This window comes from Helobdella robusta (genome assembly GCF_000326865.2).
Source record: "Helobdella robusta unplaced genomic scaffold HELROscaffold_44, whole genome shotgun sequence".
Lineage (NCBI taxonomy): Eukaryota > Metazoa > Annelida > Clitellata > Rhynchobdellida > Glossiphoniidae > Helobdella > Helobdella robusta.
This window is the reverse complement of record NW_008705063.1, coordinates 1027843-1099931: the sequence shown is the minus strand read 5'-3', so window position 1 is coordinate 1099931 and position 72089 is coordinate 1027843. Positions and strand designations below refer to the sequence as shown.

Below are 72089 nucleotides of genomic sequence, written 5' to 3'. Positions count from 1 at the left end.
TTTTAGTTATAAGATGTTATTTATTGAACTACATGATACTAAAAAACCATTTAAGCACTGCGTTTATACAGCTGCTTGGCTAAACTTAAAACTAGAAGAAAACTAACTTTTAAATTTACTGCTGGTGTAAACAAAACCGAAAAAATTTTTTTAGTTTTTAGGTAACTTACGCAAACTTTACGATACAATAGCTGACAAACAATTTACCATAAAAAGCCAAAGGTAAGTTTTTAAATATCTCAAAATTTTCAGATTATTTCTCTGATTTGACAAATAAAAAAAGTTTTTAATGTTTCAAACTGTTGAGCATATTTTTTTAAACAAATATTTTTGAATAGGTTTTCACATTATGAAACATTTACCATTAATTTGTTTGGTGGTTGTTGGGATGATCTCCTTGCTGGAAGCATTTGATGAGACCTTAACCGCAAGGGCAAGTGGTCCTGTAGTGGTTGAAGCAGTGTGTAGGAAGATAGAATCGGCATGCGTCTTTCCTGATGACAAGATGATGTTGAGGAGGATTGCTTACGTTGAAACTAACGATGGACTTGATGGCGGTACGTACGCCCCTGGCAATTTTGGAGGAATCTGGAAGGTAAGTTCAGATAAAATAAATGCTACGGTTAATAAAATCAAATAATTTTTCATGATCAGTTTGTGTCATACTGTCTTTAATATCAGTTGGAAATTAATAAATTCTAGGTTGAACAATCGTCGTTCCAGTTAACAAAATCATTGAGTTCTGCTCTTTACTCTAGTATTTATGGAGCGTTTAAAATTGATTGGAAAACTGTTTCCTACAGTGAGTTATCGAAACCGTTTTATTCCGGATTAGCGGCTCGAATATTTCTTTCTTTGCTATCCAACAATCTTCCAAGATCAGTGATAGATCAGGCTATATTCTGGAGTCAGAACTATCGGACTAACGGACATTTATCAACTTATATGAATAAAGTTAATAATTTGAATACAGGTAATTTAAAATACTAAAAATCTGAAATGTATATAATAAAAATAATTTGAATAATAATCTAACCCAAGGATGCAAAAATGGAATAGCTGATATCGTGCTTGCAATCGACGGATCTGGGAGTATTGGTATCTTCGACTTCAACGTTATAAAGAGTTTCTTGAAAAATTTTACTAGTTCCCTGAATATAGGATCGGATCCTAGCTCCCATTCAAGAATATCTGTGGTTCAATTTTCAGATCACGTACAACTTGAGTTTGATTTGGATGAACACTCCACACTCCATGATTACGAAAGAGCTATTGATAACATTAACTATCTAGATATGAGTAAGAATTGTCATTAACTACTTTATGTTACATAATAATTGGATAATTGGACAAATTATTAATTATTTTCAGATACGCATACTCACCTCGCTTTAGAATATTTGACAACTAAGTCATTTGTACCAAGTGCCGGAGCGCGGTCAGCTGGTTAGTATTTAAAGTAACAGCTAAAATTATAAACCTAAATACTTCACTAATAACAATTACTACGTTAACAGGGGTTCCTAAAATCGCAATTGTAATAACTGATGGAGCTTCCAACTTTTACAACTTAACACTTGATAAGGCTGCAGAGTTGCACCAAGAAGACATAACTGTCATCGCAGTTGGAGTCGGCGCTAGCGTCAATAGAGAAGAGCTAACTGCCATTGCAACAGAGCCGAGTTGCAGGAATGTCTTCTATCTGGATGGCTATTTTGATTTGCAGGAGTTGAAAGATACAATCGAAAAGAAAACATGCGAAGGTTTAAAAATTTCCCAACATTTTTCAAATTTTAGACTCAATTAAATATATTAAATTTTGAATTTAAATTATATTTTTCAGCCCCAATTTACGTGTCAGACACTCCACTGAACTTTACTCTTTACGCGAACGAGACTAGGAACTGCAAATTAACCGTCACAAAAAGTGGTCTAACAGTAGAGGTAAAATTTTGATAAGATCTTAATTATTTTGAAATAACAAACAGTGATTTTTTATGATTAGATCGTTGGAGGTGATGGTACAGTGTACTTCTCAAATGACACTTACCCAACTTCGGCGTTCTACGAAATCAGTGTGCACATAACAACATTCACACCTGCTGTCGTGTATTTTCCTGGCTTTGTTTATTCTCATGAAAGATATGTCTTTTGCCGAATCGAAAGTCACACCAATAACAAAACCATTTATGAAATTGAAACTGTGAACAACAGTCAGTAATTTGAAGACTGTATTGATCACAATTACGAAAAATACTGGATATGTATAAGTACTGTTGATATGTTTAAAAAAAATTTTGCTTCACAGAAACTGACAGTTGTGATCCAAACCCTTGCCGAATAAACCAAAAGTGCGTTCCAAGAAAACATTTTTCATATGAATGCGTTGACGGTAAGTTCTAAATTTAAAAAAAAATACAAATACATCACAAATAATTTTTGACTCTATGAATAACTTTTTATTAGAGTATGGGAAAACTAAGCCGACAACAACGATTTACGAATTTAGCAGAACACCGAGGACAACTAGATCAACTACATTTCCGGAATTAACTAGGACGCGAAAAACCCCTCCAACAGTGAAGCCATCGACGCCGTTTTTGGGGTTTACTGAAATTCCAACAACAGCCCCACCTGTTCTTACAGCATTTATAAAATTCTCAAATACGTCAAGAACAGTTTCAAGAATAATGACGACTCCCTCTTTCGAGTTTACTAGACCTCCAAAATTGACTACAACCCAAACTTCAGCAGTTTCTACGTTGAGAAAATTAACGACAACTGATCATTCAGTGGAATCATCTAAATACAGCTGCGTTAAAAATAATCCTTGCACAGAGGAAAACGCTTCTAAAAGAAAATTTTACTTCCCTCATGATGACCCTTCCAAATTTGTGCAGTGCAGTCAGTGGGGCCAGTGCTTTGAGATGTCCTGTCCTGCAAGTCTTATTTGGCACGCTACGTACAACACGTGCATTCGATCCAGAGCCATGATATAAAACACTACATTCACTTTCTCATAGAAGCTTTTGGTTCGCAATACAAATTTGTACCTAAAAATTAAAAAAATTTTTTGGAAAAATTTGAAAAAAAAACTAAGCATTTTGAAATGAATGTTTATCTGTTGTAAATGAATAAACTTGAAATTTCACAATTTTTAATGTAATTTCCTGTTATAAGGATCAAAAACATACTATGTTTAAGATTATTTAATAAAGCAAAAATATATATGTTAAAACTGTCAGCGTCAAGCCGGTACAAATATTTTATTGTGGTATCATAATACTAAATTTAAAATTTTTCAAACAAATTTCTGTACAACTTCTATGCGTTTTTGCTTATTTAAAAGTTGAATCATTCTTAAAAGAAGAACTTTCCACAAATTTTATTAAAAACAAAAAATACATAAAAAAAACGCCTATACTTAGAAAATAACTAATAGAATAAAAAGACAAAGAAACATCTTAAAATAATTCTTATTCGTCATTGAAACTTTTACAATTGTCGGTAACAAATTTGAAAAGCATTTAAATCCATGTCTCTGAGAAAATGCCGATCAATCAATGTTATCGATGCCATATGACATTTTGGGTGAATGAATGAATAATAAGTGATAATTAATAATAAATGAATAAATAATTAACTAATTAAGTATTTATTTAATAAAATAGATATATATAGAATAATGATAATTAATAGATTAAACCATGTTAGTTTTTACGTTAAAAAAATAATTAATTAAATGATATATTACCAAATGGAATTCTATGATGTTGTTTGAGTAATTTAAATTTTAAGGCAAAAGTCCACGGTTAAAACCCGTTACTGTGTAATGTACCGGTCACTATGTAATTTTGATTTAGTTAATTCCAGTTTGAATATAAAAAGGATTTACGTTTTCAACGATAAGCTCAAACAATTAATTGTTTCTGAGAAATAATTGAAAATTAAGCCTCAGTTATTTAACATTCATTTGTATTGTTAAGACATAAAACTACATTTACACATACTCAGAGTTAGTTTAGTTTAGTTAGTTTGATGTTTCAATCATTGCAAGATTTAAGGCCCCGGAAAAAATTTAATTAAAATCAAATAACAGTTTCACCATTCTATGCACGGTTTTTCTTCAATATAAAAGTACATTTAATTCGAATTTTCTCTTCAGTTTACACGTGAACCTTGAAATATGAGTAAAATTTCAGGGGTACTATTGTTTTCAATTTCGACGTTCATCAGTGTGCATGTGCATTGCCTGTACGATGAAACGTTGGTAGAACGAGCCAGCGGACCAAGTGTGGTCGATGCAGTGTGTGACAAGATGGATTCATCGTGCATCTTCCCTGATGATAAGATGATGCTAAGGAGGATTGCCTACGTGGAAAGTAACGATGGACTCGATGGCAGCACTTATGCACATGGTTACTATGGAGGCATTTGGAAGGTAAACGAAAATGAATTTAAAAAAATTAGGATTCGGTATGTAAAACTTATCTATTTCAAATTTGTTTCCTGATAAACTTATAGGTTGATGAAACTATGTTTATGAAGACACAATCATTGAGCCAATCACTTCAGTTTGACATTCAATCTGAATTCAATATTGCATGGGACAACGTAACATGGAACGATTTATTGAAGCCATTTTATTCCGGATTGGCAGCGCGTATTTTCCTGTCGTTGGTATCTTCTGACATCCCAAGGTCCGTTGAGGATCAAGCAAATCTCTGGAGTTTAGAATACCGAAAAACCGATCAAGCATCAACTTACATGAACAAAGCGATTAATTTGAATACAGGCAATAATTTGTACATCTTTTTAAAATTAACGTTAAGCATTGTAGTATAAATCTAATTCACATCAATTTTTTGTGTTCTTTTTAATGAAAGGATGCAACAACTCAGTAGCTGATATAGTGTTTGTGGTCGATGGATCTGGAAGTATAGGCTACGATAATTTCGATAAAGTGAAAATTTTCTTGAAAAAATTCATTGCGGCGTTGAACATTGGGCCAGACCCGAATTTGAATTCTAGAATATCTGTGGTTCAATTCTCTGGCATCGTTCAAGTTGAATTTAAATTAAACGACTATTCAACGCTGGAAGAATATCAAGCCGCAATAGGAAACATCGTGTATCTAAGCCAGGGTGAGAACAACAAAATCGAGTATTTATTGTTAACCGAAAATTACTAAGGCATCAAATTTTAATTTGACAGGCACCCAAACTGACAAAGCATTAGATTATTTAGCAACACAATCGTTTTTGCCTAGTTCGGGAGCACGGCCAGCTGGTTAGGATAAAATATTTTGATCTACTAATTGTAAAAAATTTTCTTGAATGAAATATTTTTCAAAAATAATTTTTTTAAGTATTTATTCAAAACTTCCAACAACAACAACCTTAGGAGTTTCAAAAATCGGAATCGTCATGACAGATGGGGCGTCAAATAATTTTTTCAGTACTCTGGCCGCGGCTGACAGACTGCATAAAAAGGATATCACAGTCATTGCGGTCGGCATAGGTAGTTACATAAATAGTGTAGAACTCAGAGCTATAGCAACAGATCCTGACTGCAAGAATGTTTTCTATCTAAATGGTTTCCTTGATTTAGATGCATTGAAGGAAACAGTTGAAAAGAAAACTTGTGAAGGTTAAAAAATGTATCACATTAATATTCTCCAATTTTAAATATTTTCATAAGCTTTTCAAAGTTTAAATTTTATAATTTCCTCTGATAAATTCAAATCAATGATTACAACAGCTCCGATATACATCTCAGAAGATCCTATCCGTATTTATCTCTATGCGAATGAAACGAAAAATGTTAAAATTACTGTACCATTCTGTGGGCTGGCAGTTGAGGTTACAATCTCCAAAATTTTATTTCAATTCCACTTGTCAAAATATTTCGAAACATTAATTTAAATGTAAAAGATCAGCGGTGGAGACGGAATCGCGTACTTTTCCAACGATACCTACCCCACTTCTTCCTTCCACGAACTGAAGTTTGACATAACCGAGTTCATACCTGCTGTTGTTTACTTTCCTGGCAATCCCGCAGCTCAAGAGAGGTATGTCTTTTGTCGTATCGAAAGTCGCACTATCAACAGAACTTCCTATGAAATTGAAACTTCGAAAAATGGTTTGTAACTCGCAACATTAAACAATTTTATAATTTTACTTTATAATTAATTGAATGTTTTTTGGGTGATGTTAACTACAAAAAATTGTTTTTTTATTATCAATCTAATGTCATTTATTAGAATCCTTAGCTTGCAATACAAATCCATGCCCAACTAATAAGCTGTGCGTACCAAGAAAACATTTCTCGTTTGAATGCATTGAAGGTAAGGACAAAATGTATTTCATCACTTTAACTTTATTATTTAAAAACATAAAAACAAAATAATATTTATTCATTTTAGACCTTTCATGTAACTCAACAATGCAAAAAGCAGCTGATGGATTCAATTGCGACAACAAAAATCCTTGCAACACGAGTAATTCTGCTTCTGCTAAGTTATATTTCCCCAGCGAGGATGCATCCAAATTCGTTCAGTGCATCAAGCACGGTGAATGTCATGTCATATCATGCCCTGACGGACTGTTTTGGAGCGCGCAAACTGAAACATGTGCACGGGATCTGAACTCCAAACAGATCGTCACGACTGACCGGCCAAAAAAACCAGAAGAACCTTCTCACATGTCGTTTTACAACTGTGCTGAAAGCAATCCTTGCACAGCAGCAAATGCTGCTCTTGAGAAATTTTATTTTCCCCACAAAAATTCCACTCTATTCGTTCAATGCTCTGAGTGGCAGCAGTGTTATGTGATACCCTGCCCTGTTGGGCTGGTTTGGAATCAGCTGAAGTACACCTGCTATAATCAGCCGTAAACATTTTTGACAGGACGTTTTAAATTATTGAACAATGTTCAGTAATACTGCTTTACATTGAAAATACTTTGCTTTGAATAACGCTTTTTGTTTTCAATAACGCTTTCCATTTTATTAATAAAGTGATTAAAAACTTTGAACCTAGCTTGCTGATCACACAAATGTTGATTTCAATAATAATAATAATTCTTTCAGTAGTGATTTTTTTGTTAAACGTCAGCGTTCGGCTTTCTTTTATCAACTGAATAATTTGAAAAGTTAAGCATATAAATAAAAAAAATTATTGCAAACGATGTTATCAAATAAAATATCATGGTGTGATGGTCGAGATGCAATGCAGAGATTCTCGTTTATCACTTGCAATGTGCGCGGTGCACGAGCTCTGTGTTGATGGTATCTTTGAACGTTTGTTAAGAGCATTAATTATGATAGTAAAGAAATAAGAAGAAGAAATGTGATTGATGGCTTAGTAGTTTTAGATTTAATAATCTTTTCTGTACACAAATTAACACACTGCCAAATCTCAAACGTCTGCCGCTTTAGTAAGATGCTTTTATTATTTTCATTACATTTTTGTAACTTGCAAGCCGACTCTTGTACTCTTAATATTGAGATGGGACATTTGAAACGTAGAGTTTACTTGCGAAATTATATTTATTTAAAAACATGATCTATATACATTTAGACAACTCATGAAGCGCTGTACAAAATCTGCATTACGACACTATAATTAAAAATTTTAGACATGGAGTACAATATATCGAGTTTGTACATTGCAAATAGTTATTGGCCTAACTCTTTTTGCCCTCTCAAGTTGTCTTGTTTTGGTTCCAAGTTTCAATAACAACCTTATTTTAAGTCGTCTCACTTTCAATAGGTTATTTTGTTTGGTCTTGGTGATTGTCAGCTTTCCTCTTTTTCTATTTTATTTGTTAAACCTGCATTTTTTATCTTTTTTAACGAATTGTTAAGTCTGTCTTCAAACCAGTTTCACATTTAATGAGGTGTTTATAAACACATTTTAAGGTTGCGTTCAGGCTCCGTTTTGTGTTGCAATAAATTTAACTAGCATGGCAATAAGTTGTATGCATTTGCTCGTGATGTAGGTACGTGTGAATAATGTATTTGTTTGAGATGTATTTGAATGAAGTAAATTTGTTCATCTAAATAGTTTTATAATATGAAATAAATATAGTTTAGTTACAATCTTTCAAAACTATTTTGAAAATATACTAAACAGGAATAATTTAAACAAATATGAAACGTTTAATAAATAATAATTAATGTTCAAATTTTATCAAAAATAAACCAGAGCGATATTTTGAAGCAACAAATATGTGTGTGTGATATTATCATTGAAATTGCAATGATTGATAGGTACGCTTGCATTAATTTTGATAGCACTTTTTGAGAAACTCAAATAGCATTTTTCAATTCCGTGAAACCATTTTTCAAATTTTTTTTTGAAAATAAAATGTTTTTAAAATGCGAAGTTTATAATCTTGACAATGTTGGCAATGTCACGATCATTTTCATCAATGAAAGTTAGTAAGTATTTTCAACATCACAATTCATTATTTGTATGTCTGTCTGTCTATCTGTTTGTCCGTCTGTCTGCCTTCTGTGTGTTTCTCTGGTTGTTTGTTGTAATACATGTATCGTCGACCGTTCAAGTCTCACAACTTGTTCAAGTTTAATTTTCAAGATTTTACTTTTTTTTTCTAAAATGTTTAACACATGGTACTTAGAAGCCTGGCGGTTTGTTATCTACATGACCCAACTGCGACTCTGGTTTCATATTTTTTGAAACAAATTATAATATTTTAATTGCAATACAACAGTTAATACAAAACATTTAGATTGAAGAATAAATTATGGTTAATGAGCTCCGTGTCGTCAGACAGTAACGCAACAGACATAGGCACCAATTTAGCGCCATGCATAAAAAATACTCTCTCATTTTAAAATTTTATCAGACACGAGGAATATTTTTAATCACTTGTACCTTTGCCCTATGAAACTGAATTTTAATTTTACCAAGAAGCACTTCAGAGATTTTTTTATCTCAAACTTCAAATTTAACCGATGAGGAGTATGTTTTAACGTTCCTTACGTGATTTCATTCGTTCCTTCATTAAATTTTTAACAATGAAGAGTTTAAATACGTTCAGTGAATTATGTTATTAAGGATTTGATAACTTGGGTAAGTTTGAACGAACGAATGAATGAATGAATGAACGAACGAATAAATAAACGAAGAAATGAAGATCGATCGATAAATTATTATCATTGTTGTAAACAAAATCACCTTTTTAATTGCGCGTCTAATAATACATGTACATCAGCTTAAAACACGCAGTACCATTTCATTTTATTTGCTTATATACCCAGTCTATGAAGGGGAATTGATGCGAATAACTTTTCACGTCTGCTTGAAGATTTCAAAAGTTAGGCTGGCAGATGGATGATGCAAACGACAGCAAGTATTCCTGCACCGAATCACTGCATGAAATAAGGCAACTTGGAGGTTAATCATTAAGGGGAATATATTTACTTTGAAATAATTTTTCATGAATATTAATCAAAAATTAATTTACTCACCTATTAAATTATTTAATTATTTATGTATATATATAAAAATTTATGATTTATAATAATTTAGCTAGAAGTGCTGAGATTCAAATATGTATGTGAATGTTTGTTTAATGGTTTGTTAAAATCACACAACAGTTTACGATGTTTACAAGGGGACGTACGATCAAGTGGGAGTTTGCGATGGTGTCGAGAGAGTCATTGCGATTGGGTGTGGAACTGCTGTTTGTGAGCTGGAATTTCTGAAGAGGTTCTTTTTTTCAAATTTATTCAAGTATCTAATTTATTTTTAATAGTATTATAAAATTTTTCTGACGAAAAACGTCACTAGCCAGCAAAGTAAGTAAGAGATGATTCTGATAGTCGCACATATAATAAGTGAATAACATTCATTATAGAACCATATTGTAATATTTTAAAATCTATAAGTCTACAATGTTATTAAACACTCAAAATTCTACAAAAATCAGAATAACCCAAGTCATATTGACACACCATCCCAAATGAATCAAAAACTTTTTTAAAGGGTAGCTCCGAATATGAAGCATTTAATTTTAGTTGATAAGGACGCCGTATGCCTAGAACAGCTGAAAATGAACCTGAGCAATTCACTGCACAAAGATATCGTAGGGGAGTTGCATTCCTCTGAAGCTCAACAATGGCAGGGCCCAAACATTCGAGTTGATTTGATAACGATGTTCCATTGTCTGTATTATTTTAAACCAGAAGAAAGAAAGGTCAGAATGTGAGATTTACTTTTAGAACGTGAAACATGATATTTTAATTTTAATGGAAAAACTATTCTAAATCATTAACCTATTAATTATTGTCTTATTCAACGATGTGATTGCTAACTTGCCATAGGAATTTTACAGAAAGTGTTTTAACGATTGGTTGAATCCCGGCGGAAAGTTGTACATAAAATTGGCTAAAGACCTTCACGAAAGTCAGTCATCTTTAATCATTATGTTGAGATCATATTAGTGGAGGATTTTTTTGTAATTTTTATTAAGTTTGTCAAACATGTATGTTGTCTGAGTACTATTTAGGACATGAAAATCATCTTATTAGATATCAAAGTTGACAACAAGTTGTGCGATAAGCAAAAAGGTCGTCTTTTTTTTGGCAACTCAAACAAAATTTTCAGTTTTGACCTCTCGGTCAAAGTTGCTTCACCCATTAAATGTTTTGGATCCGCACTTGAATGTTACCAATGAAAAAAAAATTAAACATAATTTTATTTTCACCAGACAATGACGAAGACACGCTGAATAGCTTTTACAGAAAGACAGGACGACGGCCGCAGTTGGAAGCTTTCACAATAAAGGAGGAGGTTCGCAGTTTGGGCTACAAAATCGAAAGCGAACATCATTACGAGTTTTATTTGGATTTGAAGCTCTTCAACAATCGCATGCTGCATTTCGTTCAATACGATGCTACTCCTCCATACGAAAATTTGGATGTTATTAAGAAGGAAATGAACAAGATGATCGCAGACGGTAAGAAGGCTTATGGAGCTGGAATCTTATTTTGCGTTGTTAACAATGTGTCAGACAAAGCTTAATTGAATATTTATAAAATTTTCGAGCAAAAAATAATGAATTTTATTGTTAGAATGTTGAACATTATAGTGAAAATCAATTTTTATAAAAATGTTTTACACAGATGTAAAGTTATTTTCTAGTTTTCATTTAAAAGTTATTAAAACGAAATAATTGAAGTATATAGTGTTTGTTAAATTAGTTAACTTGTTGTTGTTACTTTTCGGTGAATTCAAAAAACTGATAACGAAAGACCTGTTTTGAATAAGAGAGTTTCATTCCATCACACGATGCACAGATTCGTTGTTCATCTCAAATTGATACAATTTGATTTAGCTTAAAAATAAATTTTCAAAAGTCAAAATAGATGTCAAAAGTATAAACTGATAGCATGTTATAGCCTGTGATTTTTTGTAAAGATTTTTTAAAAACATGAAAAATTTCAATAGCTGGTTAATATGTGCCAAACAGTGTCATCTACTGAAGAGATGAAAAAATATTCAAACATTAGTATGAATTTTCGAATAATGGCAAGTTTAGCTAGAGTTGCAAATTCAAGTCGACGAAGACGATGACGCTAATTGCAATATGAAAGTTAATGTCTAGCAGAGTGACGTCAGTGGTGCATGCTACAGTTGCTTCCATGGAAAAGTATGACATGATATTGATATTTCTAAATATCATTTAAATTACTTAATTTCGAAATTTGATGTTGAATGATAACTATTTAATCGTCTGCTCGTACGTGAATTTTTAATAAAATCAGCGAATTCAACATCTTTTGTATGTGTGTGTATGTGTGTGTATGTGTGTGTGTCTGTGTGTGTGTGTTTCTGTGTGTCTGTGGTGTGTGTCTTTGTGTGTATATACTGTGATTATAATGCACCGGCACCGAGCCAAAAACGTCTACAACTGATTACAATAGGATCCGCCTAATGTAACAACTGCTTTTCTTTTCATGCTAACGCTAATGTATGAAGCACAAAAGCAATACAATGCAAACCAAATTATAATTTCAATAGCTTTGCCGGGTTCTCATAAAAAGTTCTCATGTTTCTGTAATTCTGTAGTTTCTGTTCTTCAAAATCCAACTTATTTATTTCCGTTTCAGTGAAATAGATAATAGATAAAAATTCGATAGTTTTATTTATTTCAATTTTAATTAATTATATAATTATAAGAATATAAGTTGTTAAACAAAAAATGGCAGCAAACCATCTAGCAAATCAAGCTAAACGTTTGTCGTGTCGTGATTGTCTGTACGGTACGGAAACACATTACAATTTATACAAGATCCTGTGATAAAAATAGATGCATCTCACATGTGTGTCTAAATGTTAAATAAACTTAATCATGATTACTAAATTTTATTTATTTTTTATCAGAATTGATGGCAGTACTTGCTGCTCAAAAACTAGATTTAATGTTGAAAATAGGATATTAATTGACAACTTCACAGCTTAAAAACAAATTTTTCAAAGATTCCCTCATGAAACTAAACAAGTAGGCCTACTCATTTTAACCCGAAAAACGCCAAAAAATATTTGATCTAGGTTTCATAACATTGAATTTATTTTAAAATTCTCTGTAAATGCACGCAAATCACATTGGTGAGTGATTATTTTGAGTGATTATCTACCTATATAACTATGATATCATTTTAGATTTTCTTTTCTGCTAAACACATTTTCAGACGCGCGTCTGCTGCTAGATCTTTCAATTTTTAAGAGGTAAAGCCATAAATGAAATTACAATTACTTAGGATTTTGTCATAAATTATTTTATACACGTTTCTATATTACGAAAACGTAATGTAACGTATAATCTAATGGGATATGTCTTCTAAATTGATGAGTAGTAACTTTATGCAATAAATCAACTCAAACGATGTAGTATGGAACAAAAATTTATTAAAAAAAGTTTTTTTTAAATTCAATTTGCAGTAAGAAAAATAAAAAAATCATTTCGATAAAATTTTCAAATTCAAATAATAAATAACCACATGAAATCATCATAAAACTTCCAAGTCTTTAAACCTGCGACAACACATCTCGAGGTCAAACGGTTTTGCTTGAAATTTCAAACAAGTTAAAAGAAACAATAAAAAATATACTCAATCTCTTAGTTATCAAACTTTTCACCTATAAAATAACTTCTTATGATTAAACACAAAAAAGTAATTAAACAAAATAAAAAAATTAAATCACGTTAAAAGATAGATAAACTCTAGTCTAACATGAAACTGATATTTAATTATTATTCTTATCAAAAACGTTGAACGAAATGGGTTAGCAAAAACATTCCACGTTTCAACTTTTGTTTTTCTCCATAAATTTAAGGAGTTTAAATTAATTTGTCTATTACGAACAAGTTTACTTAAAGAATTGGTTGCACGGTTTTGTGTGTCAGTCAAACCATCATATATATATATATAGGCAAGCATATGCATTTATTTAAAATAATTCATTGATTCAGTCGAAACATTCATCATTGTACCTAAATCTATTTAAAATTAAAAAATGCTATTTAAACGACAATAATAGAACTATAACATACTTATAAAAAATAAAATTTGTTAAAGTTAATCAACAAAAAGATAGACAAAAAATATTTTTAAATATTTTTTGTTGAAAAAACGAACATTTAATATATATATATATATATATATATATATATATATATATATATATATATATATACCAGTTAAATACTTTAAAAACATTTTTGAAAATAATAGGGTAGTTTATCGCGTTAATTTGGAGATGAAATAAGAGAAAAAGTTCATGCAGCCTTCACGTAGATAACAGTTTTTTCATTGGACATGGATTTGTAATGTTTCATCAGTTTCGAGTACGAAGCAACTCTCAGTGAATACAAAACGTAGATGAGCAGGTTGCTGAGAAAGGCTCCGACAAAAATAATTAAAGACAAATTCTTAATGACATTTGACGGATCGGACCAATCTGTTAGATTCTTGTAGAGGACGATTCCATACTTTGTGTAATAAAGATATGAAAACAGACCGTAGAGAATGCCGTAAAAGATCGCCCATACAATGTGATACAATTTCACAGGAGATGCAGAGAGTAGCAGGTCAATCAAGACAATGAAAATGTTCATTATGTTTGCGTTGACATCATCCATTGTAAGAGGGCCCTCCCCGGTAAAGCCGTAACTTATTGTAACTATCGGAGCCGCAAAATAAGCAATGTGTTTAACCAACCATTCTATATAAATGGTAATTCTTTCAAAAATATTTATAGGACCTGTTGTGTCAATTTGGTCATTAATGCCTGAGGTTTCTTTTAATTTTCTCCCAAAGTTTTTCAGACGACTGAAAATTCCAGTCTTGTTAGTTTGGATATTAGTTATTGTTGTTTGTTTAGATCTCAACTGAATTGTTGTCCCGGGACCCGCAGCCCCAAAATTGCTTGTTTGGTTAATAATTCCTGTAACTTGTTTAGTAGTCACTACAACGTCACCTACGGCTTCAGGAGCACCAGCGTCCCCTTTTTGGTTACTACTGCCTGTAGTTTGTTTTGACGTCACCACTATTGTTGTCACGGGACTCCGAGTCACAGCGTTGTTAGGTTGGTTATTATTTCCTGTAGTTTGTCTGGATGTCGCCACGTTGTTTCCTACGGAGGCAAGCCCTCCAGTGTTATCAGTTTGGTTAACATTGTCTGTAGTTTGTCGAGATGTCAGTCCGTTGTTTCCAACGGAGGCAGAAGCCCCAGCCCCAGCGTTAATGGTTTGGTTTATTTTGCCTGAAGTTTGTATGTTTTTCACAGCTCCAGAGATATCAGCGTTTCCAGTTTGATTATTGAATCCCCGATTTTGTCCAGGTATCACTACGAGGTTTCCTCCAAAAATGTCTTGTGGAGTCACCAGGATGTCCGGTGGTGGTTTGCCTCTTATGCGCTGTGATATATCGTGAACTAAAACACGAATGGATGAGATTACGAAATAAATCATTATAACCGAGTAGGAAATTTCTGATATGTACACGAAATAGTTGAGCCCTTTTTTTGTCAAATTGATTATGACGACGATTGTTGTGTAGATGGCAACTGCCAGTTTGTACGACACAAAAATAGTTGAAGGCATTGGCCACTGTAAGCAAAAAAAGTAATAATAGCATCGCTAATATTGCATTCAGAAAACAAATTTGATTTACACAATTCAATAAACAAATTTTTCCAAGCTAAAAAATAAATAAATATTTAAAATTTGTGAGAAACGTGCAATTGAATAATGAATTGAGCAGTAAAAACCTGGGATTTGTTGAAAAGGTCTATATTGGTGATCGGGAAAAATAGGTTAGCTGTTCTGAACTCTGATCTGTAAAGGCCTAAAATTCCATTCTAAAAAAGATTAAATAAATTTTTATTAAAAAAAACTCAATGAGGTATGTTCGTTAAATAGAACACAAATTTATCTAAAAAAATTCATTTAACATGTTTGACAAAAATGGTTATGAAACCTTAAACAACGCTAGAATTTTATATAGTAATATAATAGCTTTTACTGCAATATTCAGGGTTATCGCCAAAATATCCGCGTTAATTAATTAGATACAAATCAATTTATATGATAGGTGGAAATCTGTTTGAATTCAAACCCGACCACTACAACACATGATTAGGTGCCTTTAACCATTAACTTTTTGTCATCCCACCCAATCTTCACTCGTATTCTACAGTTTTTCTCAACAAGTTTGCGACACAGTTAAAATTATTTCAATCAGAGTGATTATAATTATTTTTTTTAAAAAATAATTTTCAGGTAAATTTAAATTATTTTTGAAAAATTCTTACGTATTCTTTTTCGGTGAGTTGACCCTTTTCGTTTTTCTGGTTCCCCTGCCCCTGCCCCTGCTCCTCCGCCATATTTTTCAAAATTTCAAATCAATCAAAATAGTGGAAGATTTTTATGTCTATGTCGAACATAATAATTTATATTATTTGTAAAAAAAACTATACTGAAAGCGTTCGAAAGAAATTTAAATGTTCCAAAATCGAAATAAGAAAATTTTTACAAATTTAAAATACTGTCAAAATAATAAAATCCCCATTAAAAATGAGTTAACTGTTAAATGTTCATCAGAATCACTGCAACCAACGAAAACCTGATGCATCTATTGTTGTTGCGTTTGTATGATGGTATCTACAAGCCCAAATTTCAAACAAAGGCATTCATATGCTGTTGAATAGCGTTACAGTACAGAACAAAGCATTGTTACGAAAGCCTCACTACTACCTATAACAATTCAACAAAAATTTGAAAGTGTGTTCCATTATTTCGATTTTCTATAGCACTTACACAATGAGTCGCTTGTGTTGGGCAGATAACGAATACGTCTCTGTGTTCATTCGCATGCACAAACGTGCACAAATTTGTATGTACGAATGAGTGAATGAGTTTCAAATGAGAAATGTACGTACATATACGTCAATACATTTTATAAAAAAATTCTGAAAAGAGCAATAATGAATCAACATTTGGGTACAAATCAAATGATGAGGAGCTGCATTTATTTTTAGCAAACGATTTAATTAATCAATTGTTTATAAAACTCATAAAACTATTATAACATAATAATTAAAATATAAAAATTATTTCAAGTAAATATGTAATAAATATTCTGTAAAAAAATATATATTCAATTCAAAAAATGTTTCATTCAGCCAAAGCAGGAGACCCGAAGTTTATACACATACATACATACACACACACAAAACGAAACATTCACATGCATTTATATAAAGTTATTGAATTTGCATTTTTAGTGGCTGCGTATTTAACATTATCGTGTGTTTCTATTGTTGAGTGTGTTAGTGAAACTTTTGTAGCAGTTCTTCACTTTTATTTTGATCCAATCTGGTAATTTTCCGCGGCCTATAATAAATGAATGAAGTAATTTCCCGGAAAGATTACAGGTGGATCGACGCGTCTCGAAACATTATCATCATGCGATAAAGAATTCAACCATACTTCTCAATCTTTTTGAAACATCACCTTTTTGACGACATCGCAAGTTATATATATATGTCCATCACAGCCATCTTTAAGGTGTTCACTCTGATAACCAACGTTCATCATCACATTGCTATCATCATATCAAACCAATTTGCGAACGGTGACCTACGACACAAGAATTTTGTTTTCTTTTAGCTTTGGTCTCAGTCCTAATCATTACCTAATTATTATTAATTTGGATTGAATAAAATTTGATTTGATTTGATTTAAAATATCATACCATCTGTCTCATTAGATGGGTCTGCTCAAGTTTTATATCTTATTTGGTCATTCAAAATTTAATCACATTCAAATCATTGTTTAGTTTAACAAAAATTTTGATCATTTTTTTTATTGTTGATGTGATTGCTTTTGAACGGATAAAAAATTGAACTGACTTGAATCAGGGCTAACATTGTAATATTCCTCATCATCATCTTCTTCATTAATATTATTGCTACATCATCATCATAGTATTCATCGTTATAATCAATAATAAGATTTTTGTAATCGTTCAACAAATGTGTGGGTTTGTCTGTTTTTTTGTGTGTTTGTGTGTGTGTGTGTGCGTGTGTGTGTGTGTGATGTGTGTATGTATGTATGTATTATAATGCGCAAATGAAAAAGTTTGAACACTTTTGGACTTTGCATTTTTAAGTATGTTTACATCTAATTTATGTGAGACAACACCAAATACAGGAACATTTTTAAATGCCTGCGAATTCTTATATTTTAAAATGTCACCAAACAAACACTAAAGTTTAACGCGAATGCATCTTAATTATAAAATTCATCGCCAGAATCAGATGGAGAAAAAAGAGGACGACTATTCTTACGGAGAAGCTTTTAGAGATTTCAGAACGCAAGGGAGTTAGTTTTTTTTACACATTTTGATCTATTTTATTATTATTTAAACTTAAATCAATCAAATAATGCAAATAAATTTGCCGTTTGAACTGCTAGATGTCTACGAAGTGTATGACAAGTTGTACGACGAAATAGATGTCCATTATCTGAAAGACGTTGAAGACGTGATTGTAGTTGGAGGCGGACCTGCTCTAAGTGAATTGACATTCCTTAAAAAGTATTTAACTTTAAAGTCGTCTTTAAATGTAAAAAAAAAATTTCAAATCACCGAATATAAAGACTGGTGAAAAACGTTAAACGTCTGACGGTAATTGAGAAAGATCCGAAGTTTGTTGAGATGATGAAAAAGAATGTTGAAAGATTACTTCCGTACAACCTGGAGTTCAATTGCCATTTAACAATGGCGCAAAGTTGGCAAGGTCCCAGCGGAGATAAACCAAAAACAGACCTCATCCTCATATTTCATAGTTTGTATTACTTTGACGAAGCTGAGAGGAAGGTTAGTGACGATTCAAAATTACGAAAAATCTGCATGAAATTTTTTGATATCATGAAACAAAATTTATTTAACCAGCCCTTAACTGTTAATTTTGTCGTTAATTTTTTTACAGTTCAATCTAAACGTTATAACGTTAAATTTTCTTTAAAATTTCCTTTTACTATTACTAAAAGGCGTTGTACGATAAATGTTTTAATAACTGGCTGAATCACAACGGGAAGCTCTTCATAAAATTGCACAAGGATATGAATGAAAGTTAGTCTGAAAAATATACAAATAAATTTTTTCATATACTCAAAAAATATTCAATTAAAAAATGCATATAAAAGTACCTTAATAAAAAAAATGTAACCGCTTGTTTTTTTTAGCTAACATTCCTTATTACGTAAACAACGTCTTTCGAGAGACAAAGAGAAAATTATATATAGAAGCGTACACTGTTAAGAGAGAGCTAGCAGAGCTGGGCTACAGTATTGATAAAGTTTATCCTTATCAGTATTACCATGACTTAAAGACTTGCAAACAGTCAATGGCTCGCATCATCCGACAGCACGCAGTCCCAGCTTACGAAGACGATTCAATAATTTTGCAGACGTTGGAAAAATATTACGAGGCCGATGGGAAGATTTGCACAAGCGGTGAACTGTTTAGTGTCCTTGGAAAGGTTTGAAAATTCCAAAGGTGTTGAAAAATGAAACTGAGAAGCTTAAATTGTGGATTGTTTTAAGTTAATTAAAAATTTTTATTATGAAACGGATAAAATGCCAAAATAATGGGCATTGCTTTTGAATATACTTACTTTTATTTTCAACGATAGCCTATTGCACTATGAAAACCTCGTCATAATTAACCCAACGTTTTTTTAATTTTGAAAAACTCTCATCAGAGTTCAGCAGAATAGAAATTAGTGATTAGTTAATTAAATCAAATTTACACATACACCACGCCACACACTCACAAACACACACAAATTATCTTTTTTAATCCCCTTAATACTTGCACTTTAACAACAGTTCGTTATTGAACACTTGAATTTCAACCTTGCATCATATCCTCTCTGAAATGTAATAATCATTTCAAATACTTTCAAATAAAAATATATCTTCAGAAAAACTTATGGCATTGCACCTTAATCAGAATATATGTAGAAAATAATTAAAAAAAGAATTAATTATAACCAAAAAAGACGTTATGAATTGACATATTAAATTCTAACCAACAACCGCCAATCAGTAGGGAAAGACTAAAATAAAAAAAATTCAAATTGATCCCCGTCCTAAATTTGGCTGGCCCTAAAACACACACTTTAGGCAGGCACATACATCAAAGATTTACAGCTAAAAAAAGAAAATACAGATTTTTTATTCATGGTCGCATTTGACACGGAAGTTTTGTTTCAAAGTGAAATTTGTTTGTCATAAGTTCTATTTGTGTATAAATATTTATTCGAGTAAATGTTAGTAATAAATATTTATTCTTATATGTTAAAAACATATCTAAATAACGCCAATCATTAACTTATATAAAGTATCATCAAATATTTAATACATTATTAGATGCAATTTTCAAACGATAAGACGTTTTAATATTAGTCTTTAGTGAGTTAACTCTTCCTTGATATGTCATTGTGTATTGTTATGTACTACGGAAATCTTATCATTTAGCATTAATTTTGTTGTCTTTGTACATGACTAAAAATTTTAACTTTTAAATAAAATAAAAAACCATCGAGTTAAATTACAATGTATTAGAATCGGAAAAAACAAATATTGTAATTCAAATTATCGAATGCTTTTTTAAATTTAATAGAATTATTGATGTTTTATTTTGAAATTCAAACGTTGTCAACTCTCGACTTCGATTATTTGCCCAACTGAAAATGTCAAATAAGATATTGTGTCTAAAAGTTGATAATTATTACAAATAATCAATCAAGCTAATGTAAACATATTACAATCTTAAAATACTTCTTATCATTTTTTTAAATATAAGAATCTGACAGACGCAGAAACTGTTACAACATGCAAGACAACTTTATAAAATGAAAACAGAATTACAACGGCGAATAAATCATGGATAATGGAGTAAAAATGATTGGTTTAAATTAATTAATTTTAAATAAGTACCCGAATTTTCTTGCATACGGCATAGTCGACATCATCAATCATTGAATGCACGCAATATTTCGGACAGATCCATTGACCAGTGAACACGTCCAGGAAATAGACCCAGTTCTCACTCTGGAACTTGCCACTCTAGAATTTTTTATAGAAACAAAAAGTTTAATTTTAGACGTCCCTAAATTTTTTCTTGATATGTTGAAACAGTAATAAGAAAAAATATATCGAACAAAGCATTGAAAGTTACAAATAATTACAGACCAGCAATTTCTTTTATTCGAAATCAAATTTAACAACATCCTTTACCCAAACAATTTTTCCTCCAGCTTTTTCAGGGAGCTTGCCTTCAATGACCGACCAATTGTTTGTTTTGTAACTGCACTGTGAATCAAAGTAAGAATGATATTAAAAATTTTACAAAAAATTTAAAAATACTAAAATAATTTCATTGCTATGAAACGAATACAATTTTTGGAAAATATTATTTATTAACTTTAAACCTTGTCACCATCCCGAGCAGTGAAAGGAATGTCAACATCTGCTTTATTTCCTTGCTTATCAAGTTGCACAGTGTACTTGAATGATTTTGGGCATTCTGCAATATTAAAATATGTTTTTAGTATTAAAATTTTGAATCATAACTAAATTATAAAAAATGATTCATGATAGAGTAAAAAATTCTGTTGCTACAACCTGCTTCTTTAGATGCTCCAGAGTGAATCTGCAAAAGACAGACCAGCAGCACACACAAAAATGATTTCATTTTAATTAATTAATTAAAATTTGATTATTTCAACTAAAACGCCACAACCAACGATTAGACCAAGTTTGCTTATGCGTATATATAGATGTTCACAATGTTGAAAAATACTCATAAACATTGAAAGAACACGTTCTTAGATCGCGAATTTCGCAAAGTCAATAAATAATGCAAACAACGAAATAGATGGATTTCATTTTTTCGAATCGACTCAAATTGTTTGAACAACTGTAAGCGTGTTAAAACAAAGTTTAATTGTATTTGTTTTAATGGAAGATAGACAATTTTTAAACTTATTAAAATTATAATAGTTATCATCAACTTTGTTAAATTACACGGAATTTTTGACTTTATGTATCAAATTCCGTGGGTGTTTTTCTATGATTTTGTTAAAATTGTTTATTTTTTAGATAGATATGGAAGGAATAGGCTAAGTTATGTTGTCTCTTTATTTCATGTTTTTTTCTTGAAAAAGCTTGTGAAAAAATAAACAAAATGTAATAATGAAAATGGCTTTCATACAGTTAATCTGTTGGAAGTATTTGACAAATGACGAACATCATAGTTGAATCAACGCATAACTTGCTAGGTACTCTGGTTTGATCGTTAACTCAGTGGAATTTCCAATTTGTAAAAGCATTATTTTTGCAAGAGATGTATTTTTAAACCATTGTTCAATTTATGTAGCTATACCAATGATAAAGACAACTTCAGTGAAGAATAGAAAATTTAATGCAGAAAAGTATGTTGAATTAATTGTTGACTCTCCGCTTGTCAAGACCATGTAAAAAGTAATGAAACCGAAAAGAATTCGACCTTTCCAATAGTAAGCTTGAAGTAATTGTAGATCAGGTTGCTCAAGTTTCAGAGAAGACATATCAGCTCTGTTGTTTGGTGATGAGTGTGAAGCAATAAAACAGCGTTGTTCACGGTTGGAGAGAATGATAGATAGATTGGATCCTAAGTTGGATTGTAAAAATGAATGGCGGAGTGTTTTGAGGGCGGAAAATAAACTTTTGTCTGAAAAACGCATGAAGTACTGATATAAGTTGATGGATGATAATAATAGAAACTCAAAAATATTGTGGATAGTTAACAAGGTTGTCTGTAAAACTAAAAATTATGTTAAAGTCTCCAATGATTTAACATCTGATCAAATTTTAAGATATTTTAATCAAAAGAATGGTATAATTGATGCATCTATTAGTGTTTCAGACAAACACGTTCTTGGCACCAGAAAGATTGATGAAGTTAACTTGTTTTTATGTTTTCCTATGGTTGCAAAATCAGAGATCAAAAAGCTGATTCTGAATTCACCAACGAAAAATGAAAAACAAGGTTTTTACTGGTCGCAACTTGGCAGCAGCCGGCAAAAATCAATATCAGTTGCGTAATTGTCTGCGGTTTTGGACTCGAACTTACTGATGAAGGATCATTAAAGAACGCCCGTTTCAATCAATTGCACAAATTGTACCGTATTCGTAATTTCTTGGACGAGTCTCCACATACTTTGGTAAATTTATTCATTCATTCAAACATTTGTTCTATGGCCTCACAAATAAATCTGTATCAGTACTTAAGATTTTTGTTTGTGATTCTAAAATTTTCTCGCAACATTTACTGGCTAGTGATAATCTACAAGTTATTATTTTTCTCACATGAATAGTATTGATTGCTTTCAAATTATTATTATTGAATTATTTATGAATTTGTGCCATGCTTATGAGAATGAGCGGTCCAACCCAATTTAATAAAAAAATTTTATCAAAATTTTTAACCTTGGCCTAAATTTGATCTTTAAGTAAACTAACTTGGACATATTTTATATTGATGTTTGTCTTTCAATCAACATATTTGTATGCGATAAAGAACAATGCTCTAATTCTAATAATTTTTATTGATCAAATCATCTTTTAAATCAACAATCAAATAACGATAGATTAGAATCCTTTGCACGTTTTGCAACAGTTGTTCTTGGCAATGGGGCACCACTTCCTTTTATCTAGTGCAACTTCTTCGCATGTATACGAGTAGTCACTTTCATGGAACAAGTTCGGTGCGTCTCCATATATGCACGGGTCTAAATTATTTTTTGCATCTATTTTAAGCATTTTATTTTTCAAAAAATTAAACTTTATAAAATTTCAACTTTAACTTCATTGTAAATTTTATAAAAGTTGTCAAACGACCGAAATTTGTATAGAGGCATCAACCTGTAAATTTCAATCCCAGTAAATACAATCTTTAAAAAAAACCTGTAACAGCAGGAGCCCTGTCATCTTGAACACACTTTTTATCCATGCACCACATTTTGTCTCCACAGGAAGAGCCTGCGAAGGCAGGGCCGATGGGAGCACAACCCTTTGTCTGCGGATCGAAGCAGTAAACTTCGCGGCACATATCAGCATGACCAGAAACGCCAGGCTTTTGAATTTTAATTTTAATTATTTAAAAAAAAAGAATTTAAAATTTATCCGGTAAAAACTATCAAGTACAATTTTTGATGGAATTTTTAATGTTTAGATAGAATTATTCAATTTTTTTTAAAATAATGTGACTGATTCAAGTAATATTTGAATAATAATTTAGTTAAAATAACTGAATAGCTCAATTTAATGCTAAAATAGAAAAGTTATGACTAAAAACTAACAGTGCAAAATTTGTGCCCTTTCCCTAATCTCATCTCGCAATGAAAATCTGGACTGTACTTCAATCCCATTGCCTCTTTCAGATATCCCGACGTATCTTCAGCTTTCCTGCTCATGTTTGATTTTGACATGCAGTTTTGTCCTGTTCTTGAAATTATAAAAAAGATTTGAACAGTCAACGATATATTGGCAAATCATTTTTTTGTCAAATTAAACCCTCACTGGTCCAAATATTTGGTATGATTTTCAAAGTTGAATCTGGTGCATGGTGAGAATGTATGGTAGTTGTTATTTTTCGCATAAGCCTCGTATACAGCAGTCATTATGTAGTAATCCTTTGGTTTGCAGTCATTTTGAACGCCATCGTGATGAGAACCTAACCTGCAAAGAAAGGCTACAGATTTTTAGCTTTTGGCCAAACATGTATGAATCAATAAAAACCAAAATTTATTGACCAAATAATTTCATAAAATTTAATTTTCATAATTTTCATAAAAAGAATAATAATTTTCATAAAAAGAATAGGGCAGTCCTAAAGCCATCTCTTCAGCTACATCTTCCTAATTTTGAATTGTACCTCAAATTATGCTAATGTCATTTGGGTTTAAAATTGTTTCAAACTAATCATGATTAAAAATTTGAAAACAAAACTTCTCACATATGCCCCATCTCATGAGCGAAGATTACTAAGGTGTCTGCAAAACTGTTGCCCACCTTGACAACGGCCGCAGCACGAGTAGAACATACAGTACCCCTGTAGGCTATGCCATTAATGAAGTTGTTTGTCTCGTAACTGTAGTCAGCAAGGGGGGGAGGGAATTTGTTCGAGAATTGAAAAAAAATCAAATAATTGTAAAAACTCAACAACAATATTAACTGAAATTATAATAATATCAGTGATTTTGCTAAAAGCAACCTGGTAAATAAAACAGCCATGTCAAAAACTGGAATAATTTTATTTGGATTATCAGATGTCTTCACGTTATCCTTCACCCATATCAACAAGCTTTCTAAGGCTGCATTCATGTTTAAAGTTTCATCGTTGATTTTGTTATTCTCTATGAATGGCACTTTGTTGGGAGTCTGAAAAAGATTGACAACTTTAAATAAATATCATTGCTGGCAGGCGCGATGTCTTGATTCACGTGTGTTTGCATAGACTGTAATAATGTAGTTGTTACTTTTAGATACATTAATTAACAGAGAAGAGAGTTGAATAAATTTATAAAATAATTTTGTTTCCTCACATCGGCTATGTAGAAGCCAATAAGTTTGATCGAATACGTGTGCTGCCTGTCATCAATTGTTCTGTATTTCTGGTCAACCTTTGCAAATGTTCAATAACAAGATTTTCAAAACTAAAAAAAACTAGGCAAATGAACTGAATTCTTAGGAACTCACAAACATAAACCAAATAAAAACATCGTAGACAAAGTATTTTATCAGCTTAATTGAAACTTTCAAATGATGTAATAAGTAAAAATAAAATTGAAATAATTAAATTTAGATTAACATTTGGCAACATACCCCATCAGCCAAATGTGCAAAGTGGTAGCGAAGCATGTCGATAGTTTTGTCTTTGTTGTTGTCATAGTAACCCATCCATCTGTCGGTTGAAGAGTAATGGGTTTGTATAATAACAGGAATGTCTTTCTCGTCGTTGGATAAAATTATGATGTAATTAATGTAATATTAAACAGTTTGGTCAATAGAATGTTTTTAAAAATTTGTTATAAATGTTAATTTTTTAGGAAATATTCTTAGGGAAGCCTTATAAATATGATATTAAAATGTTGGTTTATATGTTAAAATTGTTTACACAAAATGTTTCATTACTACATAATAACAAGGTTATATGGAAAGGGTAAATAGAAATAAAATTAATATCTCTATAAGAATAAATTCAATCTTCAAAAGAAGTTTGTGATAACTTGTTGTAGATAGAGTTGTCTATGATAAAGAATACTTCTATAACCAAGTCTCCACTGCCGCCTACACGTTTGACTTGCATATTTTCAACTGTAGTTTTTGACAATAAATTGAAATTAAAAAATTCACAATTCAAGTTTGTTTCTCAATTAAGAGGCATATTAATCAAAAACTAGGTTTGATTTCAAATTTTAAAAACGATAACTAATACATTTACCTTTGACACGTTCATTGGCTGCCAGGTCGCAACTTAACGTTAAGGTAACAATTAGTGTGAAAAATTTTAACGAAACCATTGTTACTATTAGATAAGATTATCTAGAAGCAAAGAATTAATTCGATTTTCATCAAATTAATAAAGAAAGCAACGAATAATCGGATGTTTAAATAGAGATTCACCCCGCAATATTTTGCCCACGTATTTAGACCATATGTTACTATATCATCGTCAGTGATTAATTTTTGACAACCAATTTTTTCAAAATAGCGTATAATTTGGAAATTTGTGTGTCTGCATGAAGAAACATTACTTGCATGGATAAAAATAAGGACTTAGCTACGGGGGGGGTGCTACTTAGCTAGGGGGGTTGCTATAGGGTTGACCACTCCATGAGAAAAAAAATTTTTTTTCATATGAATATCTGGTTTTTTACAAATCTACTCAACACCACGCACTCACTGCAGAAATGCACACAAGGTACGCTGCTTTTTGTGTAAATAGTCCTCACTATTTGAGGAAAAAAATTGTTTTTTCAAAAATTTGAAAAACTCTATGCTCTTTTCTTTTTTCTCTTTCTCTCTCTCTCTCTCTCTCTCTCTATATATATATATATATATATATATATATATATATATATATATATATATATATATATGTACCTAAAGACTTTGGATTGGAATGTTGTTTTAAGTTGTTCAGACACTGATACAGCTTTTGAATTGTTTTCTAATATTTTTAAGCAAGCTGTTATTAAATTTTGTTTAGCAACTCATAAACGAACTCGCAAGAAAAAACCCTGGATTACCAAGGGTTTGGTTATTTCCTCTTTTGTTAAAAATAAACTTTATAAGAAGTTCTTACAGTCAAAATCTTTGTCTGACCAATTGTTATATAAAAATTACAAAAATATTTTTGTAAAATTATGTAGAGTTTCAGAAGATATGTATTTTAGGGATCAATTTAATAGAAATAGGCATAATGCTAAATGTACCTGGAATTTATTGATGCCATGTATGGGTATGAAAAAAATTCAATCTTATAATATTACTGTGGATAATTGTAGTCATTCATTAGGGGTGGTGAAAATGTTAGTCATGGTTATCGTAAGTATTTGGATGTTCATTTTTCAAACATTTTTATTTTATTTGATTGTTCCTTCCTTGAAATCATTGATTCTATTAATAATTTTAAAAATTCTTATAGTTCGGGTGATGATTGTTTTTCAAACTTTTTACTAAAAAAAACTTTTAATAATATTATTATTCCTTTACAACATTTAATAAATTTGTCTTTTAATAATGGTTATTTCCCTAAATGTTTAAAGATTTCTAGGGTTATACCCTTGTTTAAATCTGGTAATAGGCATATTATTAATAATTACCGACCTATATCTATTATTTCTAGTTTAGCCAAACTTATTGAAAAAATTGTTCATAATAGACTTTCTAATTTTTTAAATTCTAATAACATTTTCTGCTCTAATCAGTATGGTTTTCGTCCTAAACAATCTACACAATTTGCTATTGCTGACGTAATAAATTATGTTTCTCTTGCTCTTGAGTTTAAAAAATTCTCTATTGGCGTTTTTATTGATCTCTGTAAGGCTTTTGACTCATTGGATCATAAAATTTTACTAAATAAATTATCTAGATACGGTATAAGAGGAATAGCTTATAAATGGTTTTATTCTTATCTGCATGAACGTTATCAATATGTCTCTATTAATAATTCTGTCTCAACTGTCTTCTATTGCATCAGGTGTTCCGCAAGGTTCTATTTAGGGTCCTCTATTATTTAATATTTTTATTAATGACTTTATTAACTCTTCTAGTGTTTTAAAATTTGTACTTTTTGCCGACGATACTACTTTACTTTTTTCGAATTATAATCTTGATTCATTGGTTTCTACAATTAATAATGAATTAATTCATGTCTATGATTGGGTTGTTTCTAATAACTTAAGAATTAACCTGCACAAAACTTTATTTATTTTTTTTGGTCCTAAAATTCGTACAGACATTTATTATCCTAATATATTAATTAAAAGAGTACATTCTGTAAAATTTTGGGTGTTGTTATCTCTAGTAATTTGAATTGGTTTGATCATATAAGGTGGATATCTAGCAAACTATCCAAAAATCTGGGTGTAATTTATCGTTTGAGATCTAGATTTCCTATTTTTACTTTAATGTCTTTATATAATTCTCTCATTTTGCCTTACTTAACTTATTGCATTCCTGTCTGGGGTTGTAGTTCGAAGTCCAATCTTCATATGTTAACTCTTAATCAAAATTTTTTCTTGCGTATTTTGTTTAAATTAAATAGAATTGATCACAATAGCCATTATTATAATATGGCAAATATTTTAAATGTAAGTCAATTACACACTTTTTATTCTTTAATTTTCTTTTTTAAATTATATAAACTTAATTTTTGTCCGCTACTTCATAAGCAAATTATCATATTTAAAAACCAAAATACTCGATCCTTGAGATATAATTCTGATTTTTATTTTTCTAAACCCAGGTTAAATTTTTATATAAATTCAGTACTTTCTTTATCAATGCATCTTTGGGATTTACTGCCAATATATGCTAAGAATTCATTGACTCTATGTTCTTATAATTATATAATTAACAAATTGGTTCGTTGAAATTACTTTTCTTGATTAATTTTTAATATAGCAACTCGACCATTTAGTTTTATTGTCTTAATTTTCATATTACTCGAAAATGTTTTATTATTATTATTAGTGTATAGTTAAAAGAATTCCTTTCTCATCATCTATTATTTTTATATTTTGTTTATAATAGAATTAGTTTCATGTTTATGTTTATTACTATCCATAATCCTTTTCTATTGTGTATAGGTGGCCCTACAAGTTGATACTTCGGGTCTCCTAGCGAAAAACTGTTGTTATTTTGCTGAATAAAGCTATTTTTGAATTGAATTGAATATGTATAATATTAAACTACGAACTACAAACATACTTCTCTGTTCTCTAACCAAAGAACGTCATCTCTCGTAATAAAAAACAATTGCACTGGTAAGCCATGGCATGACGACGACCAAGCTATCGAGAAGACTCACGATGCACGTACAAACTGACGCTATAAAGAATCACCTGAAAGAGAAACACAAAACTAAAATTACTAGACAAATCTTGGACCACGATGTTGAAATCTTACATTACAATAACAACCATTTTAATTAACCACTGGCCGAATCAATACTCATAGAACAAAGACATCTAATAATAAATATCCATCAACGTGCAATTGGAATCCTCCCTGCTAATAAATTTATCAAATCAAATCAAAAATTCATTTATTTAACACAAAATGAAAATTTGAGATTGTGAGGATTTACGGAGATCCCATAAGAAAATCAAAACTTGTACAGACCAGACTTGTACATATAATCAACAATATATCAAATAAGTGAATAAAAGTTATGAAAATGGAGTTCTAAACAAACAACCTCCAAGCTCATCAATTCCAAAACTAACTATCAAGAACCAAACAATTGAAAATAAACAAAAAATTTGTGATATATATATATATATATATATATATATATATCTTTGTGTGTGTGTGTGTACGAGAGAGAGAGAGGGAAAGAGAGAGAGAGAAGAAAAGAGAGAGAGAGAGAGAGAGAGAGAGTAAAACACGTTTGTTGATAGATTACGTTGAATTAGTTAAATGATGTTGATGGATGGTTATTAATATAACAAATTTTATATGAAAGAAAAAGTATTGCATAGATTTAGAAAAGTGCTATCACCTAAATTATCATATCGTTGTTTCTTTGTGTTATTCGTCAAGATGTCGACCGATTATGATGATTTACAGTCACACATATGCCAATTAATTACATATTGTTCATATATTTTTTTTATTGTATATTTTACAATAATGAATTCAGTTTTTATCCTTGCCAATCCTTGAAAATTAAATTCCAATGGAAACTTCGGTAATTAAAAATGGTTCAACTGATTTTTTGTAAACTTTCAACTCATCCTAGTAAACAATTGATAAATTATGTTGAATTTACTTTCAAATTTATAGGGGTTTATCTACAATACAAACTACCCATGTTGATAACATTTTTATATTACAGAAACATTATATAGCACTAACTCAAAGTTTCTCAAGAGGGCTATTTAAATAAACATTATGAAACACAAAATCACTGAAAGAATAAACAAAATGTAATACCATTTCAAAAATAAATAAGATTTTAAATTCTTTTTAAAATTTTCAATGTTCAGCCCAGGTGACCTCAGTGATTTCGACAATGCATACCACAAAGAGGGGCCTGATACAGCGATGTTTTTTGATCCAACAAGCAAATTTGCATTGGTTGCAGTCAACTTTAGCTGCTTTATTCTTAATTGACTGAAGTATTGTCAAAGACTTATCTGGGATACCATAAAACAAACTGTTGCAGTAATGTATTCGAGCATGGATATACGCGTGAACTAAAGTTTGACATTTGTCGCTATCACGTAACGCTCCGAGTGTATTTTTGAAGATTTAAAAATATGTTGTTTTAGATGTATCAGCCCACAATGATTCAAAGCAAACAACACGTTAAGCTAAGTAAACAAGTTTTAATCAATTACTGATCTATAAATTCAACTTCTTAATACAAACAATTAATTAAAATGAGCGTCAGTCAGTGCGATTAGAAAATCTGTATAAAATCGACTCAACGCTTCAGGCTAAATCTCTAGAGCAATCGTACTTTCTATCGTTGAGATTTTGCATTTCGTTGAATTTTTATTTACCGTAAAATGTGCTGGTATTTTCTGGTGAGGTGTTTGCTTCTGGTGGTTTAGTTCAATGCCGTTCTGTTACAAAATGGTTGGTTTATTGCGTCTTTTCTCATAGGACTGGCTGCATTGCTATTCGGAATAAACTTTATTGCTTCACTTTTACTAGCAATCAGTTTGAGAAGATCGCATCGCTCCATTGAAACGAATATCAATAAATTAGAAACTAAATTAAAATTTTGACTAGAAAACAAACTTATCTCAGAACAAATAACCAAACTATCCGCAATGAAAGATGGAGAATGAAGACTAGTGAAACAAACGTAAACAAAGAGCTATTTTCGTGAAGCAAAGAAATTTAAACAGTTTTAAAAAAAGTAAGTTAAAAATTAAATTACGTATGTAACTTGCTAATGGAAAAAATTTCCCATTCCCATTATTCCCGCGGTATTTTACCGATATTTTTTCCTGCTAACGCGGGTACCCTCGAAAATATTTTCCATTCCCGCGGTTTTCCCGCGGGATGGTTTCCCATGCAGGCTTCTAATTCATAGATACGACAGATCCAATTCCTTTACCCTAGCACACACGCATTAGCGCTATTGCTATATTTATGTTTTTGTAAAAATTCTAGGTTTCAAATATTTGAAAAAAAAATCTCATAGATTCATTGTTAATAAAAATTAATTAAAATTTAAAGCAAGGCTGGCTCAAACTTGGCGACAGATACTTCTTCCTCCAGCCGGCAATTAGTGAGTCTTGTAAAGAGAGAGGTAATCAATTATACAACACGACTATTCAGGGCCATAGATATGAAGTTTGCTACCAGTGAACTTCAGAAGAAAAATTCATTAAAATACTTGAAAACTGTCAATGAATTTGATTGCAATTTATTGAGATAGGACTTTGTTTTCAAATTTGTTAAAACAAGTTTTCATTGAAAGAGTTATTTAATAAGAAGATTCACGCAATAAATGAAAGTTCCTAGCAGCATGAAGTCCACTGTTGATTTCAATCATCGCAATATAAATTAAATTGTAGAATTCATAAAAACGTATTAATTAATGATAGTTCAATGGTTAAAGGCGCCTGGCCTTGCTGCTGCAGTGACTGGGTTCGAATACAAAGAGATCCCCACCCATCATATGCAATGTTTATGATGCGTGGTTTTCACGCGTATTCATATACGCTGTGTGTTTGTTGCAAGAGAGAGTAACCTTTAACTTAATTAATACAGCCCCGCGATGTTAATTTGCTGTAATCACATCATCCTCCAATCATCATCTTCGTCATTATCAATACCACCCATGAAATCACCACTATCGTCACCGCCATCATCGTCATATGATAAAGATGATTGTTATCACAATCCTTATCAACTTTATTATCGTTAAAACTATATTAAAAACATAGAGCTTATTAAAAGTTTAAAAAAATTTGAAAAACTGAGAACATCATCACTATCGCTTGTGATGTCATCATCGTCGTAATCTTCGCCGTCACTAAATTAACCACAAACATCATCATCATCTACATCATCTTCATCATCATCATCATCGTTGTCAGTGGATCAATGATATTTGACCGCTTAAGCCTGCATCATGTTCAACTTTTCAATCCATATTAACAGCAAAAACAAATAAACTAATCTAATTTCATTTGTTATTTTTTTCATTTTTCGACCATATGAGCGTTTGTGTTATTTCAAAATTTAAAAACTGTCTCAACATATTCTCAATGTTTTTTTTATTTTATAGATTATGTAATACAAACATTATATAAATATCATATAAACAAGGAATTGAATAACATTTTGAACGAATGAACAAATGAGCGAACGAACGAACGAACGATTGAACAAACAAACGAATAAATAACACTTGGAACGCATGCGCAAAAATTGTTGAAATAGTATGAATACAAAAAATTGTTTAAAACAACTTCTTGTTGTAGCTGGTTTCTTCAAGGAAGACAATCGTTAAATTTGATCGTTAAATTTGAAGTACTTTTCTTTTTGTTGAGGAATTTATAAAGGAAAAAAGAAAATGAGAATCAATAGAATAGGATGTGGAAGCATTAGATTTTACATGTTTGACGTCATATCATATATCTATACATATACATTATACATGTGTATGTATATAGACATAAACTTGGAAGAGGAAAGAAACAAGATGGGCTACTCGATCGAGTACCTAGAGAATATGTATTCAAATATGCCTAAATACACAGGTAGGTATATATTATTATTCAAAAATTTGTATAGCGCTAATTACAAACAAAATGTTTCTCAAAAGCACTATCTAAATATATATATATATATCTATGTATTGTGAATATAACTGCGTGTATATATGTATATATAACTGTGATTGTGAGTGTATTTGTCATTGTTTATGTAGATGTATAGGCGATTGTATGTGTATGTAATTTTATATCTATGTATGTATTTCAAAGTAATTGTACTCGCACTCTGTCAAATTTAATAAAAACAGCATTTGAAAAAAAAAATTATAGTTTAATTATTTATTTTTGAATTATAAATTATTTTAATTTTATTATTTTAAAAATATTCATCTTTTGAATTTAACAATTTTCGCCGAGAAAAATTTATTGATTCCATTAATAAAACAATGAGAAGCATTCGTCGCATACTACAAAACTCATTCAGTAGATGATTTCTTTCTTCTGGATTTCCGTTGAGAAAGTTTTTTGATACCAATCCAATTTTGTTCTGCATGTTTGAAAAATGAATAAATATACATGAGGGATATTTTTCTTGCTTGAGTTAGATCCTCAAATCTAAACTTTTTCCGAAAATGGCCAATATTTTGTTAATTTTATTTCTAAATATCGTTAGCGCTAAAACAAGTTGCTTTCACAGATACCTGGAGGAGAAAGTAGATTTTTGTTCGTGCGACCATCCTATTGAGGCCACGAGCTTGTCCGCGTTCTCGTTTATGGAAGCCGTCTTGCTGTGTTCAATGAGATGTTCACAAATAGCCGGCTGTGTGGTTTACAACTTCTTCATTGCTACTAACCAGTGCCAGCTCTTCAATCAAACCTTGAACAAGTTCTCTGTCTTGCCCGGTTGCATAAATTATTTTAAAAATGGTAATTCTGGTTTTATAATTGTAGTCAAAGTGTTTAAATTAATTTGTTGATAATGGATACTTGAATGACGTGAACAGATGGAGAGAATCCTCCAATCATTCGACCATTGACGATCACTGTGGACAACGAACTCTGGGAGTTTTACCTAAACGGAAACAACGTATCTGTGGCAAAACATTTTCCAAATGCAAGATTCTGGAGCATTCCTGACACATACAATTTGACTGGCGGAATTCAAGTCATTGCGCTCAAGACCTACAACTATCAAGGAGATGGTTAACATAATTTTTTTCAAATTATCCGAGTATTTCCATTTACGTTTATAGTTCAGTTAAAACGTTTCAACGCAATGTTGATTTATATCTCCAGGAGGTTTCATAGCCAGTACGTCGGACAGCTACATCCTGACCAACGCGACTTGGAAGTGCAGTCTGAACTATTACGATGGTTGGTACAAAATCTATTACAACGATTCCTTCTGGCCTGCAGCGAAAAACGCAATATGGCCAACGTCAACGAACTATTATCCTCCTCTATCGAAAGCAGCTAAATGGATTGTCGACTCCACAGACTGCAAGAACTGCGTCCTTTACTGCAGAAAAAATGTTATCGGTAAATTTCAGAATATTTGTAATAATTTTCGCTACAGGATATTATTCAAAATAAGGTTATTTTTTGTTTCAGAGTACGTTGAACCGAACGGCTGCCTGTAGATCATGTTAAAGTATATCAATATAAACGTCATATTTCTTAATACTAATTAGTGGGAAACTGTCTGCTTGTACTCAAATGCTGCTGGCACAGATATATCTAAAGTTTTTATACAGTCATTTTCTGATGCACTACTTTTTAATCTCATTGTTAGTTGAAGCAAATACTACCGCACGTTGAGATTTTAGCACTTATTCACGTTCTGCTATTTTGTGATTTTTTTCTGACGATTTTGCAAAACATTTTCCATTTATTAAAAATTTTAAAAAATTTGTCAATCGCAATATTTTTAAAATTTTAATTTTTGAATTTTAAAAGTTACCTTCATTCTTCTATAACGTTTTCATGAACGGCTTTATAGTCAAAATTAAAAACCGTTGAAGATGTATCTTCATTAGGAATAACATATGTAGAAATTAATCTACATATTTTATTCTTTTAGATTCCAATTTTGCATTGTATTGAGTTGTATTGTACTGTATTGTACTGTTTTGTATTGTATTGTATTGAATTGTATTGTATTGTATTGTATTGTTTTGTATTGTATTGTATTGTATTGTTTTGTATTGTATCGTATCGTTTTGTATTGAAGATTTATAAGCGTCTTTGTTAATTTGCAAGCCTTTCCTTTCACATGTCAAAAACCAGTTTGGAAACAATTGTTTGCAGTTTTTCCATTGAATCTGCCATAAGAGCTGTATCATCAGCATATCTTACATTGTTTGTATTCACGTCTTCAATGAATATTCCAGGTAGATATTCTATCTTTTTCAAGATGATCTTACTACAGAAACTGTACAGGTCTGGAGAGAATACACAGCCTTGTCTAACACCTTTCATTATTTCGACAAAACTAGAAATTTGAAACTTCAGATCTGATTTTGCTTCGGGCTCTCACCATCAGAATTCTCAAGAGACGTTTTGTAAGATGACTCATCATAAACATAAAAAACACATTAAGTGTATTGTAGTTTTATATCATAATTATAGGCTGTTTAAAATGAAAAAATATAATTCAAAAATTATCCTTCATGTGTTGAATCAATGCATCAATTTTATTGGTTTGTTTTTTATAAACTTTTAACAAAATAAACAAAAAATTGATTAGTTTTTGTATTTCAATACAATTTTGTTTTTCAGTTCAACATTTCTCGGAATAAGTGTATATTTTTTATTCTCCAAAGGATCTCAAAATTTTAAAGTTTGCGTGGAGACGTTTAATCTTAACGATGTAGTTGTTTTCAAATTTATCTTTAAACTCACAAAAATTATGTTATCTTTTTATCACTATTTTCATCGTTCCCGCGCAAACTTTCTATTATTCTTTCACCCATCACCACATTCAAAAAAAAATCAATCTTAAATTATTAAAGTGGAAAAAACTCTGATGAGAAAAAAAAGAAGAAGTGTGCATCATTGAATAGAATTTTGTACAACTACGGTGAGTTGGATGATAATGGTGATTAAACAATGATGATTGTAATGGTAACGTATCCGTGGCTAGTGAATATATGATAATGAGATGATGAGAGGGATATAGATGATGATGAGGATAAACGTGCTGTTGTTTGGTTGATGTTAGTAAAAATGATGTTACGTAGGAAAGCAATGGTGATCAGTGTTGGTGAGATATAAATTTAACTATTGAAAAAAATGTTTGTTTTCGATCGATACTGATAGTGATGACGACGATAAAAGATTTTGACGATGGAGACGATGAACTTTTTAGATGATACTCCTACGATCAATTCTGATCATACCACTTGCATATAAATCTCCCAAAAAAATCAATCAATCACGAACATTAATAAATAAATAGTGTATCAATAAAGCCTGCTACAAAAATTTGCTTTGAATTTGCAGCCGATCGTGTTTTAATCGATCATTTTAATTGGTACACTCAAGCCTCATTTTTAGCAAAATTTCATTAGAATTATAAACAACTACTTTATCGTCTTCATAGTTATATATTAACTTTTTATTATTCACCTAATATCAACTGACTCGGGACTATAGCTAAAATTCAACCGAATTCTTGAATTACGTTCAAACACATGACAATCGCCATGTATTTTTCAGTTAGAGTATTCCTACTCTAACGTTCAAATGTTGGTCTGGTTTTGAAGCAGAGTTCAGTGATCGCATTCGTCGTGATGAATATTTCAAAATTCTGGTTTAAACTCATCAATCATCATTTCGCTTATATACTATCGATCATCTAATGACAAAGGCTTCTGGTTTAATAATTCACGATAAAAATGTTCATTCTTGTTTGAGTCAAGCGAGCACTACCTAAACAAAAACAGTTTGTTGCTAGAAAGGAAAATTTGTAGATGGAGTAGTTTAAGTAAAAATGTTATTATTTTATTTATATTATCGCCGTCATGTTTCTATTTTTATTTTTATTCTTTATTTTAATGTTTTTTTGTTCTGATTAAACATTTTTCAAAAAAAGTGAAACCAAAATTAACACAACTGCACAATGTACAGTCAACATTTTAAAATTAAGTTTCAACTTATAATAATTTTCATATTTCAAAAAAAAAACAATTTTGCCATCTAAATACTACTTACTGATGAAAAAAAGGTATAGATAGAGAGAGAAAGAGAGAGGGAGAGAGAGAAGAGAGAGAGAGAAAGAGAGATAAAATGCAAAAGAAAAGAGCTAGATTAAAAATAAACGCTAGTGCTTCGGTACTGTCATTGGAAGTTGACCGATTTTAAAACTGATGTAGCCATTGTTTCATCCAATCAATAATTCCCCGCTTGAAAGAGACAATTCAACTTTGAATAACGATAATTAAAACGTTGATTTCCTTTAAAATATATAAATTGTAGATAGAAAAAGAGAGAGTTGGAGAGTTGGAGAGAGAGAAGGATGGAGAATAAAGGAGGAATAAAGAGGGAGAATTTTGTTTCTAAATAAAGGTAATAGAAATATTTATCTAATCTTGCTTTAAGAGAATTCAAGCACAGGCTCGTGCATCCGGTCGTATAGTGTCATGACTGCCGTACTGAAAATTATCTTTGTTTCACTGCTACTGTTACATTTGTCAACGACTCAGTTGTACAATGCTAGTAAATTTTACAAAGTTTACAGTTACCTTACTGTTCCGAACCAGAAAACTGAGATCTGCTATGATGACCCCATTGGAATAACCACAAAGTTGATAGCCTGGTCTGCCATTGATTGCATTCAAAAATGTTTGGTATGTAAAATTATTTTTTCAAATTAATTTTTCAAAAACTTTGTGCCTGTATAAAATCAGTGGAGTAGTGAGGAGTAGATCTGGTTAGTTGTTCGAGATAACATTTCAGAACGTCACATTTTTTCGTCCTACTCATAAAAATTCTAAATCAAAACTTCAATTTAGAACTTTTAAACAACGGAAAATTAAAAAAACATGATAAAATACACGCCATCTATTTGGATTTTTGTATTCATTATCTATTTTTTTAACTTTCTTTTTTAATAAAATTGCATTTAAAAAATGCGCTCTCCCTTAAAACTTGCGTGAAAAATACAAAAATGAAATTTTGTATTTTGTATTAAATTTTCAAAAAAAAATTAGTCAAGGGGCGCAAGTAAAAGAGATTCATTTGTTCAAGGAATATTTTATGAAAATTATGATACAGTAAATTGAAACAGTTCCATTCGGTCAACATTTTTACATACAAAATTCTATTAATTGTAATATTGTTTGAATTTTTATAAGATGGCCGAAAACGGGTTAATTTTATCAAATTCTTTAAAAACCTTTTTCATAAAGCAAAGTCCACATTTGATAATTGAAATTATAAATTGTTCTTGTTGCATGTGAAACACTAGAAAGCAAGAAAAATGAATTTGAAAGGAGTCAACTTAATCTAATTCCAATCGACAACAGCCTAACTTGAGAATTTTTTTAATGATTGAAAATTTGTCACAACCAAGCACACATCAGACAGCTGGTCCAACATCTTTACCATCACCACCAACATCTTTCCATCATCATCAGCATCTACGCCATCATTATCATGAACACCAACATCATCATCATCATCATTATTCAATATACAAGTTAAGCTTTCAGTCGAAAAATTTTTATGACGAGATTTACCCTCCGACTTTTGAATCAATTTAGAAATATTAACAATTTACTAATTATCATAAAATTAAACTAGTTAAAACTGAGTCCTAACAACAAAAATGAATTTTTCATAGTTCAAAATGTTCAAACATTCGCACATTAAAACATTTGCTCTACTTTGCAGGGATTATTATGTTGAAATTATTCTATTTTGTTATATTTTATTTCGGGTTTTATTTTACTTTATTCTCAAATATATCAAACAACGAAAACACATCGTTGAGTGCCCTTCTAAAATTAGTATTAATCATCACGTCTTCTTGGTCTTTGGCAAGCATTTCTGCTAAAAAACTCATCTACAATTAGTTTAGAGAATAAAAAAATCATAATGACGACGACGTAATTACTAGAATCATCTGCTTAGGCCAATCGGGCTAAAAATCATTCATTGCCTATTCGTCTGTTGGCCACATAGGACTATTAATTGCACGAATAAAATCTAAAAAATCACGCAAATTTGATGTTTGTAATTTTTTTCTAGTATTTATGCTCATACTGACGTAAGATATTGTTTATACAGACGTGTGTAAACAAATATGTCTTCAATCGCTAATTCAGAAATGTAATCTATTGTATAAAAAATGAGATTTTCAATCTCGGATACCAATGTCATCAGCTCCTTCTACGTCGTTAAGCTATTTCTTCTGCATCTCGCTCCACTCGTTAATTCGCAATTAAGTTGGAGCTGCTACGAAAATTATTATTATTTATTATTATTATTGTTGTCGTTATTATTATGCTACGAAAATTGTTATTATTTATTATTATTATTGTTGTTGTTGTTGTTGTTGCTGTTGTTGTTGTTGTTGTTGTTGTTGTTGTTGTTGTTGTTGTTGTTGTTGTTGTTGTTGTTGTTGTTGTTGTATACACATTTTTTAATCAATGATATGTTGAATAACTGAATGGATGAACGAACGAACTAATCAATGAATAAATAAACGAACGAAAGAACAAATAAATGAAAGAATGAATGTACGAATGAACGAAGGAGCAAATAAATGAATGAATGTACAAATTGTATACATCCCTATCACCACCAGCCACACACGAGTATGTCGGCTGCTACAGCTGGATCGCCGTACTTCAGACATTTCACCAGACAGACATCCACACGTGCTCCGAAAAATGCAAAGACTTCATAATGATTGCCATGAAGGTGGAGAAGGATTGATGATAGTGATGGTGGTGCTGCTAGTGATGATGATTAAGATGACGATGATGATGACGACGACGATGATGATGACGATAATGATGCTGATGAACACAAAACATCACAGTCGAAGGATGAATGCATTTGTACGGAAAGGGTTGGCCAGTCGTTGCCGTCAGAGCATTGTGACGAGGTTTGCCTTGGAGTAGGTCCTTGTGGAGGTTTCAACTATTTCGCTGTCTATAGTAGTGAGTTTGTTGTTGTTGTTGTTGTTGTTGTTGTGTTGCTGTTTAAATAGATTCATCCTGTCGGTTTTGGTTTTTGTCTTTGTGGTTGTTAATATTGTCGCTTTTAATTGTATTTTTGAATAGCTAGAAGTTAAAATGAAAACTACCCCCTTCCAATCAGAGAAAGATATAACAGACTGTTGTTCCACACACGTTGGCGATTTCTGGAGAAACAATTTGACCATCATATCGGAAACCCTCGTCAGTCCGAATGAAACCTTCCAGACATGTTTGAAGATGTGCCAGGAAGATGGGGCTGTCTACTTCAACATTTATGTATGCTGGATGTCCAGTTTGTGTGTATAGGTGTTTGTGTATAAGTTCTTGTGTGTGTGTGTGTGTGTTTGTTTGTGTGTGTGTGTTTGTGTGTAGAAGTTTTTTTTAGATTGACGTTTCAGATCAGGGTTGTAAAAAAATCATCCAGATCGTAAATAATAACTGCTTTTATATATTACTGATAAACCAACAGAATATAATTCTTTATAAATCGTTACAACAAAATTATTGAAATTAAACTCAAACCAGCTAATCAAACAACAACAAACAAACAAACAGACAAACAAACAACTAGTCAGCAACCAACAAACAACCAGCCAGCCAACCAATCCTTCAACCAACCAACATCCAAACAAACCAACCAAGAACTCAACAAAGAATGCTCCAACGTGCACGTGTATGAACGCCACTTCCCCTTACATAGAGACCCAACGTAATGTTAAACAATGCCAAGAGTGCAGTGCTGAACATCACGATAATTATGCATCTGTCATGTCGGGTTTGTACCACTTCTACTACTACTGCTGCTATTACTATTACTACTACTACTGCCACAACTACTACTACTACCACAACTACTTTTTCTACTACTGCTACAGCTACTTTTACAACAACTACTAATAAAAATTGAATTGTTTCTGTTTTCAAAAACATCGAAATTTTCTATACTATATTAAAAAAAAAATTATTTTTAAAATTACTCAAATATTTGGAAAATATAAAAAAAATCACAGTTTTTTAAATATTATAAATATGTTTAAAGTTAAACAAAACATTGAAGTTAAGCAATACATTAAAGTTAAACAACATTGAAGTTAAACAAAACATTGAAACTAAACAAAACATTGAAAAAGCCGTAACCTCTCAAGTTGAAATTTTAATAGCGTCAAACATAACATCAATCGAGATAAAACAAATTTTCAATAAAAATAATAAAATAATAAAAACCCAATGCAAAACACACGCAGTAAACTTCCAACTGCAGTTCTCACAGAGGTTCTCAGCATATTCTCACTGTGAGAGGGAAAAATTAAATTTAACCCATTGTGACGAACAGAAATGTAAGGAAGGTTGGAAAGGTGAACAATGCAATGAAAGAGGTAGGCAATGGCTGTTCATTCAATGTTCACCACCCAATGTTCACCATCTCAATGTTCACCATTCAGTGTTTACCACCTCAATGTTCACTATCTTAGTGTTCACCATCACAATGTTTACCATCTCTATGGTTCTTTCAATGTTTGCCATTTTAATGTTTGATTATAATTTATTTCGGTGTTGTTTGTCTGATGATCTCACAGAACGTTCATCAAATAAACAAAAATTCACAAGATATGAAAAGTTAACGACATGACATCAATCTTCACATGTTGCAATCATTCCATTGGATTGTAGTTGCACGGACATGTACCTAACCAACAAACAAAACATCAACCACAACCTCACAAGATTGTGCGCTCAACAACGGCGACTGCCCTAGCGACATGACGTGCTTTGAAGCCAAATTTGCCAGAAGTCTCATCATCGTCGAGTGTCAGTGCGGTGTCGACCAGCAGCTCAGTGATGGGAAAAAATGCATTGCTAATATACGTACGAATATACGAACATGTATTATATATATATATATATAATATATATATATATATGTATATATAGATGTTTAAATATGTATATGTTTTTGTATATGTGTGTATGTGTGTTTATATATGCGTGCGTGTGTGTGTGTGTACGTGTGTGTGTGTGTGTGTGTGTGTACGTGTAAGGGCTTAGATGGAAATTTTAGGTGGTTGTATGATGCATCTTTGTGGTTGATATTTAGTTTATTCAAGACACATCAAGTCGCTTGGACAGTCGCCATTTTTGCGTGAACAATCACACGCACGCACGCACACGCACTCACACACACACACGCACACACACACGCACACACACACGCAGATGAGGAAATCTTGATAAACATAGCGGCACATAAGAAGGTGATAGTCAACAAAGCCGAGTTGGAGAGTAATGTCAGTCACGTGACGGATGGAAAAATAATCCCACCAGAGGCTAACTTCCGGAAAATCTTTCCGTGGTACGCTGTGGATCTCTCAACTGTCAGCTACATACATCGAGTCCTTCTCTACCACTCCAATTTGCCTGGCTAGTAAATTTACACGCCTACACAATTCACACACACACACATTCAATCACACATTCACCACACACACACATTCACACACATTCAATCACACATTCAATCACACATCCACACACACACATTCACACACACATTAATCCACATACATTCACACACACACACATTCATACACACACATTCAAACACACATTAACACACATACATTTACTCACACACACATTCACACACATTCACACACACATTCAATCACACACACACATTCATACACACACACATTTAAACACACATTAACACACATACATTCACACACACACACATTCACACACACACATTCACACACATACATTCACACACATACATTCACACACACACACATTCACACATACACATTCATACACACACATTCACACACACACACATTCATACACACACATTCACACACACATTCACACACACACATTCAATCACATATTCACACACATTCACACACACACATTTTATCAGACATCCTAGCAACGTTAAGTCTTCGAATATTAACAACAAGCATTCATTCTACAAAATCTCCAAACATAGGTAAAACCAAAGTGGCGAAACTTGAAATAAGGTTCACCAATACCTGGGAAACCAGCAAAATTTACCAGTACGAACTGTGCGGAGAATGGAACGGCAAACTGTATGGTTTTGGTTATCCCATGGAGGTCAAATGCAAGGACAACGTCATCGGTCGTTATGTCATCATCTTGTCTACACCGGTAGTGACGAAATTAGCCCATTTCTCGTTGGATGAAGCGGAAGTCTATGGATACGGTTTATAAGTTGATTCAGTTGGAATATTTATTCACAATATTTTTTAATTTTGAAGAATAAATAGTTTTTTAAGGTGTTTATTATATTATAAAAAAAAATAATTAAAAAATCAGAGGCAGACATGGAAGATGATGGAATGGACGTTGGTGGTCCAGGAGGGTCACCCAAAGGTTGTTCGGATGTGTGTGTGTGTATGTGTGTATATGTGTGTGTATGTGTGTGTGTATATGTGTGAGCGTGTGTGCGTGTGCGTACAACTTATCAATCCATAATTTTATTGTTTGACGGATGAGTGACATCACTTCTCACAAACTGAACTTAATTAATTAAACATGCGAAACACACGGTGGTGTCACGTCATCCTCGGACACAAAAATGACAAATTTGAAGATGGCAGTTCCCAGGATGACAACCTCAAAGGTCATTGCAATTCGCTGTTGTAATTCGTCAATCTGTAATTGGCTGCTGTTTTAACTGATTTTCATTTGGTCATTTTGGAAAATTAATCACTGTCCCTTAAATTTTTAAATTTCAACTGCAAACTTCTGCCCAACTTTAGAAGCTTCACCGCCGAAGAGAAGCAGATGTTCAAATGATAACGGTGGCTGTGGTGAGAAAATCTGCGTTGAAGTCGATGGAGGTACCGTTCTGTGCGTCACTAATGGTCAGTGCAACTACATTTAACGCAACTGAGAAAAGCTAGTTTTTTTAATGTTTGGAAACATATTTCAGTAATTCAATTTATTACAATTTATTATGATTCAGAAAGTTATTTACAAGTTTCATACATTTTTCAACATTTTCAGTAGTTGATTAAATTTTTGTTATCATTTAGTCAAAAGGGGATCCGTTATCAACGCTCAAAAAACTTTTTTAGGAATTTTTTGGAAACTTTATCCAAAATATATTGTTTAATTATTTTTTATTCATTAAATTTATAAACATGAAAGCACTATTTAAAATGAAAAATTGACGCAAAAATTGATATGCTCCAAGTATCTTGTTAAGTATTGCCGACCAATTTTGGCACCGACATCAACGTCGTCTTCAGATAGGCCCATGAAGTCCGTCGTTTCCATAAATTCCCTTAAACTAATTACAGAAAATTTAAATCTATTTTTATTTAAATAACTCTGAAATTATAAAAAAAACTTTTTGGGATCTTTAAAAAAATTGAATAGTATTCATTGAAACAACTAAAAGGTTATTTTCATTAAATTTATGAAGATTGTTCAGTGAACAACGGCAACTGTGAGGATAATTTGTGTGTGGACACCTGGATGCTTTCCAACATCAGCATCGAATGCGTTACCAAGGATGGCGAAATAGCTATAGATATCGGTGAATGCGTGAGAATTTCTTTTTTTATATATAACATTATTGTAACATTGTTTTATTGCTACCCATCGTGTCACTGTTTCAGAATACTTTGAAGTGGCAAATTTGAAAACTATCTGACAAATATTATTTACTAAATTTTGTTTTCAAGATCGAAAGCTGGAGAACCTGCAGGGTTGTTTTCGTGAGGTAAATAAGCAGAGCAGCACCAATGTGAAGTCCATTGGTGGTTGCCAGGCGTACTGCGGCACCAAGTATTACACCATTAAGGTTGCTCGCTCTTAATTTGCCACTTTTTCAAAATTTTCAATGGATATTTCGTTCTTTGTATACCAAATGAGAAAGTTTTAACGAACATTCATTAAAATCAAAATAAACCAAACGGCAATATTTTGTGAACTCTAGTTTCCACACAGCACTGAATCGAATGAGAAAGATGAAGAGTCTGACAAGCTTTCGGATGACCCGGTAGCTAACATTCATCCACGATTCACTCAAAATCACTCCAAATACTCAAAGACATTATAATGAATTGAAAATAATAATTTAGTTTAGTATATTATAATAAATTTAATTAGAAACAAATAAATTAATAAATTGAAACGAAAATATCTTAAGGATGGCGTGTGTGTCTGCGCCGACGAGATCAACCGTAGAGTAGAATTGAAAAAGTGCAGTGTATCATGTAGTGATGGAACGCTCTGTGGTGGTCCCGATCACTTCTCTGTCTATGCCAGTAAGGAGATATATTTAAAAGAAACATTTAATAATGTAATTAAAATGAACACTAAAAGAATAAGCGTAAGAATCACTTTAAATTTTAACGGCGGGCGGATTAGCTCAGTCTGTAGGAGTGCCATTTATTTTGCGTCGTTTTCATTGCACGACGACCTGGTTCAAACATCTGTCGAGGGCCCAGATCTTCGTTGCTGGTAGAACTAAGTATTGAATATTAAATAAGTTGTAATTTAGTTTTAGACAGCAGAATAAATATTATAATGTGTGTTTAAAATAAAAACTTAAACGAATAAAACAAAATCCTTTCACGAACAGAGCCTTCCAAAGGTTTTTCGCTGATTGGTTGCTTCAAGTTCGTGAGCGAGGAAACGTTAGTGAGGCGAGATGCCCCCTCGGATAACGTGGAGTTCTTCAGCAGCAAATGTCACGAGCAGTGTCTCGACGGCAACTACTTCTTCCTGATCACTTCCGTATGTTCAACTACAGTTTAATTCTATATTTGCTTCATATATTCATCTTTTTATGTTAAAAATATTTGATTTAAGCGATTTTTCATTTCAATTTTTATCGATTAAATTGTTATTTTCTTATTGTAATAAAATGTTTCGACCGAACTGAATTCTTCGTCAAACAGTGGACAGATGAGGATCCAGAATGTTTTTGTGCCAGCAGCCTCAAGGTCAATGGACAGTTGGAACCGGGTCAATGTGAGATGAAGAAGAGAGAAGTGTATCTCGTAAGAGAGGGTAAGGTGTTTTTTATGACAATTTTGTACATCTGCACTAGTACTGATATCATAACATTGCCTATTTTCTACGCAATGATGATCTCGTGAGTGTTACACTTTTGTTGTTATTCTAATAATTTGCAACAACCAACAGACCAACAGATATTACAAATTAACAGTAACGGTAAAGATATACTTCATGCGTTGTTTTTTGATTCAGTGAACATGAGACTTGATTACACGGACAACTTCAAGACCGCCCACTACTGCTTGAACGATAAAAATGAGCGCTTCAGTAAGGAATGCAAACAGTGGAAGTGTACGCCCGGATGGACGGGGAATCTCTGCGACATCCGAGGTTTTCGCACATCATGCGACATCCTGACGATATTTTTAGATTTTTGAACGTTACATTCATTGTATGCACATAGTTCATTTAATTTTTAACTACCAGTTCTTCTTTCGAAACTTCACATTAATTATTTCCATTTCAATTCTCTATTTAGACTGCAACGTGCAGAACGGAATGTGCCATAAAGACACAAAATGTCTAACTGATACCATTGGAGAGAGATCCGTATCTTATTGCGGCTGTGATAGTGATTTGGAGCTGACGAACAAAACTCTTTGCCTCGGTAGACTTTTGCCTAAATATTTTAATTTGTTATTTTACAGTTGCTAATCAATTGAACGATGTCTTGAGCTTGTTTTTCTTTAGTCAAGTCAAACAAAACTGTTGTTGGATTTGATTTCAGAGAGTCGACTGGTGGCCGAGGTTGCTGGTGTGGGTAGCACGGTGATGATCATCGTCATTGTGGGCTCTGCAGTGGGGGGCATTCTTTTGGGCTCTGGAACAGCATTCACCATTTGGAAGGTTAGGAAGTCTGTGATGGAGAAAGAGGAGGAGGAGGAGGAGGGGGAGGAGGAGGGAGGAGAAGAAGGTGATTATTTTCAATTTTTATTTTAGGTTACAAAATTTGAGTTTGTAGAAACGATTGTTGAAAATGTTTTGCTCCAAATTGCTGTAAGAATAAACATTCATGAACAGAATTGCAAAATACGAAAACCCAATAAATTAGATAGATATTTTCGAGAAGATATGCAAATGGAAATATATAATAAAACTTATTTGAGTATATTTATATCAATACAATCTTTTTTTCAATGAACAAATTTTACTTTTACAGAAACTTAAATCAGCATCGTTTGACATTAGTGAGTCTCGGCCCCATCGGTTCTTATTACGATTTTTCCAACTAAACTTTGCAGCTTTCGTGTTTCATGAAACTGTTTTTTATAATTTAATAAAAATCGTTAAATATTCAAATCAACAAATCAACAACAGTTCAGTTCATTAACTTAAATTTACATAAAATTTGCCGTCGTTTTTCAAAACCTACCTAATGATCAATCGTTTGTTTTGCAATACAAATACGTCTTAGTTTATCACTTCATCATAAGAATTAATATAACGAAAGATCGGCTGATAGTGAAAAAGTCAAGTTAAACCTATCCTTGAATAAAATATTCTATTACATACGTTTCGTTGAAATCAAATTATAATTTATTCGAGTACGATAGCAACTTACACGGAATAAGTAGCAACAATACATATAAAAATCAATCTATCAATTAGTTAATAATGCTCCATTTCCGCGATGTTCAACAGCGCTCCTCAATGAATCTTGCAAGCAGATGGGTCTGGCTAAGCTCTCTGCATCATAGCCAGCCAAAGAACGCCATCTCTTGTGATGAAAAACAACTGCACTAGTAAACCAGAATCGATAATGGATCATAGCCATCTAATATACCTATTTGTTCAAGTGTAATACTGGTGAGTGTGGGCACCATAACTCTGAATATATTGGTATGACGACGACCAAGCTATCGAGAAGACTCACGATGCACGTACAAACTGGCGCTATAAAGAATCAGATGAAAGAGAAACACAAAACTAAAATTACAAGACAAATCTTGGAACACAATGTTGAAATCATAACAATAACAACCATTATAATTTACGACTAGCCGAATCAATACTCATATAATAAAGACATCAGATAATAAATATCCAACAACTGCAGTTCTTCCTAGGAATTCTTCCTACTAATAAATTTAGAAACAGGGGAATCATCGGTAACGAAAACACGTAAAAAAATCGAAAAGTTAAATTGGAAGTTAACTAACGCCGAACATGCCGTGATTTTCATCAATATTTCTGACACCTATTGTATATATATATAGGATTATTAAAACATTCGGATTTACCATGTATGCATGTTTTGTATGTTTTATCGGTGACTGACCGTAATCAATTGCAATCACTCATTCAAAATATTATAATATGTGTAAGTGTGTGTAAGTCAAGAGCGTAAGGCAATAGCATGAGTTAATTAATATTATAGACTACTGAATAATTGAGTGACAGATTACTTAAGTAATAACACACGTTACATACGTTAAATACGTTACAAAAGTTACATTTCATTTGCGTAATTAAACATTAGCCGTGATTAGAGTTAGTAATTAATTAGCATTTGTAATCAAACTGGGTACTTGAGTCCTAAATGAAACGGGGTTGCCACATGAACATAAATATTTGATGCTCAAGTTAGTTTGAAGATTCAAGTTCATCTAATGTCATAAAATCTTTAAATTTATTACAAATTAAAAATCTATTATAATTATAAAATGTATTAATAAAAATATATTTATTAATTGTTTTAAAAAATGATTTTACTTTGAAACTATTTAGATAAATCGTAAATTTTATTGAAATCTAGAAATATGAAAGCATTACATCATGCTTTTGTCATAAAAACTTTATTAGGTTCACTTTTATTAAATAAACAATGCATTTAACAAGGTTTCGTTTAAAAAACTCTAACTTTTTAAAAACACATGAAATGAAATTTTAAATAAAAATGAAGGGTTGCTGCGTTTCAATTTTTGAAAATTTGAAACACTTCGTAAAGAAAAAACCTCCACTTGTCCTCTTTCTGGTAGTTCTGGTAATATTTTCACTGATCACAATGTCCATTGGGGCCTACGTAAAAACGGCCCAACTGAAATCAACGGACATCAAAAAGGTACTAACTAACTTTACATTACGCTATCTATAATTATTTACATCACGCAGGCACTGATAAAGAATAGGCTGCATACTTAAATTTATTCAGAAGGAAGTAATAAATGTTGTTAATTGTAGATTTTAATTGATCGGCTAACGCTAAGTCATTAGTTTTTATTACATTGATTTTTGATTGTGCATTTCTACTTTTTGTTCATTTAATCAGAAGAATATTTATTCAAAATTTAGGATAAATTTTGAATATTATCATTGCAACTCGAAGGATTGGAACATATTTCTGAATGGCTTCTCAAGAGTTAGTTTCTGCCTGAGTAGCAATTCATCATTGTCACCAAATTTGTCTACGACGGACAAAAGTGCAACAAACTACACTTCAAAGTTGGTGCTGTTATATGGGAAAATAAAATGATGTTTCTAAAAAAATATTTATATGATTGATTGGTTGGTTGATTGATTGATTGATTTTAAAATTATTCATATATGAGTATTATAAAATTAACTTATCCTTAAAGGAACATAACAATCCCACTGAAGATCACAGTCCAGCCATCTCCATCATTTGTCCACCAGCGGCACAACCTTACAATCCTCTCTGGACTTCTAAGTGCTCATGACATTGGCATCAAAGGTCACCAAGTACAAGTGTTTTGTCCTATGTTTGTATGTTTCTTTGTTTGTTTATCTTTATGTACGTGTTTGTATGTTTGTGTATCTGTCTATTTTTTTCTATGTTTTTTGTGCTCAGCCGGCTTGACAGGATTGAAAAGTTTTCAATTTTTGCAGTAAGCCTAGCTGTACATGTTAACTTTCTTTCTCTCTCCCTTTCTTTCTCTCTCCTTTCTCTCTCTCTCTCTCTCTCACACACACACCCACAAACAAACGAACAAATTTGCACCAACACACACACTCATATACTTGATGGAAAACATTATTTTACTTGCTTATAGCCATTTATTTGTCTTTTTAGTTGATGAACAATCGACTCTTGTTTAATATAAATCACCAGGCTCAAATGCCATGCTGGAAGTGTTCACTGAACTTCCACATGTATGGACCAGCAGTGACAACGGGGATGAAGTATGCAAAGATGATGTTTGCCCACCTGTTACACTGTTTGCCTGTGTCACCATCGCCGATCATTCTTCTCTCTTCCCAACTTCTAATATGTTTGTTCTTGTTTTTTTTCTTTTAACTTCAGATTTAAAAAGTCTACTAATATTTGTGTGTCTGTGTGTGTGTGTGTGTGTGTGTGTGTGTGTGTGTGTGTGTGTGTGTGTGTGTGTGTGTGTGTGAGAGAGAGAGAGAGAGAGAAAGAGAGAGGAGAGAGAAAGAAAAAACTTAAATTACCATCCTCAATCACTAATGATCTTGCATATCATTCCTTCTGCCTCTGCAGACCTCCAGGTACATGCAAGCCCACCACGAACAACACATCCCTACCGACGAACGCCATCTTCAAGTCGCCACACTCATCAACCTGCAAGAGCGGGGAGTCAAAAATAAAATTTGAGCACAAATTAGATCCACTTTTAACCATTTATTTATCTTTTGTTAGTAGGTTTAAAAATATCATCATATGGATTTTTTTTTTCCACAACACACGCACGCATATTTACGCACACACAAACACACATATCGTACAAAGACACACACAGACACACACACACACAGATACACACACACATAACGTACAACACGCACAGACAGACAGACAGACACACACAGACACACACACACACACACACACACATACACATGCACACACATCTTCACAATTAATGATAGAGTGACAAACAAGTGATAAACCTGCACCTCCTGCATACTAGCATCATTCTCTTTGCCATCATCCTCACCATCTTCCTGTTTGCTCTCTTCAGAGGGAAGAGGAAAACGAATGTTGATGGTGGTGATGATTATAGGGGTGGTAGTGGGGGTGGTGATTACGCTGTCAAAACTGAGGTTTGTAATGATTGATGGATTGATGTTGTGCGTGTTTATCATGCTGCCTATGTGGATGTGAAGTCATTTTCATGGTTGTTAACTTTGGAACATCATAATTCAACAGGATGGCAGTGAACCACTGATGTTCAGCATGGAGGATATGGATTGAAGTGTCCTGATGATGATGATGATGATGATGATGATGATGATGATGATGATGATGATGATGATGATGATGCTGGGGACGACGACGACGATTACGACGATGGCTATGATGATGATAGCCCCATGATGAGGAACAACGCCGATTATGGTGATATATATTTACACACAAACACACACACACACACACACACACACACACACACACACATACACACTCACATATATATATATATTTAAAGTCCTTTATATTATATATCATACATATATATATATATATATATATATATATATATATATATATATGTATGTATATATATATATATATATATAATGTGTGTGTACGTGTGTACGGTGATTTTTAAATAAATTTTTTGGCTGGTAGGACACTTTCTTTTTCTTCAGTTAATTTGGCTCATTTGTCAGATTGTGTACTAGTAGATAATTATATCACTGTTGAAGTCTATCCTTCTCGTCCATGGTATCATGATATTTGATGATACACAGTACAGCAAGTAAATGATACGATCATGTTTTTTTCAAGTTAATTATTTTTATTTATTAATTATTTTATTTTTTTATTTTTAATTTTTTTATTTATTTCAAGTTAATTATTTTTATATTTTTATGTAGTTTTTTACAACACAAATACACACAGAGGTCGTGTGAATATGCGTGAATCAGCTCGTCACACATTGCACGTGATTTGCTGGGATCTTTATGCAGTTGAACTCACTCACTGCAACATCAGCGCCTAACTCCTTAACCATTACACCACTGCAGTTTTTTTTAATAATGGGATGATTTTATTCCACTGCCTTTTAAGAATCTTCTATCTTTACTATTTTTCTGATTTTTATTTAAATTTTCATTTTATTAGTGGGTTAAGTTTTTTGGTTTGTTTTCATTTAATTTTTCATTATTTGTATATAGTACGTGGTATAGTATATATTAATAGTTCAAGTTTTAAATCTTATTTTGTGAGACTTACACCTTTTTGCCATTGATTGATTTATTTTTTCATCTTGAAATTATTATTTTTCTTAAATATCTCTAGTCGAGCAATTTAGCAATATCCAGTTCATGCCTAACGCAAGATGGTTCATATGAGAAGTGTAGGTATCATCTGATTGGTTAACTATGTTTCGTTTCGTTATTTCAGAATTCTATCATTCGATACAAGCACGGGCATTCACATTTGATTTTTACATTTAGAATTTGAATCAATTTAAAGTTTCAAGTTGAATATTCAGGTCTCATAATACTCATTAAGTCAGATACTTTTCAATTAAATGACTTTTTCTCTCATGCTCGATTGCATGTTATTTCTGCCCATATAACGATGACGAGATCAGGCATTAATTACTGTTACTGCTAATGGAAAATAATTGTTTTCGAAAATTGACATCTTCACCGATGTACGTTCTGTAATCTAGAATTTTTTAGACAATGTTTGGTTCAACACAAATAGTGTTATCGTTATAAATGATTAAACGATTAAATTACAATAAATTTTGAACTGGATTTAATGCGTGAAAATTTGGCACAGGAATTGTACTATAGTACATTACCTGACATCGGATACTGGCTAAGGTGCGTCTGCGTCATTATATTCAATCTATACCCATTTGGATCAACCGTAGACAATATTTAATAGCTATTTTTAGGCATTTTTAATTTATAAAAGTTTACTTTTCTTGCTTTCTGTGAAAATTATAATGGAAAAATACGATAAAGTGTTTCTATAATATAATTTAGGTTGGTAAACGTTATTAACTAGTCATGAATTACGACATACTTTTACATTCAATGGAAACAAACCTTCAAAAAATGTTAAACGTTTAATTTCCATCTTTATATATATAGCTAGAAATATTAGTGATTCAGTCATAAAATTTTGGACGACGTTACTATACAAATAAATATATTAGAATACATTACAACTCACAATAAATAATGGCACATCACTAGAATGTCATGGCTTTTTAATCCCGTATTTTTACTTCGCGGTCTACTTTTCAACACTTTTAAACTTAAACTTTAAAATTTAAAGGGACAATTCATAATTTGACGCGATTTTCACATTTAAACAGCAGAAGAAAAATGAAACAAGATGAAACAATGAAAGTCAAGCGATACGACGACACTAATGTCAATCCGGACTTTGTGGCTGAAAGAAAAAAATGTACTTTCAACATAGAACTCTTGACAAACATCATTGATGGGTCGTCATACTTGACGGAAACCAGACGACAAGCGCGTTAGTTCTGCTGCATTATTTTTTAATTGGTCTCTAATTTGAGTTTGTGCTGCTTCTCTGGTCTTTAGGCATCTTATTAATTTTAATATAAAAACTTCAAATCAATATCAATGCCATCAATTAAAAATCAAATTCAATCAAACCAGCTGTTTTTGAATTGTTGGTCTGGTTTCTCCCTGACCATTTTGTAATTGCACATCACCGCAGAATTAGCTGTACTGAATAATGAATCATTCTCTAACCTTCCGGACCGGTACTATGCATCAAGAGATGAGGCATACGCGCAGAACATCAGAAAGTCAGCCGCATACATAAAGTTATTAAAGGAAGACAAATCGATCAGTAGAGCTGAATCTTACTTTATGCAATGGTCTGTCCAAGTAATTTTATTCCATTTCTTTTCTTTATTTTTTTTTCGAAGCAAACTCAAACTTATGTTTCTGGTGTATTTATTTATTTATATATATTTTCAATTTGTAAATATGTAAATATACAAATGTATTGTGTATAAAACATAAACCGTCTAGATATTTTTCTCAATGCCACACTGCTAAAGAATAGGCTGAATTAGTGTTTTGAAACCATTACTTGCCTGGTTTTTGATGAGAAAACATTATAACAATGAGTATAGAAGAGTATGTTTGTGTATGTGTGTTTTGTGTGGGTGTATATGTGTTTAAGTATGTGTTTGTGTGTGTGTGTGTGTGTGTGTGTGTGTGTGTGTGTGTGTGTGTGTGTGTGTGTGTGTGTGTGTGCGTGTGTTTTTCAGATGCTTTTTGACAAGTTTAGATTAATCTCTAGGTTGGAATGGGAATAATGGAATAATGGAAAAGATGATGATGGGATGAGGGTGGTTGTAGAAATGAAAGGTGATCATCATCATTCATCTTTTTTCTTTAAATTTAATTATTTTTCTATTTTAAAATTATCTATCTTTCACTCTTTAGGTTTATTTAGTAATTTTTCACTTTTAGTTATCTCATCAATTGTGTTCAATTTATTATCCAGTTATTATCATTATTATTAATTATTATTTTATTGTTATTTTTATATTATTATTATTATTAATTATTATTTTTATTATTGTACTTTTGTTAGTTAATTGCTATCAAAAAGTTGAACGTAGCGTACTTAAGATATGATAAATTTTATCTATAAAATAAATTTACCTCATGAAAATCTGTCTTATCAAAGAGAGATAGTTACTTGCCCAGTCGTGTGATTATGTTCTTTATTGAATTACTATAATTGCCCAATGTCTTTTCTGTTATATATTACTTCATGTTTGAATCAATATTGTAGTTAACAAAGTAGTTTCACTACAAAACATGGATAGAATTAGTATAACGACAAATAATGACACAGACGAGATTACAAAACAACACAAAATGACAGAATGATTGGAGTTGCCTCCTCTTAATTCGCGGTGACCTTGTTCAAATGCAAAAAGTTTTCTGACTGTCATATGCTGTGTGTGTGTATGTGTGTGTGTGTGTGTGTGTGTGTGTGTGTGTGTGTGTGTGTGTGTGTGTGTGTGTCTATGTTTGTATGTTCATGCGTGTTTGTAAGTGTGATCGTGCGTGTGCGTGTGTGTGTGCGTGTGTGTATGTATGTGTCTGGTGTTCGTGTTGATACTCTTTGAAGCAAGTTCTCTAAGAAAAAAGCAGCGCGACACACAACATCATAACGTAAATAACATAACGGAAATAACGTAACGGAAATGACGTAACGGAAATGAAATAACACGACCACTTCTCAGTTTGATATTTCCCAATGAGGTCCCTCCCTTCTCCCTACACACCACCATGTTTACCCCCACCTTCGAGTCCATGGCAGACGAGGAGCAGAAAAAGTTATGGATGCCCAGAATCGAGAACTACGAAATCCTCGGCACTTATATTCAAACCGAGATGGGTCATGGTTCGTTGGCTGTTTGGCGTTGTTGTTTGGTGTTGTTGTTTGTTGCTACATTTGTTTTTGTGACGTGCCCCTCTCTCCCTCTCCATCTCTTCATCTTTTCATTCCTTCAGTCACTCATCTTCTCATCGCATCATCATAAGCAACACCTCATCTTTATCACATTGTAATATAATTATTATTATTATTACATCATTTTATCGCATTATCACGCACTCACACACACTCATACATACACACACTCACACATACACACACACGCACACACACGCACGATCCAGGAACAAATGTGAGGGGATTGGAGACTACAGCAACGTTCGATCCGTCAACAGATGAGTTCATCATTCACTCACCCACTCTGACGTCAATCAAATGGTGGCCAGGGGGATGTTGGTCATGATGTGATGTTGGTGTGATGTTGGTGTGATGGTGTGACGTGACGTTTTTTTGAATGATGAGTGTTGTCATGAGTGTTATACCGATTTGATTTGATGATATACTAGAATGGTGGAATAATTTAGTGAAGATGTGATAATGGGTTGATCGTTTGGCGCCGTGATCACCGTTATCATAATTGTTATCATAATTGTTATCGTCATCATTGTCGTGGTCATCACCATCATCTTCATCATCATCCTTTTCATCATCTTCATCTGCATCTTTATTATTGTCATATTTTTATCACCATCATTTTTCGTTATATCATCATTTTTGTCATCATTTTGCTTATCATTCACTCATATTCGTTATTGTCACCAGCTGTCTCGATAAAATATCACCCTTTCATTATCCGTCGCAAAGTCGAAAAAACTAAATAGCATTGCAGTTGGCCTGATAGCTCAGGCAGTTGCGTTTGCTGTGGTCGTGTCGCGGGCTTTTGTTGCTTGGTGACCCGGTTCAATTGCTTCTTGCGCAAAAGTTTATCACTAATAAACTCATGGCGCATATGCTGTGTGATTAATTGGTTGAATTCCATATTGGAGAGAAAAAATTAGTGAGTTGGATAGAGAAGAACAAAATAATTAGATAAAGTACGTATTATTGTAAATCAGGGTGTATCAGATGAATCATTATCTAGTTATATCCAAACACAAATTGATATGGGTGAGTCAAACTCTAATCTGTCAATTTCTCTAAACAATTTCTAAATTTTATAATTTAAAAAAAATGTTGAGGCGATAATGACTTGAACGTTTTATAAGTTAGCGACGACATCCTCTAGAGTTTCAAACTTCAGTAGCGATATTATCGCTAAACAAAGTTTAAACGATTCTGTCATTCGTGGCAACAGCTTAGCTGAGGAAATCTTACTTAGTAGATCTAGATCATAAATTTGATTACTAAACACTATTTTAAGTAATGGTTTGATATTGTTATTGCATTTTTTATCATTATTTTATTTGCTATTATTATTATTATTATTATTATTATTATTATTATTATTGCTATTATTATTATTTGTAAATTATTCTGAGCCATCCATACACAAATTTTTTTTCGACTACACGCCAAAACAAATACCTCCGGTCTATGTAAACATTAGTAGCAACATCACTAAGGATAATAATAGCATCAATAATAATAATAATTCATATGTAATAACGACAATAATAATAATAATTTATATACAACAATAATAATAATAATAATTTATATATTACAACAACAATAATAATAATAATTTATATACAACAATAATAATAATACCTTATATATATATATATAATAACAACAACAATAATAATAATAATAATTTATGTATAACAACAACAAAATAATAATAATTTATATTTAAGAATAATAATAATAATTTACATATGTTATTATTGCTATCTTTATTATTATTATTATTGCTATTATTACAGCAACAATAAAAATAATAATTTATATATAACAAGAACAATAATAATAATTTAAATATAACAACAACAATAATAATAATTTGTTTTAGAATCAATCAGTGTAAAAGTTAAGTTCTGGTTTTTTTGCTAAATTATGCTACACTGCATTTAAAAGAATTTATACTAAAAATATTAATATTAATTCTGTGATGAAATTGTCCGTCTTACATCAGGGGCGGGCAAACTTTTTTGCTGTGAGGGCCGCATTGAGAACTATTTTACCTTTGAAGGGCCGCATATGTACTTGAAGTGCAAATTTTTTCGACCTGAGGGAGAATTTTTTAAGATTTGTGGCTCCATTTTTTTGTTCATAATGTCTGGCTGACGACCGTAGTTTGCCCACCCCTGTCCATAATGCTACTTGCTACTATAGAAACAATCTGTGACTATTTAAAATAGTTTCACCATCCACAGATTTACTTTTATTTATGTATAAAGATCGATTATGGTTGAGACTGTCGTAGATACAATTTTTAAGAAATGTCACAGCATTTTCAGTTTTGATCAGTTTCTGGTTCAGTTTTTCTATATTTCGAATCGTAACTACATTACGGTTCGAAATTTAATTTAAATTGTACACTCTTTAATTAACTTTAAATTAAGTCAGAATTGATGTACACTCTTTAATTAACTTTAAATTAAGTCAGAATTTAAAAATCAAATCCAATAAAATAAATAAAAGCAATTAGATCATAAATGATATTATTAGAAAACATAACAGCGTTTTCGACTTTGATCAATTTCTGATTCACTTTTTCAAAATTTCGAACCGTAATGTAGTTACTTATTAACTTAATTTAAAGTTAATTAAAGAGTGTACATTATTACTATTGTTGATGGTGTTTTATTGTTGATGTTTCCGACTGCTGTTGTTATCACTTGTGTATTGTATTCGCTTCTGTATTATCATCGTCACCGCCTTCACCGTATTTATCATCGTTATCATCATCATCTCCATCATTATCGTCATGGTCGTTTTCATCATCGTTATTATTGGGTAATTATTTTTTATAGTTTAATAAATCGTTATTGTTGTTGCTTGCTGTCTGCCTGAATATGAGTAAGTTAGTGATAGAGATAGATAGTGATAGAGAGAGAGAGAGAGGGAGGGGGAGAGAGAGAGAGGGAGAGTGAGTCGGTGAGTTAATGACGCGATATTGTTCATTTATCAATAAATTTGCACTAGCTATCTATTCACTTCGAAATTATTATTACTTTGTTTTAATTATTTTTGTGGTTGTTGTTATTATTATTATTACTATTATCGTTATTATTATTTGTGTTGTTATTATTATTATTGTTGTTGTTGTTGTTTTTTGTTGTTGTTGCGGTTTCAGGCGCTAGACATGTCATTTTTTTTAACTATCATCATCACTATGGTCAAAATTAATCAGTCATCCTTTTCGTCTCTTTTTCATCATCGTCATCGTCATCATCTTTACCATCATTATTATTATTATTATCAGTAGTAGTAGTAGTAGTAGTAGTAGTAGTAGTAGTAGTAGTAGTAGTAGTAGTGTGTAGTTATGAAGTGCCAAACAGTATATATTCCTGTGGTCTCAAGACACCTGCAGAAGTAGTAGCAGCATGTAAAAACAAACATTGTGTGTCGAACAGAAAGTCATTACTGACAAAACGCCGGACAAAATTGTCAGAACCTGGTCCAAAAAATTAAAAAAAAAATTAAAAACTGAATTAAAGGAAACTATCATTCGCTTATAGAAACCGCGTACGCATTGTTGGTTCGGCGGATGAACCAGCAAATATCTGGGGTGGGTGCATATGAAATTTTAACTGTTGGATTTTGATGAGGAGAGCCGTTTATGACTAAAACGTTTTTTTCTTATTGAGCTTCTTTCAGAGCAATAATCTGAACGCCAAATCGACAGTCGTAATACTTAGAGATCGGATCGACCTTGTCAAATTTCAATCTTTCTGACAGTTTCATCTGGCAGGTTTTTTAGGATTTGCATCTTTTGGAGATGTTTTCTTCTTTTTCATCACCGTCGTCATCATCGTCGTCGTCGCAATCCTAATCATGCCCATTACTATAACCTCCATCATCGTCATTGTGATGTTAGTTATCATCGTCTTCATCCTCATAGTCACCACTTTCATCGTTTGAATTTATTTTTGTTTTGTTTCATTCTTTTTGGTTTAAGCATACATACAGGCGCACGCAGACACCCACACACATACATACAGACACGCGCACACACACACACACATTCATTCGTTCGTTCACTCATACAATGCACCGAATGCACCTAACGCACTCAGCCAGTTCAGTTTACTCACATCATCATCGACACATGTTACGATCTATTTTAATGCTATATTAATCATATTTGTAACAGCAATAATAATAATAATTATTATTATATTATTATTATTGTAATTATAATTATTATTAACTTTGCTATAGGCGACATTATCCTTTGCATCATCATCATAATGTTTACCGCATTATGTCACACCAACCACTTTATATAACATCCTCAACCACATTACATTACATCACATCAATCACATTACATTACATCCTTGATCACATTACATAACATCCTCAATCACATTACATCACATCAATCACATTACATTTCATCATTTCAATGACCATACATTACATCACATATATTACATTTCGCGATCACATCAATTACATTTCGCGATCACATCACACTACTGCAGTGGGCAAGACGTGCAACTGCGCGATAGTCATGGCCTCGTTGATTACAAACGGGCGGAACGAAGGCATCCACCCCTTCATCGTTCAACTCAGAGATTTTGAGACGCACGAACCCTTGAAAGGTGGTCTTTGAATGTCGTTTTGCCACCGACAATTTTTTTTATTTTGTTTTTGTTTTTCAAGAAACATGAAAAAGGGCCCTAAAAAAGATAAAAGATAAAATATTTCGTTGCTACTGATGTTGTTGCTGTTGTTGTTGATGTTTTTTTTATTTGTTTGGTGGAAGTGTTGTTGCTGTCATTGTTAATGTTGTGATGATGTTGGCGTAATTGTTTTTTCTTGTTGTGATTAGGTTGGCGTTATCGGGACGGTAGTGATGATGTTAACAATATTGTTAGCATCAATATAAACAGCAACAATGAAAAAAATCATGTGTTGAAACAACACAACATCCTCGACGATGTTACAAACAACCAAACAACAACGACAGGATTAACGATTGGGGACATAGGGACGAAACTTGGCTTCCACGGTATGGACAACGGATTCGTGAAATTTGATCAGTTTAGGATTCCAAGAAGGAACATGTTGATGAAGAGTGCAAAGGTTTTTTTTTACTTTTTTTGATTGAACGTTTATTGTTGGTGCTGGACTATTATTTCTTGGGAATGAACCAAGAGCTCGTTTTGAGGGGAAGCTTCATAACTAACTCTGTTGAATCAATGAACTAGGTAGGAAGATAACTAAATATTAATAGCGAAGATGGATGATTAGCGGGAATGCGTGCTCTGTATTACTTCTCATCATTCTCAACAGACTTTCAGACATCTATTTATTAATTTATTTTCTCATTCACTAATTCATCCATCCACTCATTCACCAACTTGTACATCTTTCCATCCATTCACTCGTTTATCCATCTATTCACTCACTCACTCACTCACTCACTCACTCATTCACTCACTTTTTCACTCACTTTTTCACTCACTCACTCGTTCAGGTGACCAGGGATGGAACATATCAGAAAGAGAAGAAGCTGGAGAAGTTGAAGTATGGGTCGATGGTGTTTGTGAGGGCCATGCTGGTTTTCAACCAGGCAGGGCAGGGATTAGCCCAGGCGGTCACCATTGCAGCCAGGTACAGTTGCGTCAGGCGACAATCTGAGTACGCTCCTGGGTCAGTATAATCTGCTTTTATTTTTAAGTCTGTGTTTGTCTCTGTATGTGTTTGTCTCTGTATGTATTTGTGTCTGTGCTCTTGCGTGCACTTGTAATTGTTCATTTATTAATACGACCGCGCACACACATATGCACGCAAAATATGAACACGCACACACAGACAAACATAACCATGCACATACACGCACACATACATACACATACACGAACATACACACACACGCGCACGCACGCAGACAAGAAGAACCACACATCATAGAGTACCAGGCCCAGCAGCACATCCTCTTCACTGAACTTGCAGCCTCCTACATCTTCTACATTGCTGGCAACAAACTTAGAGAGCTCTACTTCACCATGAACTACGATATTCAGAAGGGAGACCTCAGTGACTTGCCTGAGGTGTGAGGCTATCAACGCTATCCTTCTATCTATGTGCTTCTACGTGTTGCGTTTTCAATCATGTCTGATCATTTTTTTTTGTCGGCTTTTGTACTTTTGACTTTAAATTCAGTTAGTTAGTTATTCTTTCTTTAATTGGTTTCAATGTTTGGTGGTGTGCATTGGCAGTCATCTAGCCATTCTGTTTTTATATTCACTCATATACTGTAACACTTCTATGTAAGTGTGTAATAGTAACTTAATTATTCTATCGATACATCCATCGAACCATTCAGCCACCAATCTAGTCTATCAATCCATATGCTTCCTATGAATGAATGAATGAATGAATGAATGAATGAATGAATGAACGAATGAACGAACGAACATATGAATGAATTTAATGAATGAATGAATTCATCAGCTAATTGTTCATTTCATCTAGCCATTCATTCACCCACGCACCAGTTGCATGCACTGTCAGCCGGTTTGAAAGCCCTGACGCTGGACGAGGCGGTGGTTGGCATCGAGAGGTGTCGTCTGATTTGTGGCGGGCATGGCTACAGTGCCGCCAGTGGCATTCCCAAGATATACACCGAAGTTGTCGCGGCGTGTACCTATGAAGGTGTTCACCCTGTTCTCTATCTGCAAACGGCCAGGTTGGGGGTGGCTTGTCTGATGTGCGTCTGTTCTTTTCAAGTGCAGTTGTGTGTGTTTTTTAGGGATGTGTCTGTTGTCTAGGAATGTGTTTTTTTCAAGGATGTGTGTGCGTTTTATGACATTTTTTTTAAAGTTTTTGTAGAGTTATGTGTGTTTTGAAAAGATGTGTGTTTGTATGTTTCTACATAAATGTTGTTTTATTTCGTAAAAATGTATTTATTCTTATGTCTTATGTGGTTATGTCCTGTATTATTTTTGACCAATGTTTTAGAATTTTCATCTTGACTATATTTTAATCATTTTCAGTTAAAACGCGAGTGTAGATAACTTTTTCACAAATTTAAAACTACCTTAAAAATTTTAAACTGCTTTAAAAATTCACAGCATAATTTTCAATAGGTGAAACAATTGGATTAGTTATCTTTTTTTATAGTGTGCCATTTAATGTATCTCTTTTCACAGATACCTTTTAAAAGTTTACCAAGCTGCGTTACTGTCATCGTCTGCGTCATCGTTACCAGATAACCAAAGTTCTAAATATATCTTTCGTCACCTTCACTCGGAAAGACCGAGGTTTCACTTTCCATTGTCATTTGTAGAGATTGTCGAAGCTTTTGAAAGGAGAGCTCTTATGTTAGTTTTGTGGTTTGTTGACTGTTTGGTTGGTTTTTTAGTTTGTTAGCTGGTTGCTCGATTGACTGGTTAGTCGACTGATTGTTCTCTTGGATGGTTGGTTAGTGGGTGGGTGAACTCCACCATCCAAATAAAATATTACATTTGAAACGAATTATTGCAAGTAAACAGGCAATTCTTTTATCCTACATACACAAACATGAATTCGAACAAACAAAAAATAAACATACTAACTTAATACACATACATTCTGATTTGCAAACTTGAAAATTTAATATACAAACATAAATGAATAAACAAACAAGTAGAATATAATTGGACGAACACTCGCAAACAAAAATTAATGAACGTAGATGTGAACAATTGAAGAAATGTAAACGAAAGTTGTAAACATTAATGAACGTTCGAGCTTTTCATACGCACATTGCACGTTTATTTACATACAATCATTCTATAGATTTTCATCGGTTTTTAAACTTCAAATTCTCAGTTTGCTTTTTTTTTAAATGAACTTTAAAACTTTTTTTTTATAAGAAAAAAAAACTATGCATCTTTTTTTATGGTATCATTTCAAAGTTTGAAAAGTAAGAGGCAACTATTGTCAGTCAGCTTGTCAATCAATGTCAGCCAGAAACTAGTTCATTCCTCATCGCGATCATCGTCATTGTCCCGATCACCATTTTCAAAATCACCCTCTCCAGAAATCACCATCTCCAAAGTCACTCTCTCTAAAATCACCATCTTCAAAACCACCATCACAATCTCCCCATCGTCATCTGCAACAAAAATCATCGTCATCATTATCACAATCACCATCTTCAAAGTCGTGGTGATTTTTGGTGTGACAATAAAATGATGAGTCAACACTGAACGAGGTGTTTTTTAACTTCAAATGTAATTGTTTCCTGTAGTTATAATTTAAACGCTACTGGCATATGTAATCGATTGTCAGGCATCATTTCTTTATTTACCTGAATGTTATCAATTTCAATTTATCACGCATATGTGTTTTAGATGGCAACGTGTCTACATTCGAAAGATACCAACGCCAACGTTTAAATACACACACGCACACACACACACAAATACTTGCATACGTACGTACACACACACACACACACACAAACACACACACACACGCAGGTGCATCGAGAAAGCCTCAAAGAAATTGGATGGGTTGTTGGCCACTGGACGCCCACATCATGAAGCTTGGAACTATTCAGCTTGCTATCTCATCAGGGCTGCTAAGGTCACATTAATTTGCATATTTTAACATTTACTTGCATATTTTAAGACATCATTTGCATATTTTAACTTTAGCTTGCTTCATGTAATTTTTATGTGGTTGTGAATGTTTTTCATTCTACTGTTTTTGTTAAACTCCACATATTTATAACTTTTTAGATATATTTTTATTTTCTGTTAAAATTCTGACATCAATGTTCTGTTATTTTCATGTTTCGGTTTATATAAAAGCCAAAAGCACGTGAACAAATATGTCCTTACTTTGTGGTCCAAAGTTTTTAGATTTTTTGACTTTTTGAAAATCTATGTATGATTAGTGAAGTTCAATCAGGAATGCATTTATGTTATCAGTCATCATTGGCCCATTTTTCAAAACATGTTTCACATAGCTCATCCGTAGACAAACAAGTCTATAAATAGATGCATAGTGAAACCAACCTCAAATGCTCATGTTTCGATTTGTTTGTATAGTGCCAACGTTACAACAAAGCATATATATTTAAGTACATGTAACATGTATCGCATAGCAAGCCGCTTTGTAGCTAGAGAAATATGTAAGGCAGGCATTCAAACAATTTTATGCTCAACAAACAGCCATCCACTTAAAATTTTTGATGGAGCAATGCATCAAAATACTTTCTATTTCTCAATACATCTACACACATACACACGCGCGCGCAACCACACGCACACTCATCTTTATAAACAATTCATACATTTACTCTCGCACACATATGTGTGCACCGGTTTGTAAGTGATGTATGAACGATTAACGAACGTAGAACATAGAAAGTGAACACTGTTAAAAACATTGTGTATTTGGTTGTGTGAACAGCGGTGAACAATAGTAAACATTCAGTAGAGTCCAATGACCCGACCTGTTCGCTTGTTTATAGCAGACTAGACAGACCTGAAACTAATTTGTATGCGTTAATTTATTTTTTCGATCACGTCATCATACCTTTGTTTACTAGCTGAATTTGTTTTTTCACAATAATTTATTATTATTATTATTATTCATTCTTCTATCTTTATGATTTATATGGCAGATATTAGTTATATAAAGTTGTAAGGCAGCATGTACGAAACATTGGCATTAAATAAATGGAGTGAGTCGATCTCAAGTTAGTTAAATTCTTAATTAAAATTTTTGGGATAAAAATGCCTTTATCTCGGGAAAAAAGTTATTTCTCTGTAGTTGGGCTATCAATCTTGACTGGAATGTGCTCAACCGTCAACTTCAGTTTTCTTGATTCATATTATTAGTAATGTCACGTAGGAGTGCATGCATTTGTAGCAGTGGAGGCAGCACAGTTCATCACTGCTTGAAGAGTGAATGGAGTAAAACATGTAAAATTTAGTCTTTCTGCATGCATTTTTAAATCCAAATTAGATTTACCGGCTAGTTAATTTAGGTGATTTCTTAGAAATTGAATTAAGTTGAACGATAAAACATTGTTTCTTCCAGTTGAGTTGAGATTAAAGAAAGCTACAGTATATTAATAGTATACATTACGTGACGCTGGGTGTAGTTTTCTTATTTAGTCTAATATTCAAATTCATTTTTACGATACGATGATCAAAAATATTTAGAAGACATTTAACAATATCGCCACTTTAACTGAATTTGGTTGATGTCATTAAATAAAGTTCAGTTGTTGGTTACAAGAAATCATCATTTTGTTTTTACGTAATTTCCAAGTTCACTCACTTATAACAAACAATGAACTAACAAAGCTTCCAACCTGTGCCTCCTCATATGTTAGCGCTTAACTCAGTTTATTTTGGTGGTGTATATATACTTCATCAGCTCCATGCACGCGCTGAATTTTAGTTTATTTTGTATAAATTGACTTACTTTTTTAAGCATTTACCTGATTATTTATTCAGTTTCTAGGCCAAACAATTGGCCTTAATTATATACCCGTGCAATCATCACCTGTGTTAACTTTGTTTGCATTCCCTTCTAGGTACGCACTACTATTTTGTCTTGTGTTTTGTACATTATACAATTATCTTAATTATAGAACTGCACACACACACACACATACGCACGCACACGCACCACACACATACATACATACTGATAAGCAAATACAAAAATACAGTTATCTTCAGTTATCGCAATGATATAGTTCATAGAATGTTAAATGATGTTGGTTGATGTTCAAATTGGTTCATCTATCTCTACCTACTTGTTTGTCGTTCTTGAGTTCATCTGCTCTAATAAATGAACTACTGAATAGATTTTTAGCCCGGTTTTTTGCTATGTTTGTGTGTGGTGGAGTTTATTGGTTTATGTAGTTAATCATCAACCGATTAATCGGACACGATGTTTCAAACGAGTTCAGCGTTTGGCTGTTTAGTAGTGGGTGAGTTTGTGGACGTGTTTTGAAAATCGGATCATTTAAAAGTTATTTTGCTTTAAAAACTGCGAATGAGGAAAGTTCATCATTAGTTGATGATGTGATGAGTGGAGTGAATGAGTGAGAGTGAATGAGTGAGAGGGGATACAGATGAACTGATGATGTGAAGAGGAGAGTGAATGAGTGAAAGTGAACGAGTGAGAGTGAATGAGGGAGAGTGAATGCACTGGCAATGAATTTCTTTTATCAACGTTTTTTTATTATCAATGTTATCAACAGATAATTTTGTTATCAATGTACCGACAAATAATTTGTTATGAATCAACCACGAGCAAATAATTTTTTTAAATTAAAAACAAAACCTAAGCAGCCAATGAAGATCGGATTGATGCTTCGTAATCGAATTCGAATAAACAATTGTTGCCACTGCGAGTACGTGCCGTTCATAAAAAAAATGTCAGAAAAAAAATCTCGTGTGTATGATTGTTTATGTGTGTGTGTGGTTGTTTGTATGCATAAAGTGCGTGTGTGAGTGTGTGTACTGTAAATAGGTTAAATGACTGACTGAATGAATGAATGAAGGAGTGAATGAATGAATAAATAGATGATTGAGTGAGCGAGTTAGACGAATTCGAAACGTTCGATAAAAACTTCAAAAGTCACTTGATACAGTGAATGAATGCCGTCAGTGGCTTTCGTAAACATTATAAAAATTCACGAACGAATGAATAAATGAATGAATGAATGAACGAACGAACGAATGAACTTTTGAGTTATTTATTATTATAATACGTGACCGATTGAAGAGATGGATCCACCTAAGATATACGAATGGAAACTGAAATTGTATAATTGAGCGGATGAATAAAAAACTGATTGATTGATAAATTCATAAATGAATTCAGTAATTTATTTTGTGAGTGAGGGAATAAGTGAGTGAGTGAGTGAGTGAGTGAGTAAGTGAGTGAGTGAGTGAGTGAGTGAGTGAGTGAGTGAGTGAGTGAGTGAGTGAGTGAGTGAGTGAGTGGGAAAGTAAATGAAAGAATGAATGATTTTTAACTTATCTAAAGTGTTTCATAAAGTGTTTCAAACTTTCAATCGCGGATAGCGTTATATTTGGCGTTAAAGTTGAAGAAGTTTTTTCTCACTCAAGCATTGTCGTAGAGAGTATTTTTTTAACCTAATTTTCATATGTTTGTTATCAGCAAGCCAGTGAACGAGTGTTGTCAATCGTGTGTGTGTGTGTGTGTGTGGTGTGTGTGTGTGTGTGCGTGTGCGTTAATTATTATTTTTAATATTTATTATCATTCATTGTTATTCTTCTTCGTTCGTTTTATGATTATTGCTCTCAATCCATACAAACAAGTGCCACATGTTTGTATGGGATTATTGTAACTCACAAATGTCTTGCACTACTCTTTAAATTGTTATTATTAAAATTTTCATTCTTTAACATAGCACTAGATGGATATATGGATGGATGGATAGTTAGTTGGATAGATAAATGTATGGATATATAGATGGATAAACTGTTGGGTGGCTGGATGGATAGACAGATGGATAGACTGTCTGCTCGAATTCAAGTTGTTTAATTTTTATTTTTAAATAAAAAAAAATTTGGGCCCTCTTTTTTGTTCAAATTTTAACCGAAAGTCAAAAATAATTTATTTGGAGTTAGTTGTTTAAAATGTTTATCTTTCAGACGAGTAAAAAAATTGTTTCATTTGAAAAGTTCACGTCATCAAGCTATCACTTTTATCAAATAAACTTTATGTATCCTTTTTCTAATTATAGTTAAACCGTGAAAGCCTTAGATCTACTTAATCTATTTATGTTTTCAATGATTTTTCCTGCTTATAGAATCTGACTTGTTAAGTTTTTTAAACTTTCGTGATTGTAAAGAGAAGAAAAAGCTTTTCTTCTAATTATGGTTCAAAATGTCATCTACTTATTCCTTCATTGCGATATAGTTCAATTCTTATATTCGTCTGAACAATTTAACTTTTTATTGAAAGAACAGTTTATGATGAGGGAACAGATGTGGACGTTTATAAATAACGTTTTATGAACCCTAGACGTAATAACACGAAAAGATGGTTTTGCTGCGTGTGTATGCATTTGCATATGACTCACTGTCAACAAACTCATAGTAACCTCCTGACAAATTCTACTAACGCAGCATCACATTGATCACTTGTTCAATTGAATCACCGTCTTGCCTTCAACAACGGCTGTCTGTGACGTCATCATATTGATTCGTGTTGTGGTTAAGATTATTATTATTATAAAGGCTGTTATCGTTATTATCTTTCTTCTATCTTTTCGTCTGTGGTGTTATTCATCTATTGTTTAGTCGCTTTCATAAATGTTTCGTTTCGCAAATCAGTTAAAAAGAAGATGAATAGCTCGGAGGCGATCAAAAAAAAATTAATTTTTTATTAGCTGTCTCCACCCAGAGGACGAAGTTGTTGCTGCTGCAGATTTATGAATTAGAACAAAAATGAATAATGAAGCTCAATGATTCTAAGATGCTAGATGTATTTCCTTTATTAGAAACTGAATATGGTATTGAACAGTAATGTACTCTTGCCAAGGTTCCACCATAAAAATTTACTCTATGCTGTTTTGTTTTCTTTTTGAAAAACTGTTTGTTTTTTTTCTGGAGTTTCAAGTATTTAAAACATTTTTAATTGTTTGTTAATTTCTAATTGTTACAAAAACAACTAGCAAAATACTAATAAAATGTGAAGTTATTTTTAAAACGTCAATGAAAATGCATTTATTGACCGGGCAAAAATAACTAAATCTGTTCTCTCTCTCTCTTTCTATCTCACTCTCCCCCCTCCTATCTCTCTCTATCTATCTATCTATTCCCCGTTTAATTTTTCTAACAGATTGTACGTAAATCATTGCCATGTTGCTTGAGTTCAAAACCAAAAAAATTATATATTTTAAGCGTGATAGAACATTTAAGCATGATAGAACGTTCAAGCTTTTTCGGTATTCCTATAGCATTCTCGCTATTCGAATTAATACGTTGTGTATGTGGCCAGATGCACAAATTCATATGTACACAGTATTTAAACCTTAACATTACCAACAGCAACAACTACAAACAACGACATTACCAGGCCCACTCACACGTATACCTGACCAGTTCAGTGCACGAACAACTTGAAACAGTCCGACAAGAAGATGCAGGTGTGTACACAGTGTTGGGTCAGTTGTTTGAACTCTATGCCCTCAAGTCCATCGTCGACCATGCCGTCGAGTTCATTGAGGTTGTCCGCGTTGTTTTGTTTGTCAGTTCGTAAAGTTATGTTTTTTGATGTTTACGTTTTATGATTTTTATTATCGAATTTGAAATTTTGCCAAATGCAGTCAATCAATTCAATTCAATACATCGTTATTTAAATATTTTACAACTTAAATTCTCATGCTCTGTCATGTTTGTCTTTGCAATTTATTTTTCATTTTATCTTTCAATTTTTGCTTTTTCATTTTGGTTGGTCATAGGTGGATTTGTTTCTGTTTGCTTGATTGCTCTGTAGATTTAAAATGATACGTTTGTAATTATTCTGATGACATACATAGGCATTAAAATAGCATTTTACCGCTGTAGGAACCCTTTTTTCCAAAATGCATTCAAAAATAACAGACAGACAAACTTTTTGATTATGTTTTCATAGGTAGAGATGATTTAAAATTTGTTTTGAACTGTTTTATGAAAAGATTATTTGATATTGGATTTGAGTAATAAATCCCACCTAACTCATCCACTCTTAGTCCTGTGGGATAACGACAGATCAAATAAACATCTGCATAGAACGTATTGAGGCATTGTTGCTGAACATTAGACCAAATGTCCTTCCATTGGTGGATGCATTTGACTTTCCTGACCGTTTACTGGGCAGCGCTCTAGGGTGCTATGATGGGAATGTTTACCAGAGGTTGTACGAATATGCTCTCAACTCGCCTCTCAACAAATCCACGGTTAATGTTGCTTATTTTGTTTATTATATTGCCATAAACATATCGTAACTTTCCAATACTTACTCACTTATTACCTAAAAGATGCCCTACACACATGAATAGTAAACGCTTTGGATTCTTATAAAATTGATTCCAATATATCAATAACAACCACATCCAGGTTCATGAATCATTCAGATATTTAAGACCAGTGCTTCAGAAATCAAACTTGTAACTTTCATATATAATGTCTATCAAACTTTGTTTTAATATATACAATGTATATATATATATATATATATATATATATATATATATATATATACGTGTGTGTATACGCGCGCGTGTGAGTGTGTGTTTATTTTGTTGAAAGCATTTGTTTGCTTATGACGCCAGGATAATTATCATAACAATTGTAAACTTGTTGATTATCCAAATTTATTACAATTATTATTATTAACTTATTTTTATTGTTAGCTTATCATTTAATTGTCTATTTTTTTAATGTAATTTATTTGTGGGCCCTTTTTTGTTTCGGGCGTCATTAGCTATCGTTTTAAAGAAACTTTGTCAGTTTTTCACCACCCGATGTTATAAGTATGCATTGTGAATTTTGATTTCATTCCAAGTTCCAATCATATCATAAAACACATTGATGTGAATTGTTTAGTTTATTTTTCCACTTTTTTCAATTTATATTTTTATCTTCGAAGAAAAATTTATTTGTGGTTAATGTCATTTTCCGATTCATCTGACAGAGCCTGTTATGTTTAACGTCCTGAACGTCTACGTCAAATAAATCTTGAGTGTATGCAATTCACGTTATTACATGAGAAAATTTTGTTTTTTTGCAGAACCAGGTTGTCTTATCAATGTAAAAAAATTCATCTCTTCGTATGAAGATGAATCATAGATTTTTTTATTGTCAGAAAACAAACACACACAAACATACACTTATGCGGATTATATTGTTATATCGTAATGTGAGACATTGAACAATATGAATGTTACTATTAATTCGTAGTATTTCTTTTTTATACTATGTTGTGCTATATTCACCCACCTAATGTCATGTCATGTCATGTTATGTTACGTTAATGTTATGTTATGTTACGTTGTTATGTTATGAATGTATAAATGTTTATATTGTTGCCTGCATTCTCTGGACCACCAAGCATGATATTGAATAAACTCATTCATGTTGATGTACTTGAGATTTTGAAGATTGTGTATCATTTAAATTGTCGACCACATTTAATGCTGTTAATTTTAATAAAATTATTTTCTTCCATTCATTTTGTTTTTTTTCCAAAAATGGTGCCTAAAATCAAGAAGTCACTTGAAAAGTGATCCAATGGTAATGTGCCTGTAGCATGTAATTGTAATCTTAAGTCAATTAGATAATGTTGAACAATC

The 72089-nt window shown here is 32.3% G+C and overlaps 12 protein-coding genes across 12 annotated transcripts; 9 read left to right on the top strand and 3 right to left on the bottom strand.

Annotated features, from left to right (window-relative positions):
- Positions 1-388: 388 nt before the first annotated feature.
- HELRODRAFT_177819 (hypothetical protein) lies at positions 389-2999 on the top strand (the record flags this gene model as incomplete). The annotated part of the gene is made up of 9 exons (XM_009025965.1): positions 389-595; positions 724-973; positions 1042-1299; positions 1372-1446; positions 1518-1763; positions 1844-1944; positions 2006-2213; positions 2309-2392; positions 2467-2999. 9 exons carry the CDS (start codon positions 389-391, stop codon positions 2997-2999), a joined length of 1962 nt encoding a protein of 653 aa, XP_009024213.1.
- Positions 3000-4879: 1880 nt separating this feature from the next.
- HELRODRAFT_85202 (hypothetical protein) lies at positions 4880-5294 on the top strand (the record flags this gene model as incomplete). The annotated part of the gene is made up of 2 exons (XM_009025849.1): positions 4880-5144; positions 5215-5294. The coding sequence occupies 2 exons, from the start codon at positions 4880-4882 to the stop codon at positions 5292-5294; spliced, it is 345 nt and encodes a 114-aa protein (XP_009024097.1).
- A 4060-nt stretch (positions 5295-9354) lies between these two features.
- Positions 9355-11050, top strand: HELRODRAFT_177817 (hypothetical protein; the record flags this gene model as incomplete). The annotated part of the gene is made up of 5 exons (XM_009025964.1): positions 9355-9421; positions 9625-9736; positions 10013-10223; positions 10351-10432; positions 10737-11050. 5 exons carry the CDS (start codon positions 9355-9357, stop codon positions 11048-11050), a joined length of 786 nt encoding a protein of 261 aa, XP_009024212.1.
- Positions 11051-13808: 2758 nt separating this feature from the next.
- On the bottom strand, positions 13809-15916 carry HELRODRAFT_177816 (hypothetical protein; the record flags this gene model as incomplete). The annotated part of the gene is made up of 3 exons (XM_009025963.1): positions 13809-15140; positions 15302-15391; positions 15845-15916. The coding sequence occupies 3 exons, from the start codon at positions 15914-15916 to the stop codon at positions 13809-13811; spliced, it is 1494 nt and encodes a 497-aa protein (XP_009024211.1).
- A 1935-nt stretch (positions 15917-17851) lies between these two features.
- Positions 17852-19832, top strand: HELRODRAFT_177815 (hypothetical protein; the record flags this gene model as incomplete). Its single annotated transcript, XM_009025962.1, has 6 exons — positions 17852-17915; positions 18009-18129; positions 18192-18411; positions 18585-18666; positions 18780-19075; positions 19722-19832. The coding sequence occupies 6 exons, from the start codon at positions 17852-17854 to the stop codon at positions 19830-19832; spliced, it is 894 nt and encodes a 297-aa protein (XP_009024210.1).
- Positions 19833-20525: 693 nt separating this feature from the next.
- Positions 20526-21294, bottom strand: HELRODRAFT_177814 (hypothetical protein; the record flags this gene model as incomplete). Its single annotated transcript, XM_009025961.1, has 4 exons — positions 20526-20666; positions 20829-20912; positions 21032-21126; positions 21225-21294. 4 exons carry the CDS (start codon positions 21292-21294, stop codon positions 20526-20528), a joined length of 390 nt encoding a protein of 129 aa, XP_009024209.1.
- A 1937-nt stretch (positions 21295-23231) lies between these two features.
- On the bottom strand, positions 23232-26164 carry HELRODRAFT_177813 (hypothetical protein; the record flags this gene model as incomplete). Its single annotated transcript, XM_009025960.1, has 10 exons — positions 23232-23389; positions 23547-23715; positions 23942-24086; positions 24162-24274; positions 24654-24732; positions 24856-25022; positions 25187-25264; positions 25467-25545; positions 25871-25958; positions 26086-26164. The coding sequence occupies 10 exons, from the start codon at positions 26162-26164 to the stop codon at positions 23232-23234; spliced, it is 1155 nt and encodes a 384-aa protein (XP_009024208.1).
- Positions 26165-33681: 7517 nt separating this feature from the next.
- On the top strand, positions 33682-34689 carry HELRODRAFT_177812 (hypothetical protein; the record flags this gene model as incomplete). Its single annotated transcript, XM_009025959.1, has 3 exons — positions 33682-33976; positions 34054-34251; positions 34346-34689. 3 exons carry the CDS (start codon positions 33682-33684, stop codon positions 34687-34689), a joined length of 837 nt encoding a protein of 278 aa, XP_009024207.1.
- A 4709-nt stretch (positions 34690-39398) lies between these two features.
- On the top strand, positions 39399-43485 carry HELRODRAFT_177811 (hypothetical protein; the record flags this gene model as incomplete). Its single annotated transcript, XM_009025958.1, has 9 exons — positions 39399-39495; positions 39858-39973; positions 40095-40215; positions 40376-40546; positions 40955-41029; positions 41499-41600; positions 41980-42120; positions 42469-42539; positions 43312-43485. The coding sequence occupies 9 exons, from the start codon at positions 39399-39401 to the stop codon at positions 43483-43485; spliced, it is 1068 nt and encodes a 355-aa protein (XP_009024206.1).
- Positions 43486-43809: 324 nt separating this feature from the next.
- On the top strand, positions 43810-48005 carry HELRODRAFT_177810 (hypothetical protein; the record flags this gene model as incomplete). Its single annotated transcript, XM_009025957.1, has 12 exons — positions 43810-43897; positions 44037-44141; positions 44705-44818; positions 44967-45085; positions 45221-45283; positions 45434-45551; positions 45869-46023; positions 46188-46299; positions 46435-46638; positions 46787-46915; positions 47036-47221; positions 47950-48005. 12 exons carry the CDS (start codon positions 43810-43812, stop codon positions 48003-48005), a joined length of 1449 nt encoding a protein of 482 aa, XP_009024205.1.
- A 1131-nt stretch (positions 48006-49136) lies between these two features.
- HELRODRAFT_185894 (hypothetical protein) lies at positions 49137-51550 on the top strand. Its single transcript, XM_009025956.1, has 7 exons — positions 49137-49369; positions 49634-49749; positions 49884-49999; positions 50378-50537; positions 50768-50920; positions 51156-51330; positions 51437-51550. Exons 1-7 carry the CDS (start codon positions 49205-49207, stop codon positions 51479-51481), a joined length of 930 nt encoding a protein of 309 aa, XP_009024204.1. The 5' UTR covers positions 49137-49204; the 3' UTR covers positions 51482-51550.
- Positions 51551-53534: 1984 nt separating this feature from the next.
- On the top strand, positions 53535-70742 carry HELRODRAFT_114129 (hypothetical protein; the record flags this gene model as incomplete). The annotated part of the gene is made up of 13 exons (XM_009025955.1): positions 53535-53734; positions 53942-54104; positions 55494-55654; positions 55933-56040; positions 60244-60366; positions 60732-60847; positions 61242-61417; positions 61656-61818; positions 62266-62456; positions 62920-63090; positions 64234-64339; positions 69833-69982; positions 70488-70742. The coding sequence occupies exons 1-13, from the start codon at positions 53578-53580 to the stop codon at positions 70740-70742; spliced, it is 2040 nt and encodes a 679-aa protein (XP_009024203.1). The 5' UTR covers positions 53535-53577.
- Positions 70743-72089: the final 1347 nt, after the last annotated feature.

Bases quoted from the DNA above. Each gene is read 5' to 3' on its own strand.
- HELRODRAFT_185894 (XM_009025956.1), top strand. From the start codon at position 49,205: ATGAAGGGTTGCTGCGTTTCAATTTTTGAAAATTTGAAACACTTCGTA. The intron at 49,750-49,883 runs GTTGGTGCTGTT...TTATCCTTAAAG, and splicing joins GCAACAAACTACACTTCAAA to GAACATAACAATCCCACTGA. The intron at 51,331-51,436 runs GTTTGTAATGAT...ATAATTCAACAG, and splicing joins ATTACGCTGTCAAAACTGAG to GATGGCAGTGAACCACTGAT.